We start from the raw sequence: 72,089 nt of genomic DNA, 5'->3' as shown, positions 1-72,089 counted from the left end.
TGAACATTTAGAAGAATACACAGTAGACACCATAAATGTAAAGAAAGGTACATTTCTTAGGGATAAGTCAGCACACAAAAACGGTTATGCTTACAAAATGGAACCAATCGACTTTTAGTAAACCTATGAACAGACCTCCAACACAGGCAGCACCTAAAACTATCAATGATGTATCTAATATGTCCTCTGTTGCTCCTGTGTCATCTAGCGAGTCAACCATCTATCGTGATCTGTCACAAGACAGACTCTCAAAAAATGCAAAGGAGAACTAGATACGATGTCCACGGACGCACCTTCAGATCTTCAGCTACTCGACGATCACAAATTGCACGTTCTATACAAACTACTCCACGGGCCACTTCATCTACTCTTCATCCACTTAAACACATCGACACTTTGTCTGCACCGGTTTCTAGTTCTGCACTTAACACTTTGGCATTAGCCTCGTCTTCCCTCTCTTCCAAAATAATGACCACCGCTAGAAGGATAAGTGAACCTAACCTTCTTTCTTTCACAGTACTCTAGCTATAGATCCCAAAATAGCTCCTATTTTTTTTTTTTTTTTGTGAAAACACTAGATCAGTCCCCCAGCCCCACTGCCACAGCCTCACTACTCAAAACAATATGGAGACATTAAACTAGAAATTATCAATCTTTCCTCTGTATCTTTGATTAGTGACAAACCTGAAGTGTTAAAATTAGGGTTAACCTTTTGTCCACAAGTTGATGGTGATAAGTTCCAGATGATCAAGGATCCTCTTTGCAAGGAAATTAATGTATAAAGTCACTTACGATGATCCCATGTTAGGTGAATGTACTCCCTCTAGCACCTCTATTGAGCAACATAATTTTGGCCCTGATGAACTTCAAGCTATTGATGATCTGATGGATTTGTGGGAGGAGGGCCACACCGAGTCGGTATTGACCGGGCCTTGCTACAATTAGAAACTAGATGGATCCATAGCCTCAATGCCACCAGATATCCAGGACTTAATGAATACATCAGTTACAAGTCCTTTCTATAGGCACCAGTATTGATTTGATATTGTTATTTAATGACGGCAAATTTATTTACCATTAGCTGCGAACTATAAAGCATCTTTTTCTTTGATGTCTGTTTTTGCCCTCCTTCCAATCCTACAGTTTATCCACAGCTAGATTTGATCTCGGCTCTGCCTTACTCTAGCCCAAGGCCCTGGTGGCATGTGCGCTATTGGTGGACTCTTTTGTCCATCTCCACCTTTAGGTGATGCTGCCCTCTGAGTGGATGACGTGGATCGCGTCACGTGATCGATTTATCCTGCCCTGCTGCCTGCAACTTTGGATCCTGTAGGCAGGCAGAGAATTACCTGTTGGCGCATGCGCGGTGAGCATTTCTCATCCGCACTCACTCGGTGACATCAGACACCGAGCGAGTGGGAGATGTAAAAGGGCGACGACTCCAGTACACGATCAGCTGGAGAGCAGGGACGACCTTTGTTTGTCTACACTGTTATCACAGGTATTTATAATTAATTTGATGCTACCTTATGCTGCAACTTTCATTCTCCTCTTTTTGTCTACATATAATCCTTTGGAAATATGGAAACTCAAATTTATGAGATGTTGTGCTCCCTTTTTTTTTTTTAACTTTTTTTTTCCTGAACTCATCATACAATGCGAATGCACTGACCCTTTTTTTTACTATTTCAACTGTTCTATTATAACTAACTTCTGGCACCTACTCTTCAGTAGTTATATGCCCTGTACACAAGGTCAGATTTTCCGACGGAAAATGTGTGATAGGACCTTGTTGTTGGAAATTCAGACCGTGTGTGGGCTCCATCACACATTTTCCATCGGAATTTCCGACACACAAAGTTTGAGAGCTTTTGAGAGAAATTCCGATCGTGTGTATACAAATCCGATGCACAAAGTGCCAGGCATGCTCAGAATAAATTAAGAGACGAAAGCTATTGGCTACTGCCCCGTTTATAGTCTCGACGTACGTGTATTACGTCACCGCTTTCAGAAAGATCGGATTTTCCGACAACTTTGTGTGACCGTGTGTATGCAAGACAAGTTTGAGCCAACATCCGTCGGAAAAAATCCATGGATTTTGTTGTTGGAATGTCCAATCAATGTCCGACCGTGTGTACTGCGCATTAGTGTTGAATATGTTTGAACATGGATCTATTTCTATTTTTATTTCTATTTTTTAATAGTGTCTATCCAAAGCAATTTAACAGAACAGTGAATTGATTATTATAACATTTTCCCTAGGCGTCCCTGCCTTAATCTTCATGCATTACTGAGCATAGTAAGTAGATTTTGAGGCTTTTCTGCCCACCATATTGGACAATTGGAGTCATGTCCAATATAAATGTTTAAAACTTTTCCCATTTTTCATTTGTATTTGTAGCCTGGAACTTTTATATCTCCTGTGGTTGTGCACGGTCTCCCCCACCATTTTCTCTGGTTGGGCTAGTTGGGTCTCCCTGTTTTGCATATATCTCACAAAAGCGAGTACACCCCTCACATTTTTTAAAATATTTTATTATATCTTTTCATTTGACAACACTGAAGAAATGACACTTTGCTACAATGTAAAGTAGTGAGTGTACAGCTTGTATAACAGTGTAAATTTGCTGTCCCCTCAAAATAACAACACACAGCCATTAATGTCTAAACCACTGACAACAAAAGTAAGTACACCCCCAAGTGATGCTATCCAAATTGGGCCCAAAGTGTCAATATTTTGTGTGGCCACCATAATTTTCCAGCACTACCTTAACTATCTTGGACATGGAGTTCACCAGAGCTTCACAGGTTGCCACTGGGGTCCTCTTCCACTCCATGACGACATCACAGAGCTGGTGGATGTTAGAGACCTTGCGCTCCTCCACCTTCCGTTTGAGGATGCCCCACAGATGCTTAATAGGGTTTAGGTCTGGAGACATGCTTGGCCAGTTCATCACCTTTACCCTCAGCTTTTTTAGCAAAGGAATACTGCCCTGCGGCCCAGTCTCTGAAGCTAGGGGATCATGCTCTGCTTCAGTATGTCACAGTACATATTGGCATTCATGGTTCCCTCAATGAACTGTAGCTCCCCGGTTATGGCAGCACTCATGCAGCCCCAGACCATGACACTCCCATCTCCATGCTTGACCAGGCAAGACACACTTGTCTTTGTACTCCTCACCACCACACACGCTTGACACCATCTGAACTAAATAAGTTTATCTTGGTCTCATCAGACCACAGGACATGGTTCCAGTAATCTGGGTGCTTAGTCTGCTTGTCTTCAGCAAACTGTTTGCGGGCTCTCTTGTGCATCATCCTTAGAAGAGGCTTCCTTCTGGGACGACAGCCATGTAGACCAATTTGATGTAGCGTGCGGCGTATGGTCTGAGCACTGACAGGCTGACCCCCAACCCCTTCAACCTCTGCAGCAATGCTGGCAGCACTCATACATCTATTTCCTAAAGACAACCTATGGATATGACGCTGAGCACATGCACTCAACTTCTTTGGTTGACCATGGCAAGGCCTGTTCTGAGTGGAACCTGTCCTGTTAAACCGCTGTATGGTCTTGGCCACCATGCTGCAGCTCAGTTTCAGGGTCTTGGCAATCTTCTTATAGCCTAGGCCATCTTTATGTAGAGGGAGGCAAAATGGCTAATTGGGCCCAATTTGGACATTTTCACTTAGAGGTGAACTCACTTTTGTTGCCAGTGGTTTAGAAATTAATGGCTGTGTGTTGAGTTATTTTAAGGGGACAGCAAATTTACGCTGTTATACAAGCTGTACACTCACTACTTTATATTGTAGCAAAGTGTCATTTCTTCAGTGTTGTCACATGAAAAGATATAATAAAATATTTACAAAAACATGAGGGGTGTACTCACTTTTGTGAGATACTGTATGTATATTTATCTATGTATTTTTGTTTATTTCTCTCATATTTGATTACTGACTAAAGCTTTTTTTGTATCTTATTAGTGCTAGAGCTGTGTTAATACTGGTGGTCCTAAATAATCCCCTGAGGAAGCCAATGCGAAACATGTTGGGATATAACATCTACTTCTGGCCATCTGTGTGTCAGAAACCATGAATCCAGACTGAGACAGAAGTACAGTTAAATCACACTTGTTTAATAATAAAAGTAAAAAGAACAAACAGTCAAAACATTGCCTAAGTTCAAAACTGAACGAATAGACAGCCAAGCCAGAAGTCAGGGATCAAAGTAGTGGAACAGCAAGCAGGATCCGGAGCCTGAAGGAATGTCAACAAAGCCAGTCTTTAAACAGGAATGCAGGAGATGTTTGTGATGTTGACCAAGGCGAAGGCAGAGCTCCTCTGGACTGGACGGCTTAAGTAGGCAGGACTGACGAGCAGGATATCAACAACAGCTGAGTAACTGTGGAGAGAGATGGGAGCTGGCAATTAGCTGACAGCTGAGCCCAGCCCTGACACTGTGCTCCTGTGGGACACTAGCGACATGTAAAAAAAAAGCAAATTGTATATGCTTTGTTAATCAGTTTTATTGAACCTCTTCTCTCTTCTATGTAATAACGTTTTTTAAATTTTATCTTATATTTACGTTTCTTTATTCAAGCACCGCTATAATCCCATTCTCCTATTTCCATTTAATCTTAATATCAGGGATGAGGTGTGTGATATTTTAGAGTCACTCAATCTACCTCTACAGCAGCTCAATTTTAGGGCTGATGATACCAAATTATGTAAGGAAATAACTTTGGCAAAGGATATTGCATGATTACAGGAAGACCTTGACAAATAGGGGGTTGGGCAGTTACAGGGCAGATAAGGCTCAATAATGAGGAATGTAAATTTGGTTCCCAAAAAATTCACATGGGGGGGTTCCCCTGAGAGAATAGGATCTGGGGGGTGCTTATACTGTAGATCACAGACTTGTCAATAGTATGCAATGCCAAACTGCAGCTAACAAAGCTAGCAAATAATCTCATGCATTAAAAAGGGCATACAGATGTATTAATAATTTTACCCCTATATAAAACACTGGTTTGGCCTTATACTGTACAGTATGTAGTTCAATTTTGGTCAGCAATCCACAGGAAAGACATTGTTGAATTAAATAGTTCATGGCAGCAAAATTAATAAGCGGAATGGAGGACCTCAGCTTTGAGGATCGATTACACAAGTTCATCTAGTTCAACCAAAAAAAAAAAAAAAAACACTACAATACAATCCCATATACACAATCCTTCACCCACAGTTGATCCAGAGCAAGGCAAAAAACCCCAGCAAACCATGATCCAATTTGCTACAGCAGGGAAAAAAATTCCTTTCTGATCCAGAGAAGCAATCAGATTTTCCCTGGATCAACTTTACCTATAAATGTTAGTACCCGGTTATATTATGTACATTTAGCAAAGAATCCAGGCCTTTTTTCAAGCAATCTACTGAGCTGGCCATAACCACCTCTGGAGGGAGTCTATTTCCCCTTTTTTAACGCTCTTACTGTGAAGAAACCTTTCCTTGTTTAGGAGATTAAATCTTTTTTCCTCTAGACGTGCCCCCCTGTCCTCTGTGATGACCTTAAAGTGAATAACTTAAAGCAGAGTTCCCACTGTTAAAAATTCTTTTTTTTTTTAGGATGCATATCTTTTTTTAATGTTTATTTAGCGCACTCAGGTTTGTGAGATTAATCAGGGCTCGACTGCCGATTTCATATAGGAATATATCTTATATTCCTGTTTAGTAGCAGTTTCCATAGTGCTTGTGGGCATGTGAAGCCCACAAGCACTATCTTCCCAGGCTCTGGTGCAGCTGAGCGACCAGCATGCACCTGCCGTTCTCGCGCATGCGCCGTATGTACGGCAGAGCGCCGTACACTTCTGACGTTGCCATCACAATGGGCAGCATTGCCGGAAGTGCCCGCCCCAGTTGTGATGGCAACGAAGCCCTTGGCACTGCCCAGTGACTCCTGGGAAATGACAGACATCTCCCAGGAGCACTAGCGAGCACAGGCACCGAGGAAAATGGTGTTAGGCGCCTTGGAAAGGAAGACGCAGATTACGAGGGACCCCCTAGCAACAGACCTGAAAAGGCGAGTAAAAAAAAAAAAAAAATGGTGCCATGCCAAATTTCTCCAATGTGAACCAGGGCTAAACCTCATTTGCCACTTAGTCGCCCAATTAGACAGTGCATTGAGGTCAGCTTGTAAATTGGAGACATCTGCAAAGACAGAAATGGTACTTTTAATCCCAGACCCTATATAATTTATAAAGATATTAAAAAGTAAGGGTCCCAACACTGAACTTTGGGGTACACCACTGATAACCTTAGAGCATTCAGAGTAAGAATCATTAACCACTACTCTCCGAATAATTTTTTTTGGCCAGTTTTCTATCCATTTACAAATTTGATCATTCCAAGCCTGTAGACTTTGCCTTACACATTAGTCGTGTGTGGGGAACTGTGTCAAACGCTTTTGCAAAATCCAAGTATACCACGGCCACCCCTCTGTCCAAGGTTTTACTTACCAAAAAAAAAATTATCAGGTTTCTTTGACAACTTCTGTCTTTCATGAATCCATGCTGTCTGTTGCTTAAAATATTTTTTTCCAGCAAGATCTCATCTATGTGGTCTTTTATTAAACTCTCCAGTATCTTCCCGACTATAGTAGTTAAAGTAGAGGGTCACCCTGAAAAAAAAAAAAAAAAACAAATTTCACCAAAAATCGTTAAAAAAAAAAAAAAAAAAACATTTTTTAAACTTACCTAAACCCTTGTTGCTAGGCAGTCTTCCTAATCTGCCTCTTCCTATTCCGCGACATGTTCTGCTCCTTGGTGAGTAGCCCCGTTGTCTTCTGGGAACTGTGTGTGTTCCCAGAACACCACGGGGCCATTCACAGAGCGCCGCTCGTGTGTGCGCAGTAGGAAACTGGCAGTGAAGCTGCAAGGCTCCACTGCCCGTTTCCCTTACCTAGGATGGCGGTGCCGGGACCCGGGAGCCGAGGGATGGGTCGGCCGACATCGTGGGCATCCAGGACAGGTAAGTACTTGTTTAAAGTCAGCAGCTACAGTGTTTGTAGCTGCTGACTTTTACATTTTTTTTACGTCCGGAATCCCGCTTTAAATTAACAGGTCTATAGTTACTTGGTAAAGACTTTGATCCCTTTTAAAATATGGGCACCACATTGGCACTACACCAATCCGGTGGTACCATTCCAGTCATTTATGAGTCCCTAAAAATTAGAAACAATGGCTTTGCAATGACAGAGCTCAATTTTTTTTAGGATCTGTGGATGGATGCCATCTGGTCCAGGTGCTTTATCCACCTTTATTCTGTCTAAATATTTCTGGACCATATCACTTTTGAGCCATTGTGGATCATTTGGGGCTGTGTCAATACCATCCCCATTATGGACATGAGCTCCACAATGCTCCTTTGTATACACAGAGGTGAAGAAAGTATTTAATAGATTTGCCTTCTTTGTCCCCAGTCACCCACTCTAGCTTATTTTGTAAAGGGCATACATGTTTAGACCTGACCTTTTTTACTATTAATATATTTGAAGAATGTTTGGGGGGTTTGTGCTATTTTTTGCAATCTGCCATTCATTATGAATTTTTCCATCCTTTATTTCCTTTTTACATATTCTGTTATATTCTTTGTAGCATTTATTTTTAAAAGTATGTTTGTTATTATTTATAGCCGTTTTAACTTTGGTCGCGAGCCACATGTTTTATGTTTAGCCTTTTAAACTTATTGCCCATGGGAATATACTTTGCAGTGAGTTTGCATACAGTCTTTAAAGAATTTCCATTTCTGTGTCCATTGATGCCAATATACCTTCCCAGTCTAAGTCTTGGAGAGCAGCCCTCATCCTTGGAAAATTTGCTGTCTTAAAGTTAAGTGTTTTTATCTTTCCCGTATGCGTTTGTTGCTTACAGCTAACATTAAATGAAATCACATTAAGGTCACTGCTACCCAGATGTTCTTATATGAATATTGGTAATTAGCTCTGCATGGTTTGAAATTACCAGGTTCAGCAGAGCGTATTTCCAAGGCAGGGCCTCAATAAACTGGACTAAAATTGTCTTGTAATAGGTCTATACATTTTTGCCCTTTAATTGTCCCAGCAGTGACATTACTCCAGTCAATTTCCGGGTAGTTAAATCCCCCATTATTATCACTGTCGCAGCCCTTTCCATCTGTGCAAGGAGCCACCTCCTCATTATCACTTATCACAAACTCCAATGATACCCCTTTGTAGTACACACACCCATGTACAATTCCACCCATAATGCTTCAGACTCACACTCTCCAACTAGGTCCTCTTTCACACTCACATTTAGATCACTTCTTACATACAGACAGATACCACCACCCCTCCATTTTTATCCTGCCATATTAATAGCCCAGTCATGAAAAGAATGAAGCCAAGATTTAGCAATACCAATTAGATCATAGTTCTCCTCATGCACCAGAGCTTCCAACTGGAAAAGGACCTGAGGGTCCTAGTAGATGATAGGCTCAGCAATGGCATGCAGTGCCAAGATGCTGCTAACAAAGCAAACAGAAAATTGGCATGCGTTAAAAAAAGGGATTAACTCCAGGAATAAAGCAATAATTCTCCCACTCTACAAGACTCTGGTCTGGCCGCACCTGGGAGTATGCTGTCCAGTTCTGGGCACCAGTGCTCAGGAAGGATGTACTGGAAATGGAGCGAGTACAAAGAAGGGCAACAAAGCTAATAAAGGGTCTGGAGGACATTAGATATGAAGAAAGGTTGCAAGCACTGAACCTATTCTCTCTGGAGAAGAGACGCTTGAGGGTATATGATTTCAATTTACAAATACCACACTGGTGACCCCACAATAGGGACAAAACTTTTTCACGGAAGAGAGTTTAACAAGACACGTGGCCACTCATTAAAATTATATGTAACCAAGTGTAGCGCTAAAGAATGAGAAAGAGAATATTGCTATACCACATATAATAGCAAAATGAATTGTGAAAAGATAGTGTTTTGTATACTTTGTGAACATTCATACATATAGAACACTTATGTTATAAAGCCTTAGGGTCACCAAAAGTGATAACAGGATGTAAAAATGGCAATAAAGTCCAAAACTGAATGTGCAGGTACGATGAACATAAATTTTGCAATTGTGATAAATTCCAAAACATATACTCGTGAGAGATTTCTGTATGTAATCCAACATGTGCTGTCAAACACTTGTGCAAAACCGCCACCTAGGTTGACTGGAGGCTTACCAGAAAGTTGGGACCCACCTAGCATACGCTATATGGGTCAAACAGGCTTGGATTGCTCACTGGCAATGAAGGTAGGGAACCAAGGGCTGGTGAATGGTGAAGTTGTAACGTTGCTATCCCAAAGAGGTCTTCTTGATATGGAAGCTCAGACACCAACGGACATTACCCACATGTAATGAAGAAGGGGCTCATAGCGTAATTCCGTAAACCATAAAAAATTTATTAAAAGGAAAAACACTTACATTTCAGAATAAAAAGCGCTTGCAAGTAAAATGGAGGCAGTGGAGTCCTACCGACGCGTTTCGTCATACAAGACTTCGTCTGGGGTACGAAGTTTAACCTTAAACTATGTAGAGGTTTCTTTACTGTAAGAGCGGCAAGGATGTGGAATTCCCTTCCACGGGCAGTGGTCTCAGCTGGGGGCATCAATAGGGATATATAATGTAATACTGACATATAATCGCACACAAAGGTTGGACTTGATGGACTTTTGTCTTTTTTCAACCTTGTCTAATATTTAACTCACCTATTTTTGCTTGGCAGACTTCTGGCATTGGTGAACAAACACTTTAATTCATTGTCACATTTTGCAAACGTATACTGCATATTTTTTATTTTAGTACAAATAATACTATTTCCAATGGTTGTTTGTAACATAGGAACCTTCATATGATCTGCTATAGCCCCCCCCCATCTTTCCCCATTCCACCCACCAATAGGGGCTGGCCCATTATAATCTACTTTCAAAGTATTTTATTTTTCTAAAAAGACAAACAGAGAAACTCACATATGGCAGAGAGAAACATTGAAAATACAGAAGGAGTAAGTGGGATACAAGTCATGTGGAATTGGTAGACAAAATAGAGATGGGACTTACCTAAAAGTCAGAGGAAAGAACAATGTTGACCACCAGACTTAGGAGCACCATAACATTCTTAAAGGGGTTGTAAAGGTGTTTTTTTTTTTTTTTAAAAATAACAAACATGTCATACTTACCTTCACTGTGCAGCTCGTTCTGCACAGAGTGGCCCCGAACCTGGTCTTCTGGGGTCCCTCGGCGGCTGTCTCAGCTCCTCCCCGCAAGCATTTACCACCTTCATGCGAGCTCTCTCGCACGGTGGTGAGTGCTTGCGGGCGCGCTCCCGTGATACAGCCGGCGGCTATAGCCGCTCGCTGTATCACTCGGCCCCGCCCCCCGGCGCGCCGCGTCATCGGATGTGATTGACAGCAGCGCGAGCCAATGGCTGCGCTGCTTTCAATCCATCCACTGCAGCCAATCAGCGGCCAGGGTGAGCGGAGGAACAGATGTCGGGAACGCGAAGCTGACTTTCGAGGCGTCAGGTAAGTAAAACGGGGGGCCTGGGGGCGGCGGTTCTGTCAGAAGTTTTTTCACCTTAATGCATAGAATGCATTAAGGTGAAAAAACTTTTACCTTTACAACCCCTTTAAGCCTATACCTCCCCAGGCTAAGGAAGCCACCCAGGGTAAAAGGCTCGGAGGGCCTGGGTGAGGTCCTGACCCAGGAAGAACACGAGGAACAGGGGGGACTGCCCCCTCGGCACCCCTAGTGGGATCATACTATGCCGAATGATGGGGCACCCCCCAGGCCGAGACCCCCCACAGGATGCTATTGTGTTCTAAGGGAGCGCCCCAGTGTAATCCCTGTATTGAGTGGAGAGATTCTCCTGGTGGGATAGAGAGGAGAGTAAGAAAAAGGAGAGAAAAAGGAGAGAGAAGGAGTAGAGAGGGGGAGGTGGAGATATCAAGGTAGATTCATTCACCTGAGTGTTGGTTTGAAATTTCCTTGTAGGGTATAATACCTGGGATGATTGAAATTCCCATGAATCCGGCCCATGGTTCCCAAATGATTTCAAACTTGTGTGTCAAGTCTGAAATACTAGCTAACTTTTCTTGGGCCATAATCCAGGAGACTTTCCATTTGGCTGCCTTTATGGAAACTAAGGGCTGTTTCCAGGCCTTTGCAAGAGTTAATTTGGCTCCTATCAGTATGAAGTGTATCAGTTTACGATTGCTTCTGGAGATCCTCGGGATCTGAGAATTTAGTAGAGCTACCTCTGGGGACCTGGTGACCTCACATCTCGTGACCCTCCAGATAAGGTAGAAGATCCTTCTCCAGATAGGTCTGATAATAGGACATTCCCACCAGATGTGGGCTAATGTGTCCACAATTTGGCAACCCCTAAAGCATAGGGGATCGGCTGAGGGATAAATTTTGGCTAGTCTAGAGGGGGTCATGTACCATCTGGTCATGACCTTTATGTTAGCTTCCATTAGGGTAGTGTTGAGGATGCCCTTGTATGAGGAGGCCAGAGCTGAATGCCAGATCTCCAGGTCCCACTGAAATTGGAGGTCTTCCTCCCATGCCTTCATGTAAGGGGATTTGCTTGACAGGGTAGAGAGTGACGTGTAGATGACTGAAATCCCACCCCTCTGCTCCATGGCTCCATGTATGCTGTAAACTTGGAAAGAATTGGTTTATCTCTCCAGATTCTGTTAAGGAAGTGAGAGATTTGGTTGTATCGGAAACGTTCCGAGTCTGGAAGATCCAATTTGCTTACACAATGGGCCAGGGAGTAGGGGCCTCTTGACACGAAGAATTGTCCTATCCGGTACAGTCCTTTGTCCAGCCACCACTGAAAGGCTTTGATATCCTGCCCTGGGGGAAAGTTCGGGTTACGGAAGAGATGTGAGAGGTTTCATATCGGAAATGAGGTGTGGATTCTGTCTTAGTGTGTCCCAAAGAGCCAAGGAGTGGAATAGGGAGGGAGCTAGGATTGGAGGGCGGAGTCTGGAGGGACACCACAGGAGAAAATCCAGCGTATAGTAAGGAACAGCTTGGCGCCCCATCTGTACCCAGTCAGGTTTTTCCCCGTAGGAATACATTTTGGATAGTTGGGCTAGTCTGGAGGCTTGGTAGTATCTGTGGAGGTGGGGGAGGCCCAGCCCTCCTTGTTTACTGGAGCAGTACAAAGTTTGTTGTCTTATCCTATATCCTGTCGAGCCCCAAATAAACTTGAGAATTTTGCTCTGGAAGGACCTAAGGTGATCTCTTCTTATTGGAATGGGTAGCGAGCTGAACAGGTAGAGTATTCTAGGTAGTATTGTCATTTTGACTGCATTTATTCTCCCTAACCATGATAGGTTTTGTTTAGACCAAGTTTTTAGATCTTGTTATAGTTTGCAGTACATAGGGGGGTAGTTACTGAAATACAACGTTTCAAACTTAGGGGTAAGAGATATACCTAGGTACTTGATGGAGGAGTCATTCAAGTCAAATTTAAACTTTTGTTTCAGTAAAGATACCATCTCAGGGGTGAGAAACATTCAGGGCTTGGGATTTATCATAATTGACCTGTAAGCCTGACATGTTCCCAAAGGAGGTAAGGACACTACATAGGCTGGGAAGGGAGGTTAGGGGAGAGGTGATGAATAAAATTAAGTCGTCCACAAATAAACCACATCTGTGGGTCTGAGGACCACAGGATACCCCCTTGATATCATGATTTTCACGGATTGCAATTGCTAGAGTTTCTATAGCTATGGCGAAAATCAGTGGTGACAAGGGGCAACCCTGTCTGGTGCCTCTAGCAATGTTTATGGGGGCAGAGTAGTACACTTTAGTCTAATTAGTGCTTTGGGGGTGGAATATAGGGCTTTCATGATGCCCAGAAAGCTTTGACCAAAGCCCCATCACTCTAGGAGGGATAGAATGTATGGCCAGGAAACTGAGTCAAATGCTTTCTGTATGTCGAGGGAAAGGAGAAAACCCTGTTTGGCGTTTCCTGGCCAATTAGATTGGAGGATGGAAATTATATTAATGACCCTTCTGGTTTGGTCAGGGCCTTGTCTCCCTGGGATGAAACCTACTTGATCCTTGTGGATATAGGAACTTATGAATGAAGCTAGGCGGTTCGCTAGGATCTTGGTGAGAATTTTCAGGTCGTTGTTTATAAGTGATATCGGTCAGTAGCTACCCACCTCCTCTGGGTTTTTGTCAGGCTTTGGGATAACAGTAATAAATGCTGTATTTATATCTGATCTAAGGGGATCGACTGATACTTTGGCATTAAAGAATTTAGCCATAAATGGGGCCAGGATGTCAGAAAATGCTTTGTAATATGGGACTGACAGTCTGTCTGGGGCGGACCCCCTTTTTTAAACTTTTAATGACCTCCAAAATTTCTACCGTGATGGATTTTTCCAGAATGGATTTATGCTGGTCTGAAAGTGAGCGGACAGTTTGGATGCTAGCATTGGGCCCAATTTGTCCTTTTGCGAATATTATTTAGCGCCACTCCAGCAAATTTGCTTTTCTGCTCGCGCTGTTAGAGCTAGGTTCAGCTCTAGTCTGGCAGCATCTAATTGGGACATGAGGATCCCTGAGGGTTCCTTCTTGTGCCTAGCCCTAAGAGAGGAGTAGGCCCGTTCCAGTTTTTCTATGTCTGCCAATCTTTCTCTTTTAATTTGGGAGGAGATTTGGATTAGCTTTCCTCGCAGCCCACAACAACTTTGGGGTGTCTGTCACGTTTAGGTTGAAGTATTCTAGAAGGGAAAAAGAGAGGGGCAAGTGGGACTTTAAATGAAGCGTGTCAATTGAAAGTATAATAATAATGAATACATGTGAGTAGGTAAAATGATTGGATTTAATTTATAGTCAAGTCCATGATTTTGATGCATACAGTACCAATAAAGTAGTATAGATACAGACATAGTCGCATGAATTGATATATAAGCATATTTAGCAGTAACAATCATTGAAGACTCAGTAGTGTAAAACAAATCAATGGACATACATATATGCAATTCATAACAGAAATACATGAATTAAAATCGCCAATCAAAATCACAAAATCGCATGAAATGAGAAAACTCGATAAAAAATTGATAAATGTCAGGGATATGATTTAGGCTTAATAGGGCATCCTTAGTTTGCGAACCCGACGCGTTTCTTGGCTTCTTGCCAGTCATCAGGGGTGGGATGCATAATTTAACTGAGAAAAACAAAGGAATATCATAAATATTGATACATGTGGAACCTCCAGCTAATAGAGAAAATCGTATCAGAAATGTCCATTGTCTACTTTGAATAGAGAAGCTACTTACAAAATAGCCCAAAAGTCAAGGAGAGTCGCCAGCAATGGGATCTGTTAGGGTGTGAGATATAACCGTCTCAACCGGGGTTGAGGCAGGGCACCGACCATCCTCCCAAAGTGATTGGAGGGTGGGTCAGGAGAAACCACAGCCAACTGATTCCTGAGCCCTCAATATACTGGTCAATGAGTTGTAAATGGGAAAATCTGCAGAAAATTGAAGAAAATGGAATGTGTCAAAGAAAGTAAATCTAGAGTAGAACGTGTTGGATGAATAGAATGACTGAAAAAAATATGTACTAGGTACATCTGAAAGAGTAAATGTGTGAAAAATGAGATGATAAAGGGGAATAGAAATAAAATAGATGCATAAAAATGCACGTGAAAAGAGATAGAAAAAGAAATCCCTAGGAAATGTGTGAAAATAGAGAGTGTCGTGCGCCAGGTAAATGGGTGAGAAGATGGGAATGTGTGTACTGTAAGCAGAAAAAAAAAGATATATAAAAAAAATATATAAAAATATATATTAATTACCCATGTGTTGAATAGTGGCTGCTTAACAGAGCGGTCCCTTCCTAGCGAAGCACAGTGAGGGAGTGAACCGTCAGTCTGTCGGTCCCAGCTGATATACTCTGGCCCTGGGCGGGTCCCTGCCAGCGTCATGCATGACGTCATTGGCAGCTGAGAGACGAGAGAGCAATCACAGCTGAGAGTAACTCAGTGGATGTCTACTCATCACAGCTGTAGGCGTCAGATGGAGAAAAAAAAAAAAAAAAATGCATGGCGCCGATGCGTTGAGATCGGGCCCCAGCCGCCCCGAAATAAATGAGGGGAGGTGGGGAGGGAGCTGAGCGCATCGCAACCCCGGACATAGAGACTGCAAAATATCAAAACACCCCAGCCCATATGCTGGATTTAAATCAATAAGTGGATTCCAGGGAATAAAAACCTTGGAATTAGTACAAAATAGTTCTCAATAAACTCAAGGAAACACATGTAAAAATATACTATATATTCACGGACTGTTACTGTGTTGGAAAATTGGTAACGGAGTTGGGATAAAAATACAAAAAGATGGAAAATTGGTATTCTAGAAGGGCTTTGTTGACTTCAATTACCCTAATTGGGTCAGATAAAATAGATTTGTTTAACCTCCACCAAAAGTGTTTGTGGTGTTGTGATTTTTTAAATAAGGAGGCAGTCACTATGGAATGGTCCGAGAGAGTGTGGTGTCTAAAATTTGGAGCCTGAGACATGGGGGAGATGATTTGTGACAATTAGGATGTGGTCTATCTTAGCGTAGGATTGGTGGGGGCTCGAGAAGTGGGTTCGAGGGTTCTTCTAGGCCTTTGCATGATTTCGTTTTACAAATTTGAGGCTGGCTCTGGTGGGGCGGGTCTGGCGAAGTCTGGACGGGTTGGACTTATCCATTCCCCGATCGAACGATACATTGGAGTCACCTCCAAAAATAGGCATCCCCTCTAGGAGGGGGTTAAGTTTATTTCACATTCATTGGAAAAATTTTAAATTGGCCTTTGTTGGGGGCATAATAGAAGACAAAGGAATACAAGTGGCCCACTACGAGTCCCTTAACTAGGATGTACCTGCCATCCGGATCTTTATGATCTGCTTGCCAGGTGAAGTTACATGTTTTGGAGAATAGGATAGCTACCCCTTTGGTCTTTCCCTCTGCCTTCGCCATATAAAACAGGGGGAAGTGGTGGTGAAGGAATTTAGGACTGCACCGTTGGGCAAAGTGGGTTTCCTGTACCATAATAATGTCTAGCTTGAGGGATTTGTATTTATTGAAGATCTTCCTTCTCTTGATAGGGGAGTTCAGGGCCTGAACATTGTGTGTAGCTAGCTGGAGTGTGGGACCAGTGTCTTTAGCCATGGAGCAGAAGTTGAGGGAAGCTGCCACACCCCACGTCACTTACCTTAGGGAGGACCTTGTGAGGGGGGATTTCGGTCACGCTGGGCCGATGGAGGCATGGTAGGTGAACCTTGTGAGTGACTGAATAAAAAAAAAAAAAAAGGTTAATATCTCCGGGGGAAAAAAGGACAGGGAGAGGAAAGTGAGAAAAGGAAAGAAAGAAGGCAGACAAATAGAGGTGAGGAGGCAAACTGAAGCCTCTTCATAAGGTTTTGACCCGAATCCAGGGCGAAAATCCCCCCTGGAGTTCTTGTCAAACAAGTGGTGTCTGATCCACAAGGAGCAGACAACCTACCCCTCAGAGACAAAAGGGGGGAGGAGGGATAGGCGGAGGCACATGTTCAGCACCCAGGACTAAGGCGCCCTTAAAAACGCAATAATAAAGAAAAAAACTACACTAAGGGCCTACTATTGTCTACTAACATGTGAGTTTAATTCTTTTACTTATTTTAATAAAGTCAATGATTTTACACTATATGGAGCCTTCTTTTCTTTCATGCCATATCCATAATGCTGTGGGCTGATGTCTGAGTACCTGTCAGTGTGAACATCCCTAGTATGATACCAAGGTCTCTGATGTCTCATCTCGGTATAAGGCTTCTGGTCCATCGGTCGTGGTTCGAATCAATATTGACAAACAGCTCTCTCTGATCCTCTGTAATGGGGGATCATGAGATTCTGGTAAGCGGCCAGTCTTATTTACGGTGGTGGAATAAGCACTTTTTTCTTCTCACAGCAAGAATTTATGTTTTTTGGACCTTTTTTGAGTTTTTTTATATATATTTTTTATATCACTTGGGTGATCCACATTTTTTGTATATGGACTCTTATATAATTATTTTTGGTTTTATCATTTTTGATTGATTATTAATTTGGTAATGTGTTTTGAATTTCATGTTTAATGCACTAATGGGGATACTTTCACTCATCTTTTAATTATTTGGTTTGGCGAAGATGTGTATGAACGCTAATCCTTTCTAGCGCGATTCAACCCCCTTTTTTCCCCATTTGATTTCACTGTGTTTGTGTTACATAGACGAATCGCAGCTGTAATTGTTATTGTTTGTGTACTTCACCGTAGCGCAGTTTTTTCCCCCTTTTTCCCACCTGAAAACTATAAAGTGAGACCAAAAAATTTTTTTGAGAAGAAAAAAAACTGAACACACTGAACACTGAGTCCAAGTCAGTCCCAAGTTCAAGTCGACTCAGGACTGACGAGGACACCATAGACAAACCTTTAAATTTGGTCCTCTCGCAGGCAAGAGGAACAAATAAGGAACAGTAGGAAAAGAACAACCGGCCCCTTGGAGCAAGGGCCCCACTCAAACCTGAAGAAGGAGGTAAGGGAGAGCGGGACTGCAGCCGCAGTAGTCTCCCCGCTTCAGCCATTGTCTTTCATTCTCTTGGTCCTTGGCTTGTTTCACAGGAGGGTTAGAGGGCTTGTGGGCGATGGTCATTTCGCGGTGTTAAGATTATAGTTGGATAAGTCCAGGTCCGCTTCCTGCGAGATGAGCTTCAGGAAGAGTATGGTTCGCTCTCCCTCCTGGATAGTTGAGAAGGAATACTGCTTGCTCTTGAAGGAGAACTTAACAGCAAATGGGAAGACCCACCAGTACTTTACCTCCTTTTGGAATATGTGAGAAGAGGTTTCAAGGCCCGTCTTCTCCGGATCGTAGATGAGGACAGGTCTGCAAAGATGAGGATTGGGTGACCCCGGCAAGTTATCTGTTTCACCGCTCTGGATTGCTTCATTATCTCTTCCTTAACCGAGTAGAAGTGTGGTTTAGCGATTATGTCCCGAGGGGAACTGTCCTACCGTGGGGGTCCCAGGGCTCGGTGTACTCTATCCAATTCCAAGCGGTGCTGTGGGATGTTAGGGATTAAGTCCTTAATGACCTCCCGGGCAGCCTGGGGTACATCTGTGATGGACTCGGGGAGGCCCCTGATCCGGAAATTGTATCTTCTGGATCTGTTTTCAAGTTTGTCAATCCTGGATATGGCTAAATCTAGCCTGTCCTGCAGAGTCTGGATATGGTCAGAGTTCTGGTTAGTGGTAGCCACTGTCATATCTAATTTGTTCTCGATTGCTTCCATTCTGTGGCCCAGATTTTGGAGGTCAGCTTTGATATCTCCTATTCTTGCAGTTGTGGCGGCCAGTCCTTTCTCTAGTATTTCAGAGAATTTCAAGAAGAGGTCTTTTGATTAGGGGTATATGTTTTGTGCTGGGGTGCACATGACGAGACTCCCTGGTGTGGATGGAGAGTAGGTCCTGCTGGGGAGAAGGCAATGTCTCCAAAGTTGCGGCCTAGTAGGGATTCTGTGGATGCTGGGAAAGGGGACATCCTCTGTTGGAAGCTATTTAGGCTTGCAGGGGTGTATGTGAGGGATGCTGGGGCAATCACTTGCCTGTGTTCCGTCTGTCCCTCAGCGCTTGTAGGATGCATCTGGGCCGTGGCAGCCATTTTGGTACACCCCACCAGCACTGCCGAGGCAAATTGTGGCCCGAGGTCTCTGCGGACCGGTATTCCGGACATGCGGGGGGGCTCCCTGGTTGTTTAGGGGTCTGGTGCACCGAAGGATGCTCATTTCTAGGGGCTCAGTTTCCTGCTGCGGGCGCCATCAGTCCTGGGTGGAACGGAGCTCCTGGCTCAAGCGGCCATCTTCGATTCTCCGCACATGCGCACTCTCCGGTCCATTATAATCTACTTCGCCCTCCCCCCACAATCCTAGTTTAAATACTCCTCCAGCCTTCCCATAAACCTCCCCCCAGCAAAGTAGACCCCCTTCCATTTAGATGCAAACCATCTTTAGCATATAGGTCGTACCCCAATGAAAAGTCAGCCCAGTGCTCTAAAAACCCAAATACCTCCTTCTTACACCAGGTCTTTAGTGTTGTGGAAATTCCACTATACGCTGCGCATAATCCATGTCACTATCAGCCTTTTGGTATAATGCATCTTAGTATGACCCTGCTTCCTGTATCTTCCCAAGTAACACGGATATGACCACCATCCTTACATCCTTAGCTCCACAGCTCAACTGCCTTGATAATGGGAGCAATCTTTATTTATATAACAATAGAGCTTAGTTGCTTTCACAATCAGCCAATCAAGCACGAGGAGTTATACAGATCTCAGCCAAAAAACAATAGGGCGGTGTATGGGCATGTCTATGGAGGGGCAGTGTGTATGATTTCCTGCCCCCTATACCAGTAAGACAAAAGAAACCACATGGCTGGCCTTAAAATCATGGACGCTGTCCAACCAGAATGCACGCAAAGACTCCCGTTTTTACCGATGACGTGAATCCTTATTCTGCGTTGTTCAGAGAACAACGCATACCCAGCTTATACTACCATTCCTGAGGATGGGAGATCTGCAGAGACACGCCATAGCCTCCCCAAGTGTTGATCAGACACAGAGCGACACGAGCGTACATCCACCTCCCATAACCGATAATGTCTTTGCAGAGTGACCCTCCCCAGACGAATGTCTGTGCATTGCACAGGGGCCCTTCGCTGGTGGACATATCCCCACTCTGCAAACACTTCTCTGCAACCTCAAGAAGCTTTCCACTACCAAAACAGGTCTCAACTGGCATCAGTTTACCCCAGTCCGCTCTTTAGGACGGGCTGCGGGAGAACTAACACTGGGACACACTATTAGTACATACTAATACACACGCCGATATAAGTCGGCACAATGGCAGTGGTAGGCAAATGGTCGTACCTATACGTCCGCTTTAATTGGCGGGGCTCGTGGGCACGCACCTGCCACACATTGCGTTACCATACTCGATGTCCGCCGGTGTCCCGCGATCGTGTCACAGAGCGACAGAACGGAGATGTGCCTTGTAAACAAGGCATTTCCCTGTTCTGCCTTGCAACATGACAGAGATCTACTGCTCCCTGTCATGTTGTAGTGAACCCATCCCCCCCACAGTTAGAATCACTCCCTAGGACACACTTAACCCCTTGATCGCCCCCTAGTGTTTAACCCCTTCCCTGCCAGTGTTATTTACACAGTAATCAGTGCATTTTTATCGCACTAATCGCTGTACAAATGACATTGGTCCCAAAATAGTGTCAAAAGTGTCTGCTGTAATGTCGCAGTCCCGATAAAAATCGCAGATTGCCGCCATTGCTAATAAAAAAAATAAAAATGCCATAAATCTATCCCCTATTTTGTAGACGCTATAACTTTTGCGTAAACCAATCAATATACGCTTATTGCGATTTTTTTTTTTTTTTTACCAAAAATATGTAGAATACATATCGGCCTAAACTGAGGGGAAAAAAAAAATTTTGGGGGGGATATTTATTATAGCAAAAAGTAAAAAATGGAAGAGAGAAGCTGCGCTGCTTGAAGGTATTTATCAAACAATTGCTTGTAGATAACAGGTATTCAATGACAATTCAATTCTGATTGGAAACAAACACGAAAGTGAACTTAAACAAAATGTGCCACCACCTTAAGAAAAACCTGCTTACCAGCTGGCAAGCAATACCGGGCAAATGGCTTAAACCCAGCTAGGGCCTTTGCTTGTGCAGAGGATCAACTGGTAAGCTGTAATTTGAATGGCTACATGGATATTCCAAACGCTCCTGGCACCGTACGACTCGGATTTAGAGGCCCAGTACCCCAGCCATGCATAAGGAAAAGATGGTTCCCCATTGACAAAGTCACATATGACAAAACGTGTCTGAAGGAGGATACGTGCTGACGTCACCACACAGTCTCGCTAGGAGGACGGGTTCTTGTTTGTAGCCGGCTCTGCTATATATGCGTGATTTTAACCTTTTACATGTAAGTGCAATACTTTATTTTTATTAAACATTGTTTGGGGCAATATTACGCTATGGATGGTTTCTTTTCCTTATGCATGGCTGGGGTACTGGGCCTCTAAATCCGAGTCATACGGTGCCAGGAGCGTTTGGAATATCAATGCCATATACAAGAACATATTTGGGGGGCACACCATACAATGCGTTTAAATTCAAGATGGTGCTGCTATAAGACCTACAAACAGTACAAAATATTTTACAGCGCACACATACAAGAATGACATTTCTTGCAGGGCTAGTTAAAAACACCTGAACATATTCAAAAAATACGGGGGCTTGGTCACACTATATGGTCATATAGTGCTAAGCCCACTTACTGCGACAAAGTACCCTCGAATTAGTGGGTCCTACACTAGTAATAGAATGGAAGATCCTTTGTCTCAACCATGGGAGCTGAACTCCTCTATGTGGGAGAACTGAAGGGGATACATCCTAAACACTGGTGGCCACTAAATAGGAGGTAATGAGGAGGGGGAGGGGTGCTCCAGCCCAAAAAACCTGGTCAGGGCCTATTACAATATACAAGAACATATTTGGGGGGCACAACATACAATGCGTTAAAATTCAAGATGGTGCTGCTATAAGACCTACAAACAGTACAAAATATTTTACAGCGCACACATACAAGAATGACATTTTCTGCAGGGCTAGTTAAAAACACCTGAACATATTCAAAAAATACGGGGGTTTGGTCACACTATATGGTCATATAGTGCTAAGCCCACTTACTGCGACAAAGTACCGCGAATTAGTGGGTCCTACACTAGTAATAGAATGGAAGATCTTTTGTCTCAACCATGGGAGCTGAACTCCTCTATGTGGGAGAACTGAAGGGGATACATCCTAAACACTGGTGGCCACTAAATAGGAGGTAATGAGGAGGGGGAGGGGTGCTCCAGCCCAAAAAACCTGGTCAGGGCCTATTACACATCTTTTATGTGTGCGCTGAAAAATATTTTGTACTGTTTGTAGGTCTTATAGCAGCACCATCTTGAATTTAAACGCATTGTATGGTGTGCCCCCCAAATATGTTCTTGTATATTGTAATAGGTCCTGACCAGGTTTTTTGGGCTGGAGCACCCCTCCCCCTCCTCATTACCTCCTATTTAGTGGCCACCAGTGTTTAGGATGTATCCCCTTCAGTTCTCCCACATAGAGGAGTTCAGCTCCCATGGTTGAGACAAAAGATCTTCCATTCTATTACTAGTGTAGGACCCACTAATTCGCGGTACTTTGTCGCAGTAAGTGGGCTTAGCACTATATGACCATATAGTGTGACCAAACCCCCGTATTTTTTGAATATGTTCAGGTGTTTTTAACTAGCCCTGCAGGAAATGTCATTCTTGTATGTGTGCGCTGTAAAATATTTTGGAATATCTATGCAGCCATTCAAATTACAGCTTACCAGATGATCCTCTTCACAAGCAAAGGCCCTGGCTGGGTTTAAGCCATCCGCCCGGTTCTGCTTGCCAGCTGGTAAGCAGGTTTCTCTTAAGGTGGTGGTACATTTTGTTTGATTAAGCTCACGTTGGTGTTTGTTTCCAATCAGAATTGAACTGTCATTGAATACCTTTTATCTACAAGCAATTGTTTGATAAATACCTTCAAGCAGCGCAGCTTCTCTCTTCCATATTCTTTTTTGTGCATATCTCACAATAAGCTGCTGCATGCTGGACATTTATCATTTTAGTTTATTTTTTAATATTTGTTTCACTGTAATAGTATTTTGACTGAGCACAGTTTTTTTTCCCTTTAAAAAGTAAAAAATATTGCATTTTTTCCAAAATGGTCGCTCTTTTTTTTGTTTATAGCGCAAAAAATAAAAAGCACAGAAAATGATCAAATGCCACCAAAAGAAAGCTCTATTTGTGGGGAAAAAAGGATGTCAAGTTTGTTTTGGTGTAACGTCGCACGACCGCGCAATTGTCAGTCAAAGTGATGCAGTGCCTAATAGCAATAAGTGCTCTGGTCAGGAAGGGGGTAAATCCTTCCGGGGCTGAAGTGGTTAAATACATCTTAATAAAATTTCCACAACATTAGCCATGCATTCAGTTCTAATCTCCCCCTACCTTTCCTGTGTTGTGCATGGCACAAGCAATATTTCAGAGAATATCACCTTGGAGGTCCTTCCCTTCAACTTGAAGCCTAGTCCTTTAAATTGGTTCTTAAGGAGCCTCCACTTTCCATATATTCTGTCTTTGGTTCCAACATGGACCAAAACAGTTGGGTCATGCCCAGCCCCTCCCAGTAATTTATCAACCCGGCCCACCACATGCCAAACCCTGGCACCAGGGAGACAGCAAACCATTCAGTCGAGGCGATCCTGGTGACAAATTATTCCATCAGTCCTTCTGATTATATGGGCTGCTTTCCTGGCTGTTAGGGGGGGCAGTGACATCTAGGGCTGCTACCTCTGAGCTGGATACCCCCACATCTTAACCTAACTTGGCAAATCTGTTAACCCAGGACTGGCCTTCCTTTTCTGTGAGCCCCTACCACTCCCTCTAACTGTATTAACCCATTTTCCTATCTGATAATCCTGAATTAACCTCTCCACCCTCCACATTAATCCCACTAGCCACCTGCTCAGTGAGTATAGGACCCCTTTCAAGGTTGTCAGTTCTGCCCAACGTTGCAATTTGCTTCTCCAGATCTCTAATGCAAGCTTCCAGAAGGGCAACCTGCTCACATCTGTCGCAGCGTTATCTATCCTGGAGCTGCTGCTCCATTGTTGTATACATGTGGCCCACTGTACACTGCACAAAACCTTCAATCTCGCTAGTACACATTTTCCCCAGTTACAATAATAATATTACTAACAGGTTTGATGACTCCTGTTATAATCTCCTGTTTTCAACTCTGGTTTTAACCCACCACTTAGTCCAGTTCTACTTGGTCTAAGTTCCAGCAAGCAAAAAAAAAAAAAAGATGGCAAGCTCAGAAATCAGTTATAGAGAAAGCTATATAGGACCTGAAGCACCTGTGACCAATTAACCACTTAATTGGTAGTCTGAAGGAAGGAAAGAAAAAAAAAAGGCTGTTTAAAAAGTGACAGAAAAGGTGTTAAAAAGCTGCAAGGAAAGACCCCAAAAATAACCTAAAAATGCAAACGCAGCAATCACCAGCAGTCAAAAGCAAAACTGGTTTTCACTCTCCACTCAAAGTTCCCACTCTTCAGCTTCCAACCAGCAAATCTGGCAAAAGATTACATAAATTACAGGTATTCACTCTGTTGAAGACACACCTAAGAGAGGATATGATTACAATGTACAAATACAGTATATCACAGGTTACTTCAGTAACTGTAATAAACTGTTTACTCTACTCTAAGGTCCCTGAAGAGGATATGTGGCCACAATTTGAAGTTGGAAGAAAGGAGGTTTAACCTTAGGTTGTGAGAAGGGTTCTTTACTGTTAGAGCAGTAAAAATTTGAATCTCCCTCCCCCAGAAAGTGGTACTAGCTGAGAGTGTCAACAACCTTAAAAAACCTTTAGATGTCTTCAGGAAGGAGACTATATAGGGCTAAGCTTAATTGTTAGAGGATAACAATCACACCCACATACACATGCAAAGGTTGAACTTGATGGACCAGTGTCTTTTTTTTTTTTTTTCACAAACTTATAAACTAAGTTACACCTTTACTCCTGTACGTCTCATCCCCATGCTGTCCCCATGGGACCTGTTTATTAACAGCATCACTTCCCTTTTCCTGTGCATTAACCCCTTTATCTCTATCCTCCTACTGTAAGTGACCTGTACATTGACCCCTTCAAGGCCTACTCCCTCAGTGTATGACCTACACATTAATTATACGCCGTATCTAGTGCACCATTATCAAGCTTATGCTGTAACCACTTCAGTACCAGCATGCTTCCTAACTTTCAAAACATTGTGGCAAAAAATGAGACACCTTGGGGTGTCTTCCTGGAAAAAAAGGGCATATTTGGGGAGGGGGTTACTGTCCTGATATTATTTGATATGTTTTATAAAATAAAGTAAGGGAAACTTTTGGACTTTGATGTATTTCCCTTTTACATAGTTAGTAAAACATAAAAATAAAAGTCTTAAACATGTTGCATGAGCAAGTAATTGTTGTAAAAACATCACAGAACTGAAAACTAAGAAACAGCCTACTAATGAAGGGTCATTACAGGCTTGTACGGTAAGTGGTTAAAAAAGGTAGAGCATGTAGGGTGTGTTTGAAATTTGAGGAGTCTGCTGTTAGGTGAAAATGTAGTCATGTGCTACTTCATCAAGAACATTGGGTAACATTTTATTCACAAGCACCCAGATCAGTGTTGCTAACCCCCTGAAGTGAAATTTACTGGCAGGATGTCAAAATTTACAAACGGCACCACTTTTTTACTGGCAAAAATCATGAAAATTACTGGCAGATCCACATTTTTTACTGGTGCTGCAAAAAAGTACCTAAAATTACTATTTTCAGTGCTAAACAGTGCAAGGATACATATTTGAACTATAAACATATAGCTAGTGCTATTATCAATGTGTTTCAGTTAAACAAAAGTCAAAAAACATATTTCTCCATTGACATGAAGGTCAGGTTACTATAACCCAGCTAGCACTAGGTTCCCTCCTTACATCAGAGTCTGCAGGGATCCCCCTTACAGTGAAAGGGAACTCTTATGTAAAGGGGAACGCTGATGTAAGGGGAGGCTCTGGTGACCAGAGACCACCTTATATCAGAGTCCACTGTGTTCCCTTTACATCAGAGCCCCAGTTACATCAGGGTCTGCAGATTGAGTTCCCCTTTGCACTGTAAGGGGCAATCCTGCAGACTTTGATGTAAAGGGGAATGCCAGGAACTCTGATGTGGTGGGCACTCTGGTGACCAGAGACCACCTTCCGCAGAGTGAATACACTAAGGTAAGGGGAGTTACTAATTTAGGGGGAAACCTTTATATCATTGCCCCTTACATTATTGTATTCACTCTCCCTTACATCAGCAACCCCCCTAGACTGGCCTGGCGGTGCTGTCACTGACCTCCTCTTAGGTGCATCGTGCAGGGCTCAGTCAGATGGCTCCAGCTTGGCGGCTCTGGTTTTCCTATAGTCTCCTCTCCACAGTCCACACACGTCTGAGTTCTCCCGTGACCCCATGATCCCGGCGGCGCTCCCACTCTTGACTCCTTTCCCGACTCCCCCTCAGAGACTACAGACATGATGTAGGAATAGGTCAGAGGCTGCGGACAGGGGATGGTCAGAGGCTGCGGACAGGAGATGGTCAGAGGCTGTAGGCACTGGGCAGGGGATGGTCAGAGGCTGTGGGCACTGGGCAGGAGATGGTCAGAGGCTGCGGACAGGAGATGGTCAGAGGCTTCCGACAGGAGATGGTCAGAGGCTGTTGGCAGGAGATGGTCAGAGGCTGTGGGCACTAGGCAGGGGATGGTCAGAGGCTGTGGGCACTGGGCAGGAGATAGTCAGAGGCTGCGGACAGGAGATGGTCAGAGGCTGCAGGCAGGAGATGGTCAGAGGCTGCGGGCAAGAGATGGTCAGAGGCTGCGGGCAGGGGATGGTCAGAGGCTGTGGGCACTGGGCAAGGGATGGTCAGAGGCTGTGGGCAGGGGATGGCCAGAAGCTGTGGGCAGGGGATGGTCAGAGGCTGTGGGCAGGGGATGGTCAGAGGCTGTGGGCAGGAGATGGTCAGAGGCTGTGGGCACTGGGCAGGGGATGGTCAGAGGCTGTGGGCAGGGGATGGCCAGAAGCTGTGGGCAGGGGATGGTCAGAGGCTGTGGGCAGGGGATGGTCAGAGGCTGTGGGCACTGGGCAGGAGATGGTCAGAGGCTGTGGGCAGGAGATGGTCAGAGGCTGTGGGCAGGAGATGGTCAGAGGCTGTGGGCAGGAGATGGTCAGAGGCTGTGGGCACTGGGCAGGGGATGGTCAGAGGCTGTGGGCACTGGGCAGAGGATGGTCAGAGGCTGTGGGCAGGAGATGGTCAGAGGCTGTGGGCAGGAGATGGTCAGAGGCTGTGGGCAGGGGATGGTCAGAGGCTGTGGGCACTGGGCAGGAGATGGTCAGAGGCTGTGGGCAGGAGATGGTCAGAGGCTGTGGGCAGAAGATGGTCAGAGGCTGTGGGCAGGAGATAGTCAGAGGCTGTGGGCACTGGGCAGGGGATGGTCAGAGGCTGTGGGCACTGGGCAAGGGATGGTCAGAGGCTGTGGGCATTGGGCAGGGGATGGTCAGAGGCTGTGGGCAGGAGATGGTCAGAGGCTGTGGGCACTGGGCAGGGGATGGTCAGAGGCTGTGGGCACTGGGCAGGGGATGGTCAGAGGCTGTGGGCAGGAGATGGTCAGAGGCTGCGGGGCCAGGCATGGTAGTTTCCTCCACTGTCCCCCTTCAGATACTAGAATACAGAATACCTGTCTCACTCTCCACATTAGTCAGTGACAGTGTCCGCCTGGCGCCTTCTGTCACTCACTGTGACCCTTTCATCTCTCCAGTGACAGTCACAGTGTCCTCCTCCAGTCCTCTACCGGGCCGGCTTCACCCCCTCCCGTAATGTCCTCCTGTGACATGGTTACTGCTCCCCCCGCTGAACCACCAAGAAGAACGAGCGGCGGCTTCTGTTTAAAAATGGCGCCAGGCGGCGTCATTACATTACTGTGCATGCGCCGGTCTGCCGAGCTTGTACGATCTTTCCCGAGTCCTGTAGGCTTTGGAACGGCGCATGCGCAGTTGCATGGCCGGCCCGCAGCCATCTTTTTTACGGGCACCGGCTGCCCGTAACGGACATTCACGGGCGCCCTGAAAATGGGGTGATTTTTACGGGCTGCCCGTAAATTAACGGGCGGTTGGCAACACTGACCCAGACTCGTGCATGACACTGCCTACATGTAATGAACGTGAAAGCCTAAGATGACCACTTCTTCAAGAATTGTACTAGGATAGCAATGCCATTTGTGGCAATGTTAAAGCCCAAAAATATATATGCAAATATAAATGCATTTAGTTACATATAGTTACATAGTAGGTGAGGTTGAAAAAAGACACAAGTCCATCAAGTCCAACCTATGTGTGTGATTATGTGTCAGTATTGCATTGTATATCCCTGTATGTTGTGGTCATTCAGGTGCTTATCTAATAGTTTCTTGAAGCTATCAATGCTTCCCGCTGAGACCACCGCCTGTGGAAGGGAATTCCACATCCTTGCCGCTCTTACAGTAAAGAACCCTCTACGTAGTTTAAGGTTAAACCTCTTTTCTTCTAATTTTAATGAGTGGCCACGAGTCTTGGTAAACTCTCTTCTGCGAAAAAGTTTTATCCCTATTGTGGGGTCACCAGTCCGGTATTTGTAAATTGAAATCATATCCCCTCTCAAGCGTCTCTTCTCCAGAGAGAATAAGTTCAGTGCTCGCAACCTTTCCTCATAACTAAGATCCTCCAGACCCTTTATTAGCTTTGTTGCCCTTCTTTGTACTCTAGGTGCGGCCGGACCAGAGTCTTGTAGAGTGGGAGAATTATCGTTTTATCTCTGGAGTTGATCCCCCTTTTAATGCATGCCAATATTCTGTTTGCTTTGTTAGCAGCAGCTTGGCATTGCCTGCCATTGCTGAGCCTATCATCTACTAGGACCCCCAGGTCCTTTTCCATTCTAGATTCCCCCAGAGGTTCTCCCCCCAGTGTATAGATTGCATTCATATTTTTGCCACCCAAATGCATTATTTTACATTTTTCTACATTGAACCTCATTTGCCATGTAGTCGCCCACCCCATTAATTTGTTCAGGTCTTTTTGATTGACATTATAGTATAATCAACATTTTCATAGACTTAACTCCACTTTTCTCTTACAGTTGTTGTGCAGGGTGGTTTAAACATGACGTGGGTGTGCAGAATTAAAATCTCACCAGAATTACCCCAGAATTAGAATCTCAGTAATCAACTTCAGTTACAATACTGTCCTGACTTGATTCTTGACTCTTCCTCTGCAAAACAAGTCTGCATGAGGATGCTTGTGATGGGAGTTGTGAATGTTACTTGACACTAAAGATGAAGGCAGGAAGCAGCAGTACGGGTTTGTCGAGTTTCCATGCCAAGGATGAGTATACCACTTCAACTGCCCATGGCTGGCATGGAATTTACACTGTACATGCATGGCCAAATCCTTGCTTTCTAGAAGCTAGAAGGTAGTTGTGCATGCATGGTCTGTTTTTTTTGTGTTGGCTATTGGCAAATGGAGAAGGGAGTGGGCATCCCGTAGCACTGTGTGACAGCATTAGCTGTCAGAACAGACATGAAGTCATGGCCAGCTGGTTGCTAGCCACTGTTTTGAAGTATGCATGTGGTGAGGGGACACCCACCTCTTCTGGATTTTTTTTGTATTTTCAGGACTTTCGTATATTCGTTGGTCCAGATAGATTTGAAAAATGTTGCAGTTTTTCCGGGAGACTGCTATATACTTAAAATACTATTGAATAGGATGTATTCGATTTAGAAGGATTTGATGTTTTCGGCCACTAGTCCAACCCACCAAGAGAAATGGCATGAGCTGATTGGAGCAACATTGATAGGTGTCATGTGCTTTAGAATTAACAAATTTCAGATTCATTCATTAACTGAACCCGAATTTAATTAATTTCCCCATGGGCCTGATCTACTAGCGCATCACGTGACCTCATCCGAATGAAACAAATGCATTTGTTATTCTCGTTATAACTTTTTTCAGATTTGTTGCTATATGTTTCTATGTCCATTCGGAAATCTTGGTATATCCATACCTCCGAAAATGAAATTTGCATCCAAAAATATAATCCAAATGAAACAAATCGCACATGTCTATCTGAGTTTTCTACTTGTTGTTTGAAGCAAAGTCATACAAAACGTATAAAAGAGTGTCTGCTTTGCGACATTTTAAGTAAGCTGCTAGCAGTAATTGCACTGATGGTTATATTGTTTTAACAGTGAAACGTGGACTAAAATTCTTTACATTAATATCTTGACTGGTGAACTGTCATAATTTCTAGTCAGTAATCTAACCTGCTGGGTTTTTTTTTAGTATGTTAGAAATAATATATGATATGTACACTGTATAATAAGGGACACTTTTTTACTTGAACTAGTACTAGCACTACACAAGAGCATACTCCAGGTGTCTGCACCAGGACATTTTTCTTGTTTACTGGATCAGCTATTCCAAAGCCTAAACCACTCTAGTAAACAAATAGGAAAGCAGTTTCATAAATGAAGAGACATTCCCCAACTTTTCAAACCTCCTAAGCCTTACTATGACTCCATAAAACAGCAGGTGTGGGCTAGGATCTTAGATCAGGAAATCCAGGGCTGGCCCAAGACATGTGCTAGAAAACAACAGAAACAAGAGAAGGATGCACTGACCTAGTGCAATTCCATTAAAAACATTTATTAAAGAATAAAAAGTAAAACACAAAGCACTCACAAACGTATGTTGTATAAATGCATGTTAAAGCACAATGTAGAAAAAGATGCCTTCAGGACTGCTGGAATGCTCCAAAGATGCAAGGACACCAAATGGCATCCGTAATGGCTAGGCTGACGTGTTTTGAGGGAGAACCCTCTTCCTCAGAGCCAAACGAACAAATGACCCACCATAACTTTTTAATACATTTTGATACAAAATCTGACCCACCCTCATTGATAAGCTCCGCCCCTCATACATCACTAGTGGTGCATGTTCCTCCAGGATCCAATCACAGACTGACATCCACCCCTAGTGACAGGAATGGCAGCAACTCATATACAAAAGAAGTTGTTTGTAGTATATACATAAGTACATATACATGCATCTACAATATGCCACAAAAGTGAGTACAGCGCTCGCATTTTTGTAAATATTTTATTATATCTTTTCATATGACAACACTGAAGAAATTTACACTTTGCTACAATGTAGTGTACAGCTTGTATAACAGCGTAAATTTGATGTCCCCTCAAAATAACTCAACACACAGCCATTAGTGTCTAAACCACTGGCAACAAAAGTAATTACACCCATAAGTAAAAATGTCCAATTGGGCCCAAAGTGTCAATATTTTTTTAGCGGCCACCATTATTTTCCAGCACTGCCTTAAACCCTCTTGGGCACGGAGTTCACCAGAGCTTCACAGGTTGCCACTAGAGTCCTCTTCCACTCCTCCATGATGACATCACGGAGCTGGTGGATGTTGGTGACCTTGCGCTCCTCCACCTTCCGTTTGAGTATGCCCCACAGATGCTCAATAGGGTTTAAGTCTGGAGACATGCTTGGCCAGTCCATCACCTTTACCCTCAAGCAGTGGTCATCTTGGAGGTGTGTTTGGGGTCGTTATCATGTTGGAATACTGCCCTGCGGCCCAGACTCCGAAGGGAAGGGATCATACTCTACTTCAGAGTGTCACAGTATATGTTGACATTCATGGTTCCCTTAAAGAACTGTAGCACCCCAGTGCCGGCAGCACTCATGCAGCCCCAGACCATGACACTCCCACCACTATGCTTGACTGTAGGCAAGATACACTTGTCTTTGTACTCCTCACCTGGTTGCCACCACACACGCTTGACACTATCTGAACCAAATAAGTTTATCTTGGTCTCATTAGACCACAGGACATGGTTCCAGTAATTCATGTCTTTAGTCTGCTTGTCTTCAGCAAACTGCTTGCGGGCTTTCTTGTGCATCATCTTTAGAAGAGGCTTCCTTCTGGGACAACAGCCATGCAGACCAATATGCAATGTGTGGCGAATGGTCTGAGTACTGACAGGCTGACCCCCCACCCCTTCAACCGCTGCAGCAATACTGGCAACACTCATAAGTCTATTCCCAAAGATAACCTCTGGATATGGAGCTGAGCACGTGCACTCAACGTCTTTGGTTGACCATGGCGAGGCCTGTTCTGAGTGAAACTTGTCCTGTTAAACCGATGTATAGTCTTGGCCATCATGCTGCAGCTCAGTTTCAGGGTCTTGGCAATCTTCTTTAAGCCTAGACCATCTTTATGTAGAGCAACAATTATTTTTTCAGATCCTCAAAGTTCTTTGCCATGTGGTGGCATGTTGAACTTCCAGTGACCAGTATGAGAGAGTGAGAGCGATAACAACAAATTTAACACACCTGCTTCCTATTCACACCTGAGACCTTGTAACACTAATGAGTCACATGACACCGGGGAGGGAAAATGGCTGATTGGTTATTATGGTTAGTTATTTTGAGGGGACAGCAAATTTACACTGTTAGACAAGCTGTACACTCACTACTTTACATTGTAGCAAAGTGTCATTTCTTCAGTGTTGTCACATGAAAAAGATATAAAACAATATTTACAAAAATGTGAGGGGTGTACTCACTTTTGTGAGATACTGTACATCTAACATCATGAATACATCCACCATTACCTCCTCAGATGACATATGTGGTTCCTAAACCACTACATAGATAATGTATTGTAGCAAGGTCCCGGGGCCCAAGAGGCCTAATGGTGACCTCAAGGGTTAGGGAGAGCTGACATCCTTCCTTGTAGAGTGGGTTACCAGGCATGGTGGGTGTAATGCAAGATGAAGTGATGGGCGCCAGACACTATTTGAATGCAAAGAGATTTATTGTCTCTTGAACAAGATCTGTGGGAGTGGCCAGGACACCCTTAAGTAGATGCAATGACAATTGGCAGACTCTGAGACTTCTATAGGTAGACAGCTATACAGTGGAAGGCCTCCAGACAGATGACACTTCTGTATAGGTAGGACCACTGTCTCCTATGGCAATAAATCTTGTAACAGTCACTAACAGTAGTTGTATTTAACTATTGGTAACACAAATAGTTCTCCTCGCACTCTACAGTCTCTCACTGCAGGCCTTCACTCACAGAGCTCCCAGTCTCTCACTAGACTCTTGGACACAATCGCCACTGGATCCCCTGAGCTCTTCCACTTCTATAACTCGGTATCTTCCTCAAGCGTCACCCCCACTTCCCTGCTGGATCCCTGGCTTGGTACTCACAGATACTTCTCAAGCATCACCCCTGCTGTCCCGCTGGGTCTCTGGCTTGGCACTTTTTGAAGCTTTCCCACTTCTTAAATATGCCTGGTTGGTGAGAAGACTGCTCTGGTACTGGCTCCAGCTTACTCACAGTGGTCTCCGGTAACAAGGTGGATGGTACCTTATTGGCGATAGCTTCCCCTCTACCTCCGGCCACAACAGGTTCCCCTTCCGGCTGAACCGCTACTCTCGGTTGGACTCCTATCCTGCAATCCCAACCCTGCGTTGCTTCTCCTGCTTCTGCATAGGCCTCAGACAGCCTAGCAGCCAGGTGTCCCTGGGATAGGCCTCAGGCTTCCGGCCTTGCATCCCAGGGCAGCATAACGCACATCCACCCAGTTAGCCATACAGGTGGCACAGAACCCAGATCACCTGACTCCACCTAAAGAAATAGGCTCTCCCAGCAGGCCAGGGGACTAAAGAAACCCCCGCCAATTGGCTGAGACATCCCAACCATTCATAACCTGACCTTGCTAAGCCCTTGTCTATCTAAGCACCAGCATAACGTCACCTAATGACAGAAGAGAGAAGGTGCAGCAAGTCCAGAACTAGAGAGGATCCAGTGGATCTACTAACAATTAACCAGGGCAACTACCACCTGGCAAACTAAATTTACTAGCAACCCTGCCTAAACACCAGGGTGCTACAGTATCATGATACATTCAAAGATGTACCTGGTGTTGCCAATCCCTTCTAACATATTGTAATAACAATTACTGTGGAGGTGCCCTTTCTCTTGTTTTTGTTGTTTTCTAGTACCTTTGGATACCCATGGTCCTGAGAGGGCAGCAAGACTCTAGGCATTGACAATAAAGACTAAGATTTACCTTTCTCCCTTGAGCATAAAACCTGAGCGCAGGAGTGTTACTTCTTTCGTTCCAAGACATGCGCTGCCTGGATCCAAGAATGAAATGCTGGCTCCCACATCCATTATTTTAAATCATGATAATTAAAACTAAAACTACATTTATCAGGAAGTCAGATTTACATGCAACAGCACCTTGTCTATATGCAAAACTTTATATGACATACCAGCCACATTTTTTAAAAGGTGCATGCACCTTTTTTTTGTGGAAACACAGGTACAGCAGCCCATTAATTTGAATGGGCTAGGGTGCCCACGCAAACATGACCTGCACTAAACACAGAAGTGTGAACCTAGGTTAAGGCCCAGTTCATACCAGGATCACATGGGAACACACACTTTCCCGTGGGGAGCACTTTGACAGTCTGTTCATTTGAATGGGCTACAAAAAGTAACAGACTGCGGAAAAAGTAGTGTTTGCACTACTTTTAAAAACACACTGCACCAAACCGCAAAGTACTGTGGTAGCATGCGATTTTGTGCCTGTAAACACACTGCATTAGCGATCTGCATTTGGGGTGCCAAACAATACATTGGCACCCACATGCAGCAGATTGCAAGGGTAGTGTGTTCACCTGTTGCATGGGAGAACACAGCACACCCTAGCCGCACCAACCGCGTGCTCATGTGAACCAGCCCTCAATTAACCAGGTATAATATGGAGCCCTCCAGACCCCCACACATGACATAAGCATGACATTTACAGTCAACTTTACAATTTACAATCATTCCCCATGCAGCCCAGCGATCTCCATAGCCACATACAGTCTCCCCCCAGGAAGGAGGAGAGGACAAGGTGGCCAGACCAGTACTCACCTGTGACCTGCAGACAGTTGGGGACAGCCGGGGTGATCACTTTCTGGCTGGCTCTAATACCATGGTGGCGGAGCAGGTGTCCCTGTCTATCCACTCCAGCAGTGTGCGTGGTGGGTGGCGGGTGAGGAAAAGGCTAAGTTCCGGTCACGGTGCTGTGGTGGCTGTGGCTCCCCCTCCAATGGACCCAGCGGGACCCATGGTAGGGCCAGCGCAGAGGAAGGCCAACATTTGCATCCCTGAGTCTGAAATATGGGACACTTGACCCACTGAGGAGGATAGATGACTTGCAGGCATCTAGAGTTTGAGTCAGATAAGAATATTTCCCTTCTACTTTAAAGTACAACTAAATGCAGCCTATATATTTTAGTGATCCTGAATAAATCTCATGAAAGTGACACATATTATTAAATATTAAATAATATTAAATATTAAATTAAATAACATAAATAAAACTATAATTACCTCAACATTAACTTGAAATTACTTGCTCTAAGCCCTCTCTTTGGCGATGGATCCTGATAGTGATGGTGGTAGGAGTTTTGCAAAGCTAGCACAGCATTGCCACTATATTAGCATCTGCAATTCTCACAGAAAACTAGAGTTCCCATGATTCAGTGGGCAGTGAGCAGTGGCTTAGGGTGGGCATGGGTGGGGCATAAGTTAGGAATAGGAGGACCACATGTGAGAAAAGTGCGCAGAACATTGGCGTGTCTTCTAAAATTATTGACACACTAGGGCTTTCTAAGAAAAGGAAGCAATGTCCCCCAAAGCACTGTAGTTTATTGAAAAAACAGCATAACGCAAAAGGGGACAGCGGAGCCTTAGCAAAATGCTGCCTCTGCAACAATGGAATCTGACAAGCTGGAAGGGAAGGTTGTAAAATTTCTCTATATACTTACAATTACATAAAAAAAAAAGACAGACATATTTTACATCCTACTTGGTTTTATAAGATATTGATTTTTAGTTTTTGACCTTAGTTATACTAGTTATATAACATTTCTAAATATATACACAATTGATATGTCATGTAGTTCTAGCAGTGGGTCAGCAAAAGAAAGAAACGTTATCATATATTAATGGTAAAGTTTTGTTTTTTTGTTTTTTTTTTAACCTTTTTGTATCTTCAGGTGTAACCTAGAAAAGCAGCCAATCCATGCTAATAATAACTCTCCACACAAATGTACACAACAGCAGCACAAATTTCCACTGCTTCTTATAAAAAAAAATGGTATGTGGGAAAGCAACCACGAAGTCAGAGTTTTTCAAAAACCTGGAAACCCCCTTAAATTAACATCACAAGTCAAAACATGTGGTAAGCATGTTCATTTACAGAGCTGCAAATAGCACTCTTTTGTTTTTAAAACACAATTACTTTTAAAGGAATGTTTTGATTATAATCTTTTGCAATTTTTTTTATGGTAGCGCTCATTTCTTACTGTTATAAAGTTCCATTTGTAAATAAAAATAAACTGTATTAAAAAGTCTTATGCCGCGTACACACGGTCGGACTTTTCGACCGGACTTGTCCGACGGACGCTGACGGACCAAATCCAGCGGACAATCCGATCGTGTGTGGGCTTCACCGGACCTTCAGCAGACTTTTCCAGTCGCAAATCTGACGAACTTTAGATTTGGAACATGCTTCAAATCTTTACGTCGTAACTCCGCCGGACCCAGAAATCGGCTCATCTGTATGCTAGTCCGACGGACAAAAACCCACGCTAGGGCAGCTATTGGCTACTGGCTATCAACTTCCTTATTTTAGTTCAGTGTACGTCATCACATACGAATCCGTCGGACTTTGGTGTGATCGTGTGTAGGCAAGTCCGGTTGTTAGAAAGTCTGTTGAAAGTCCGCCAAAAGTCCGTCGAAAGTCTGTCGAAAGTCTGTCGGATGGGCTGTCGGACTTTTGTAGCTGAAAAGTCCGACCGTGTGTACGTGGCATTATTCTATATTTTAATATACCTGGAATATAAGAGGATGAAAATTGATCCTATATAAAACTGAGCAATGTGTTAAGGTGTGTAATGTCCTCAAAAAACACATCTTGTGACAGCCTGCAACATGTTATTTCTACCACTGAACTTGGTCATATGGGTGTTATCTGCATACTTCTAATCATTATGTAAAGCTCACCTTAAACTTAGTGACTAACCATTATGTACACATTCTCATAGAACATATTACCTGATTATTATGAAGAAACAGAAGTCAACAGTATTTCTCCTTCTGGTAATAAGAAGCTGTAATGGTTTTAGGTATTTTTGTGTATAGGTTTTTTGCTTAATTTTTACTGCCTATGTAGCGCTACCCCCTCCCCCCTCCCCCCTGCAGGATGATTGTTGCGTACTCTGCCTCTCAACCCCAATAACAATCTCTACCCCTCTTTGCACACCTGGCAATAGTGTAAGTGCAATGACCAATGGGAAACACACACGTTATGATAAAACACAGAAATTGCCTTTACTGCAAATATTTCTGTGGAAAAGTAAGACAGTAACAGTATATATATATTCAAGTAATCAACTGGAGAGCAATAACTGAGATTTAGAGCAATATAGCTCAATATTATATTCACGGTTCTTTCAGGGATTCCAACCCTGAGAATAACCCCAAAAGCAGAGGCAACACTTCAGCAATGGCAACTCTATATCAGATTTGTTTAACTCTATATAAATTGGCTCTATGAATCCAGGAAGGAGGAGAGCAGAGGAATGACCCTCTCATATGTCAGACCTCTCTATTCTGTCCCCTGACACCACAGGCCCAATTACAAACACTGTACCCAGATCAACGTTCAATGAATTAACCCTCAAGGTAAACAATCATGCACACTCACTTCATTTACAGAGCCCTGAACATGCGTGTGCGTGCCTGTATGCCACCAGTAACTTCAGTCCCTTAGAGAAGGATGAGGCCTTGTGTCTTCAGCTAGCCACTTTCATTGGTGCACTTAAACTCCTGAATGGCAGAGCAAATCAATACAACTGACATGGATTACCAAACAAAGAATGCAGGATCTTCCTCAGGAAGGTGAATAAGGGAAATGGTGTCTGTATACAGTGTCTCTGTATATGGGTGTCCTGGTGTCCTGTGGCACTACAAGTGTCAGCAAGACGACTAATAGGGATGAGCTTCGAGTTTGAGTCGAACTCATGTTCGACTCGAACATCGGCTGTTCGCCAGTTCGCCGAACAGCAAACAAAAAAAGTTTTAAAAACGGCCGTTTTTTCAGGAGCAGTGATTTTAATAATGCTTAAAGTGAAATAATAAAAGTGTAATAACCCTCTAAATTTTGTACCTGGGGGTGTCTATAGTATGCCTGTAAAGGGGCGCATGTTTCCCGTGTTTAGAACAGTCTGACAGCAAAATGACATTTCAAAGGAAAAAAAGTCATTTAAAACTACTCGCGGCTATTAATGAATTGCTGGTCTGACAATACGCATAAAAGTTCATTGATAAAAATGGCATGGGAATTCCCCATAGGGGAACCCTGGTCAAAATTAAAAAGATTTTAAGGGGAATCCCGCACCAAAATTAAAAAAAGAACGGTGTGGGGTCCCCCCAAAAATCCATACCAGACCCTTATCTGAGCATGCAACCTGGCAGGAAAAGAGGGGGGGATGAGAGAGCGCCCCCCCCTCCTGAACCGTACCAGGCCACATGCCCTCAAACACCATGTTGATGGGGACAAGGGCCTCATCCCCACAACCCTTGCCCGGTGGTTGTGGGGGTCTGCGGGTGGGGGGCTTATCGGAATCTGGAAGCCCCCTTTAACAAGGGGACCCCCAGATCCCGGCCTTCCCCCCTGTGTGAAATGGTAAGGGTGTACCCTACCATTTCACAAAAAAACTGTCAAAAATGTTAAAAATGACAATAGACAGTTTTTGACAATTCCTTTATTTAAATGCTTCTTCTTTCTTCTATCTTCTTTCTTCTATCCTCCTATCTTCTATCTTCCTTCGGTTTCTTCCTCCATCTTCTTCTTCTTCTGGTTCTTCTGGTTCTTCCTCCGGTGTTCTCGTACGGCATCTTCCTCCGCGGCGTCTTCTTATCTTTTTCTGCTCACCCGTTACGTAACCCCACCCCCTTCTGACGTCACGGGAATGCCACAGGGAAGTCCCTGTCAAGTCCCCGTGCGTCAGAGGGGGCGGGGTCACCGAGTGGCCCTGCCCCCCATTATTTAAGAACCGTCAGAAGAGTAGAAGCGTCACACAGCGGGAGCCTCCCTCCATGCCATCATGGATGCGGAGCGGCCGAGGAGAAGAAGATAAGAAGACGCCGCGGAGGAAGATGCCGGACGAGAACACCGGAGGAAGAACCAGAAGAACCAGAAGAAACAGAGGAAGAAGAAGATGGAGGAAGAAACCCAAGGAAGATAGAAGAAAGAAGATGGAAGAAAGAAGAAGCATTTAAATAAAGGAATTGTCAAAAACTGTCTCTTGTCATTTTTAACATTTTTGACAGTTTTTTTGTGAAATGGTAGGGGTAGAGTACCCCCTTACCATTTCACACAGGGGGGAGGGCCAGGATCTAGGGGTCCCCTTGTTAAAGGGGGCTTCCAGATTCTGATAAGCCCCCCGCCCGCAGATCTTTGGGGGGACCCCACGCCTTTTTTTTTTTAATTTTGGCGCGGGGTTCCCCTTAAAATCCATACCAGACCTAGAGGGTCTGGTATAGATTTTGAGGGGAACCCCACGCCATTTTTTTAAAAAATTTTGGCCGGGGTTCCCCTTAATACCCATACCAGACCTGAAGGGCCTGGTATGGAATTCAGGGGGACCCCCCGCGTCATTTTTTTTTTTAATTTTGGTTCGGGGTTCCCCTGTGGGGAATTCCCATGCCGTTTTTATCAATGAACTTTTATGTGTATTGTCGGACAGGCAATTCCTTAATAGCCGCGAGTAGTTTTAAATGACTTTTTTTCCTTTGAAATGTCATTTTGCTGTCAGACTGTTCTAAACACGGGAAACATGCGCCCCTTTACAGGCATACTATAGATACCCCCAGGTACGAAATTTAAAGGGATATTACACTTTTATTGTTTGACTTTAAGCATTATTAAAATCACTGCTCCCGAAAAAACGTCCGTTTTTAAAACTTTTTTTTTGCATTGATCCATGTCCCCTGGGGCAGGACCCAGGTCCCCAAACACTTTTTATGACAATAACTTGCATATAAGCCTTTAAAATTAGCACTTTTGATTTTTCATGTTCGTGTCCCATAGACTTTACCGGTGTTCGCGTGTTCGAACAAATTTTTTGCCTGTTTGCAAGTTCTGGTGCAAACAGAACAGGGGGGTGTTCGGCTCATCGCTAATGACTAACAGGAATGATGTCTGTATACAGTTTACATTCAACTCTATCTGTGTGCAGTGTCCTTGTTTCCTGCAAATGGCCAAAAGAGAAGGGAGTTTAATAAGACACGTGGCCACTCACTAAAATTAGAAGAAAAGACGTTAACCTTAACTGCATAGAGAGTTCTTTACTGTAAGAGTGGCAAGGATGTGGAATTCCCTTCCACAGGCAGTGGCCCCCCCACCCCAAAGAACCTTGTTCCCACGTTGTTCTTCCGTGTCAGCATCGGAAGAAGAGAAGAGGGAAGAAAACGACGGTGAAGACCGGGCCAACACTAGCAAAAGAGCCGGCAAAAGAGCAGAAGATAGCGGAGGAGCCCGGCAGAAGGCACTGGAGAGCGGTAAAAGAAACGGAGAGCACGGAGAAGAGGGCGGAGAGCGCAGAGAAGAGGCCGGAGAGCGCAGAGATGAAGGAAGAGACCCCTGAAGTCGAAAGAAGACCCCTGGAGCTGCCTAATAAATTACTTTAAATACCTGTAGTGTGTTTTTATATTGCCACTTTTTTCCCTAGGTGAATGGGTAGTGGTAGGATGTACCCCATACTCATTCACATTATTAATTATTAAAGGGGGCTCCCAGATTCTGATAAGCCCCCCACCCACAGACCCCGACAACCAATGGCCAGGGTTGTCGGGAAGAGGCCCTTGTGCTTATCAACATGGGGACAAGGTGCTTTGGGGTGGGGGGGCCGCAGGGCGCCCCCCTGTCTCAAAGCGCCCACCCCCCTATGTTGAGAGCATGTGGCCTGGTACGGTTCAGGAAGGGGGGTTCGCTTGTCCCCACCCCTTTTCCTGACCGACTGGGCTGCGTGCTCGGATAAGGGTCCGGTATGGGTTTGGGGGGACCCCCATGCCGTTTTTTTGGTGTAGGGGGTTCCCCTTAAAATCAATACCAGACCCAAGGGCCTGGGATGGGGAACCCATGCCGTTTTTTTATTTAAAATTTGGCACAGAGCTCCCCCTCAAGATCATCTGAGCACAAGTCGCATGCCAAAGTCGGATCACGCAAGACAGCGATCCGACTTTGATCTGACTTCAATGATAGTCAATGGGCTGAAGTAGGATCAAAGTCGGACCAAAGTAGTACAGGGAGCATTTTCAAAGTTGGACCGACCTGTGTCGGACCATTTAGGACGGCTCCCATAGGGAAACATTGATTTCCACACATCATGCGACATGAGCTCCCAATGTCGGAGCATTTGTCGCACTGGTGTGAACCCGGCCTAAGGCAGATAGAGTCCTCAGCTGTGAACAATTATGCTGGTAAAGATGCTTTTCAATCTGGGGCAGGTTCGTGAAAATACCACCACCGACAGGAATACAGGCCGCTCACCTTGCACAGTGGACCTACTGAGCTATCAGATAGGTCTACAAAAGCCTTCCCCTCACAAGGGGTTAAAGAGAAAGAGATGTTTTCCAGAGATCCAGAGATCTGTGTCATATTACACATCCACTGCTTTACAGCACCAAATCGCTCATCAGATCTCCCAATCAATGTTGTTACAGACAAGCCTCGTTGTACCATGTAAGAGCAAAATGAGACATCCATAGTACTCTTTGTATAAACTCAGTACATTTTATTTAAATCCAAAAGCAAAACTACTCACAAGTGAAGCACTGTGATCCCAGTGCTAAGAATGAAATTGTTTGCTGCAAGCATGTCTCACAGAGACTGAGAGGAGGGTGGCTGCTGCTGATGTGTTCAGGTCCTCCCGTACGCGTATCATCCCAGGGGGTGGGACTTCATCAGCGGTGTTTGGAGACACGTACAATAGCCATATTATAAGCCACCTGATTGCCAAACATGAGCAGTAGCGCTCATAGCAGTGTTGATTGCAATACGGACATAATTACTAAGTTCAGCACAACAAGCCACTCAGAGCCCTGTCAGAAGTGGACATACAGGACAGAAACCAACCCACCGGCAGTGCGGGCTCCGTCCCTGGCAAACACACATGAAAGGGAAAGAATATATATCGTAACGGCGCAATTTATGATCAACAATATCTATCAGTAGTGCTCAAATTGTTACGAATAATATAAAAAAACTCACCATTTGCGTACATTTGCGCACCCAGAAAAGTTCAAAAATTACACATGGATGAGCATGGCAACGTAAGTGATAATATCCCATCCCATTGAGACTATTCACAAAATCCAAAACCCTCAACCCTAACCCTAATCCCACTTTTACTAGTCCCAAACTCAGAATCCTAACCCTAATCCCACTTCTACTAGTCCCAAACCCTCAACCCTAATCCTACTTTTACTAGTCCCAAACTCATAATCCTAACCCTAATCCCACTTTTACTAGTCCCAAACTCAGAATCCTAACCCTAATCCCAATTCTACTAGTCCCAAACTCTTAATCCTAACCCTAATCTCACTTCTACTAGTCCCAAACTCTCAACCCTAATCCCACTTCTACCAGTCCCAAACTCTCAACCCTAACCCTAATCCCTGAATACCACTAATCCAGGGGATTTTGAAAATAATTCTAAACATTTTTTTTTCTTTACCAGATTTGACTTTCTGCTTGACATCTTAACCCCTGACTTGTTAAGACAGGATACCATTTGCATGTTGGCAATATCACCATGTGAACGTTCACTTATAACGCTAAGGTAAGTATATATGAATAATTAAGAAGTGCACGTTTAAACACGTAATAAATTGGCCCTCCAATTTTCAATTGAAAATCATATATTTTTTATTGCATATACAATGGGGACAGAAAGTATTCAGACCCCTTAAATTTTTCACTCTTTGTTATATTGCAGCCATTTGCTAAAATCATTTAAGTTCATTTTTTTCTCATTAATGTACACACAGCACCCCATATTGACAGAAAAACACAGAATTGTTAACATTTTTGCAGATTTATTAAAAAAGAAAAACTGAAGTATCACATGGTCCTAAGTATTCAGACCCTTTGCTCAGTATTTAGTAGAAGCACCCTTTTGATCTAATACAGCCATGAGTCTTTTTGGGAAAGATGCAACAAGTTTTTCACACCTGGATTTGGGGATCCTCTGCCATTCCTCCTTGCAGATCCTCTCCCGTTCTATCAGGTTGGATGGTAAATGTTGGTGAACAGCCATTTTTAGGTCTCTCCAGAGATGCTCAATTGGGTTTAAGTCAGGGCTCTGGCTGGGCCATTCAAGAACAGTCACGGAGTTGTTGTGAAGCCACTCCTTCGTTATTTTAGCTGTGTGCTTAGGGTCATTGTCTTGTTGGAAGGTAAACCTTCGGCCCAGTCTGAGGTCCTGAGCACTCGAGAAGGTTTTCATCCAGGATATCCCTGTACTTTCCCTCCATTGCAACCAGTCATCCTGTCCCTGCAGCTGAAAAACACCCCCACAGCATGATGCTGCCACCACCATGTTTCACTGTTGGGACTGTATTGGACAGGTGATGAGCAGTGCCTGGTTTTCTCCACACATACCGCTTAGAATTAAGGCCAAACAGTTCTATCTTGGTCTCATCAGACCAGAGAATCTTATTTATCACCATCTTGGAGTACCTCAGGTGTTTTTTTAGCAAACTCTATGCGGGCTTTCATGTGTCTTGCACTGAGGAGAGGCTTCCGTCGGGCCACTCTGCCATAAAGCCCCAACTGGTGGAGGGCTGCAGTGATGGTTGACTTTCTACAACTTTCTCCTGTCTCCTGACTGCATCTCTGGAGCTCAGCCATAGTGATCTTTGGGTTCTTCTTTACCTCTCTCACCAAGGCTCTTCTCCCCCGATAGCTCAGTTTGGCCAGACGGCCAGCTCTAGGAAGGGTTCTGGTCATCCCAAACGTCTTCGATTTAAGGATTATGGAGGCCACTGTGCTCTTAGGAACCTTAAGTGCAGCAGAAATGTTTTTGTAACCTTGGCCAGATCTGTTCCTTGCCACAATTCTGTCTCTGAGCTCTTCAGGCAGTTCCTTTGACCTCATGATTCTCATTTGCTCTGACATGCACTGTGAGCTGTAAGGTCTTATATAGACAGGTGTTTGGCTTTCCTAATCAAGTCCAATCAGTATACTCAAACACAGCTGGACTCAAATGAAGGTGTAGAACCATCTCAAGGATGATCAGAAGAAATGGACAGCACCTGAGTTAAATATATGAGTGTCACAGCAAAGGGTCTGAATACTTAGAACCATGTGATATTTCAGTTTTTCTTTTTTAGTAAATCTGCAAAAATGTCAACAATTCTGTGTTTTTCTGTCAATATGGGGTGCTGTGTGTACATTAATGAGGAAAAAAATTAACTTAAATGATTTTAGCAAATGGCTGCAATATAACAAAGAGTGAAAAATGTAAGGGGGTCTGAATACTTTCCATCCCCACTGTATATTATCAAAAATGCACAACATGTGCAAAATTGAAAATAATTTAAGATAGACCATCAACATGTGCATTTTACAGACAAAATTATATTATCAAATGTAAAACTTTAACAAAAAGATATCAAGCAATAAATCTCATAGATTCTGATAGGTGGAAGGATGGTGTGTCTCCTCTAGAGGGTTGGGAGGGGGAGCTTGGACATTTAGAAAATCTGCCTGCACTTCGTAAAGTCCTCCCTGAAAACGTGGTTGGTTTTGGGTCATTTGAAAACTGGGATATGGGTTTTGGGACATGACTGGAAATCTTGAAGCTTGCAGCAGATGGGTAGGATTGTGGGCGCGAGGTACCTGGACCATCGTACCTCCCATAAAAATGATGACTAGTGTTGCCCTCATACGGTGCATCTCTATTTTGAGTAGGTTGCTGCTGATATAAATTAATGAGACGCAATATTTCAGAATGCATGTTACATTGATGTTCAGATGGTACTTTGGCCATTTGTGGAACCAGGCTTCTGGTAATAGACTCCAATTCTCCTCCATTTTTTCTTGTTTGCTAAACAATTTGTTTACAACATCAAGGAAGTCCTCTGACATTTGTTTTTTTTTCTTTGTTTTTGTCTGTTGGTGACCAATGTTGCTTCTGTTGTTTCTGCTTCTGTTTCTGAAATTTGAGAAAAGTGTGCTGCATCTACTAATTGGTTGGTCTGCTCTGCATCCTCAGGGTCCTCTTCAGTTTCACTCTCCATATTGCTTTCTGTACTGAAAAATAGACAATTTATTAAAAAATGCAAAAAACTTAGTTATACCGTGCACTCCTCCAAAAATCAAAAAGATGTTATACAATTGAATAAAAAAAAAATTAACATAATAAATGTTTGTATACTTACGGTCTCATCTCCATGACGGGCTTCAGGAACATGAGCTCCTCATAGTGACAATACACTCTCCATTTTCTCTTTCCAGCAGAACCACTATTATTTTGAATAAGGTGTTCTCTCCTATAATTATTCCTCATAGTCTTCCACCTTTTCTTTAGTACTCGCACTGAAATAAAGAAAATGTTTTTTTGGAATTACAGATATCTTGGTACTGGAAATACCAATACATCATTACACTATGAATTCAGAACAGGAATATCAACAATTGGAGAAATTGCGAAGCTAACATGTGATGCTATTTGGAAATTGAATACTACATTCATGCCTATTCCAAATAAAGAAAAATGGAAAGATGTTGCTAAGCAGTTCTGGAACAAAACCAACTTTCCAAACTGCCTGGAAGCAATTGATGGAAAACATTCGCCTAATAAAACCCTGTCACAGTGGTAGCCGATATTATAATTATAAAAAATATTTTTCTGTTGTGCTAATGGCTGTTCTTGATGCAGACTATAAATTCATATATATTGATGTAGGAGCATTTGGGAGTTCAGCAGACTCTTCTGTTTTCCTGAATTCAATATTTGGGAAGAGTCTTCAATCTAATCAACTCAATTTGCCTGAAAACCAACCATTACCCGGTACAGAAAGTTCCGATATGCCATTTGTTTTTGTGGCTGATGAGGCTTTCGCTATCAATGAACATTTATTGAAGCCCTACTCACGGAGGAATCTTGACACCCAGAAGAGAATCTTCAATTATCGTCTCTGTGGGGCACATAGGCAAGTTGAATGTTCCTTTGGCATTCTTGCCAACAAATGGCAAATATTCCTTAAACCTATCAATCTCAAGGTTGAAAATGCATGCAAATTAATAAAGGCAGCATGTGTGTTGCACAATGTAGTAAGGGATAGAGATGGTGTGAATTTTGAGGACACATTGGCTCACAATTTAGAACCTGCTGATTTCCCTCATGTCCGTGGTCCAACAGTGGGTTTCAGAATTAGGGATGAATTAGCGGATTATTCTATGAGCCCTGCAAGAGCAGTAAGTTGGCAAGGAAATATGATTTAAAAATTAGAGGTATCACATTAAAATGATAATTTATATGTTCAATATAATTGTTGTTCTTGTTTGCAAGTATATACTTACAAACCAAATAGAATATTGTTATTGATTCTGAATATTTTATTCTTCTTGTATTGATTCAAGACAATAAAAACATGTTTACTTTGACCTTGTTTAGACTTACTTTAGTAGTTCAATAATAACAATAATATACAGTATCTCACAAAAGTGAGTACACCCCTAAGTGAAAATGTCCAAATTGGGCACAACATGACAATATTTTGTGTGGCCACCATGAATTTCCAGCAATGACCTAACACTCTTGGGCATGTAGTTCACCAGAGCTTTACAGCTTGCCACTGGAGTCCTCTTCCACTCCTCCATGATGACATCATGGAGCTGGTGGATGTTAGAGACGTTGCGCTCCTCCACCTTCCGTTGGAGGATGCCCCACAGATGCTCAATAGGGTTTAGGTCTGGAGACATGCTTGGCCAGTCCATCATTGTGACAGACCTAGCTGGGACAGAGGCTGTTGGAGAGGACTGAATGCAAGCCTCTTGCCTTTTGATTATGGGCCCTGGATTTTCAATGGAACAATACTCTTTGTGAGGTGAATTAGAAATCCAGTCTGAACTGTACTGATCGGACTCAGTCGTGTATATATGTATATATTGTATGTTGTTTGATTCTGTTGGGGACTCCTTGCTGTGGTCATCTGGGATTTGTGTCCCTGAAGAGGGAGGGGGGATTCCTCCAGCAGCCCCCTGCTGATAAGACTAATTCATACTGTTGGGACACATCCTGTGAGGAGATGCTGGTGTCATCAACTCCAACTACCTATGTTTATGTTAATTGAATGAGCTGATCACATTGTCCTCTATACAATGTAGGAGACGGGACAACTCCTATTGGAGATGCTGCTATTGTGAGAAAATGTCCTGTGATAATTAACTCAGTCTGGGCAATAGGTCATGTTTCAGTCACCTAGACTGTATAAAGGATTAGTTAATTATCTCATGTTAATTAGGTTAATTAGGTTACGTTTGTATTGTTAGAGTAATCTTCTCCTGTATATAAGACTGTATTCTGGTTCTGAATAAAGTGAGTTCATGTTAGCAACAAGCAAGTGTCGCCTTGTTTTGTGCTCAGAGAGGTTGGAATATCTGATATCTGTATACAGATTGGGAGGAAGTGGTATATGACGGAAGCACTCAAGCGGAGTGTGGGACGTTCCGTGACATTGGTGGCAAGCAGCGGGAAAGCTTCCTGCAGTCTGGGACATCCAAACTTCCATCTGAATCCAAGGTCCAGATAGCAGGAGAGGAGAGGTACAGATACCAGCCGCCATGGAAGAGGAATTCAGAAGGAGGTTGCGAGAGATGAAGATACAGCACAGAGGACCAGTATCAGAGCAAGTCCTGCTGGGATGGTGTGATTCTATTCGCTGCAAACTCTGGAAAGAAGCGCTAGCCCGTGAGCAGCAACACCAGGAAAAAGTTCTCCCCTCCATCGAGGAAAGGTACTGGTCGCAGTACGGACTGCAGGTGCGGTTTTTGGGAGAAAAACCGCACAAGAAGCAGACAGCTGAATTAAGCAGGCTGGTCTGGGCAGAGATAAAGCTGGATGAGAGCTACAGAGCCCTCCGGTGGCATGTATCCCAAGCATGTCCCTGGATAGCGGATGACAGCCCAACGGAAGGTTTGAGCTACGGTGGCCTGGGACTGTTGTATGTGAAGCTGACAGGGGACTCTAACTTTGGGAGTGATTTGGAGTGGCGGTTGGACGAAATCATGGATTTCAGAGAAAGGCTACTGAACATTTCGGAAGTGCACTGGGCACAGGAAGATTTGGAGTTTCTGGCCATTCAGGAATGGGAGCTAGAGATCACCTACAGACGGCTGCTAGACATTGCTCAGTGCCAGGGCTGGCCTCCCTTTGCCTGGGACTATCAGGAAATACCAGCTGACAACCCTGAAATCCTGGCTGAAGGGTCGGCAATGTGGCAGAGCAATCATGTGCTTTGCCGACCTGCCCCCGCAGCTATGGAGGCGGAGGTCTTATGGCGGATGCAGCAAGTGCTGACTGACCTTGATGATCCTGTTTCTGCATGGGGTGATCTTGGATGGAGGAATGTGCCTGTCCAGCAGCATGCCAGAGAATCTGCAGTGGAAAATCCGGAGATTGCCGTCCCCAAACCTGAAGTGCTGACAACAGGGCAGAGCTCTGCTAACCTCTGCCCAGAAATGATAGCATCTTCTGGGTTCCATGGACAGGAGATGGTGAACCTATATCCCCAGACATCAGTTGCAGAGACATGGGATTTGATAGACTTTTCTGCTGAGGAAGAACAACCTGATGAGCCTCCAGCAGAAGAGCTGCTATCTCGGCCAAAGTTCACTGTGCTCTGCCCAGCACCAACAGTGGCTTCGGCCTTCTTGAGAGAAGAGGTAGTCGGCCTTTCTCCCACAACACTGACAGGGACATGTGATTTTCTGCCAGCAGCATCTATGGAGTTACAACAAACTTCTCCAGCTGAAGATCTGGTAACTAGACAGAGGGTCCAAGACCTTTGTCCCACACTTTTAGCAATTCCAGAGACTGAGGATTTGATAGACGTTTCTGTAGAGGAGGAACCACCTAGCAAATCCCCAGCAGAAGTGCTGGCAACCGGACAGAGGGTCCAAGACCTCTGCCCCACACCTGCAGCAATTGTGGAGGCCCAAGTTGAGGAGGTGGCAGTCTATCGCGAGCTGCATATCAGGATCCAAGGAGAGAATGCAGTCATCACCTCACAACTGCAGCTTGATCTGGTGTCGGTGGATGGGGCTTCAGTCCCCACCTGTATACCCCAGGGATGCTGGGCAGTCGGCCCAGATTCCCAACAGCAGGATGGATTGAGCCCAGTCCCCCTGTCTTCTCTCCAGTGGCAGAAAGGACTCCAGGGAGAAGGGCCAGTGCAGGCCTCTCCCCAGCGGTGGGCATGTTCTCTAAGAGAGGCAGAGGTTGGCTGGGTGAGTAATACTCTGTTTGGAACAATTTGTTTAGGGTACTGTGTGGGTACAGGCAGTAGAGGACTGGAACTATGGACTAACTTTGGAGTTAACCCGTCTGGGGTCTCCTCCTGTGTTAGTCTCCTGCCGAAAGGGGAGAAATGTGACAGACCTAGCCGGGACAGAGGCTGTTGGAGAGGACTGAATGCAAGCCTCTTGCCTTTTGATTATGGGCCCTGGATTTTCAATGGAACAATACTCTTTGTGAGGTGAATTAGAAATCCAGTCTGAACTGTACTGATTGGACTCAGTCGTGTATATACAGGTATGTATATATTGTATGTTGTTTGATTCTGTTGGGGACTCCTTGCTGTGGTCATCTGGGATTTGTGTCCCTGAAGAGGGAGGGGGGATTCCTCCAGCAGCCCCCTGCTGATAAAACTGATTCATACTGTTGGCACACATCCTGTGAGGAGATGATGGTGTCATCAACTCCAACTACCTGTGTTTATGTTAATTGAATGAGCTGATCACATTGTCCTCTATACAATGTAGGAGACGGGACAACTCCTATTGGAGCTGCTGCTATTGTGAGAAAATGTCCTGTGATAATTAACTCAGTCTGGGCAATAGGTCATGTCTCAGTCACCTAGGCTGTATAAAGGATTAGTTAATTATCTCATGTTAATTAGGTTAATTAGGTTACGTTTGTATTGTTAGAGTAATATTCTCCTGTATATAAGACTGTATTCTGGTTCTGAATAAAGTGAGTTCATGTTAGCAACAAGCAAGTGTCACCTTGTTTTGTGCTCAGAGAGGTTGGAATATCTGATATCTGTATACAGACTGGGAGGAAGTGGTATATGACGGAAGCACTCAAGCGGAGTGTGGGACGTTCCGTGACAATCATCTTTACCCTCAGCCTTATTAGCAAGGCAGTGGTAGTTTTGGAGGTGTGTTTGGGGTAATTATCATGTAATACCATGACCATCATGAAATACTGCCCTGCGGACCAGTCCCCGAAGGGAGGGCATCATGCTGAGCTTCAGTATGTCACAGTACATGTTGGCATTCATGGTTCCCTCAATGAACTGTAGCTCTCTAGTGCTGGCAGCACCCATGCAGCCCAAGACCATGACACTCCCACCACCATGCTTGACTGTAGGCAAGACACACTTGTCTTTGTACTCGTCACCTGGTTGCGGCCACACACGCTTGACACTATCTGAACTAGACATGTGCAAGTTCCAAATTCATTTTTTAACAAATTTTGACAAATTAGTTCATTCTGAAATTTCCGAATTTACAAGTTTACAAAATTTTATAAGTTCCGAAGTTCCGAATTTCGGAAATTCTGTGCCGGTGACCCCGCCCCCTTATGATGTCACAGTCCCGGGGCAATTACTTTAAAAACCTGTGTACTGTGTTTTTTATTGACGCTTTTTTCCCTAGGTGAATGGGTAGGGGTACGATGCACCCCATATTCATTCACATAGGGTGGGGGGCTGGGATCTGGGGGCCCCCTTATTAAAGGGGGCTCCTGGATTCTGATAAGCCCCCCACCCGCAGACCCAGACAACCAACGGCCAGGGTTGTCAGGAAGAGGCCCTTGTCCTCATCAACATGGGGACAAGGTGCTTTGGGGTGGGGGGGCCATGGAGCACCCCCTCCCCCAAACCACCCACCCCCCCATGTTGAGGGCATGCGGCCTGGTACGGTTCAGGAGGGGGGCGCTCGCTCGTTCCCACCCTCTTTTCTGACTGGCCGGGTTGCGTGCTCGGATAAGGGTCTGGTATGGATTTTGGGGGACCCCCATGCCGTTTTTTCGGCGTAGGGGGTTCCCCATAAAATCCATACCAGACCTAAGGGCCTGGTATAGCCTGGGACGGGGCCCGCAAGGTGTCAATCTCGCCGATAAAAGCGGCGAGATTGACTTCCTTTTCTAGTCCAGTCGTACCCAAGTCACGTTCAAAATGAACAGACTTGTCCGTGTGTGGGCAAGTCCGTTCATTCGGAAAGTCCACCGTTACTCCGTCGAAAGTTCGTTGGGAAGACCGTCGGACCTAGTCTGCCGGAAAGTCCGGTCGTGTGTAGGCAAGTCCGTCCATTCAGAAAGTCCATTGGAAGTCCGCCAGGAAGACCGTCGGACCTAGTCTGCTGGAAAGTCTGGTCGTGTGTACGCTGCATTAGAAATCTTGAAGGCGGTGCTTGGTTTTTGGGGCCCCATACGCGGCTAGGCTCCCAAAAAGTCCCACACATGTGGTATCCCCATACTCAGGAGAAGTAGCAAAATGTATTTTGGGGTGCAATTCCACATATAACCATGGAATGTGTGAGCAATATATCATTTAGTGACAACTTTTTGTAATTTTTTTTTTGTCATTATTCAATCACTTGGAACAAAATAATTAAATATTCAATGGGCTCAACATGCCTCTCAGCAATTTCCTTGCGTTGTCTACTTTCCAAAATGGGCTCATGGGGAGGGGGGGGGGGGTTGTACTGCCCTGCATTTTAGCACCTCAAGAAATGACAGTCATAAACTAAAGGCTGTGTTAATTCCAGAAAATGTACCCTAGTTTGTAGACGCTATAACTTTTGTGCAAACCAATAAATATACACTTATTGACATTTTTTTTACCAAAGACATGTGGCTGAATACATTTTGGCCTAAATGTATGACTAAAATTGAGTTTATTGGATTTTTCTTATAACAAAAAGTAGAACATATCATTTATTTTCAAAATTTTCGGTCTTTTTTCATTTATATCGCAAAAAATAAAAATCCCAGAGGCAATCAAATACCATCAAAAGAAAGCTCTATTTTTGGGGAAAAAAGGACGCAAATTTCGTTTGGGTACAACATTGCATGACCATGCAATTACCAGTTAAAGCAGCACAGTGCCAAATTGTAAAAAATCCTCTGGCCTTTAGGCAGCCTAATGGTCCGGGGCTTAAGTGGTTAAACAAACCTGATTTCTTTTTATGGGGAGGTAACTAAAACCTTGGACAGAGGGGTGGCTGTGGATGTGGTATACACGGCTCATGCGTAAGGTAAAGTCTACAGGCTTGGGAAGATAAATTTGTAAATGGATAGAAAACTGGCTAAAAGATTCAGAGAGTAGTGGTTGATGACTCTTACTCTGAATGGTCTAAGGTTATTAGTTGTGTACCCCAAGGTTCAGTGTTGGTTATCAGTTGTGTACCCCAAGGTTCAATGTTGGGCCCCCTTCTTTTTAATACCTTTATAAATGATATAGGGTCTGGGATTAAAAGTACCATTTCTGTCTTTGCAGATGACACTAAGCTATGCAGTGGATCAACGTCCTTACGGCGGGGTGGTGCGGCTCTCGTTCTGGGTGGACATGATATGATGGCGGCTAAAACGGGCGCACAGGGCGGCGATCGCGGCCATGTTGCTAGGACACAGCGCAACCCCGATCTCTGAGAAGAGCCGTGGTCGCAGCTCTTTAACCATGTGAAGTTGTTAAACAAACCTGATTTCTTTTTATGAGGAGACAACTAAAACCTTGGACAAAGGGGTGGCTGTAGACATGATATACTTGGATTTTGCAAAAGTGTTTGACACAGTTCCCCGCACACGGCTCATATGTAAGGTAAAGACCCCTTTCACACTGGGGCATTTTGCAGGTGCTATAGTGTTTAAAATAGCGCCTGCAAACCGCCCTAAAACAGCTGCTCCATTCACTCCACTGTGAAAGGCAGAGGTCTTTCACACTGGAGCGCTGCGCTAGCAGGGCATCAGAAAAAGTCCTGGCAGCAGCTTCTTTGGAGTGGTGAAGGAGCAGTGAACTCATAGTTCCTCCACCACTCCTTCCCATTGAAATCAATGGGGCAGAGCTGTCATACAGCCAGCAAAACGCAGATGCGGCGGCATTTTACCGGCGGATTTAACCTCTTTTCGGCCACTAGCGGGGGTTAAAACCACCCCGCTAGCTGCCAAATAGCGCCGCTAAAACGACGGTAAAACAACTTTACCACTGATGCCCTAGGTGGCACAGTGTGAAAGGGGTCAAAGTCTACAGGCTTGGGAAGATAAATTGGTAAATGAATAGAAAACTGGCTAAAAGACAGGATTCAGAGAGTAGTGGTTAATGACTCTTACTCTGAATGGTCTAAGGTTATTAGTTGTGTACCCCAAGGTTCAGTGTTGGGACCCTTACTTTTTAATATCTTCATAAATGATATAGGGTCTGGGATTAAAAGTACCATTTCTGTCTATGCAGATGACACCAAGCTATGCAGTGGATCAATGTCCTTACAGGATGTCTCCAATTTACAAGCCAACCTCAATGCGCTATTTAATTGGGCAACTGTGTGGCAAATGAGGTTTAATGTTGATAAATGTAAAGTTATGCACTTGGGGGCTAAGAATATGCATGCATCATACATACTAGGGACAGTACAACTGGGGGAATCCATAGTGGTAAAGGATCTGGGGGTTTTGGTAGATCATAAGCTCAATAATAGCATGCAATGCCAAGCTGTGGTTTCCAAAGCGAGCAAAGTCCTTTCTTGTAATAAAGAGGAAGCAAAAGCTGACCTGCAAAGTAAAGGCATATTGTGCTAGTATGCATCTCATACTAGCACATTATGTGAAACTTCCCTGCAAGCGAAGCCCTCGTTGTCACCACTGGAGGCCTTGTCCATCTTCGCCCATCTTCCTTCTGGGTGGCTGTTCCCTCAGAGCTCATGCGTCGACGATATCATCCGTGGCGATACAGTAAATATCTCTTAAACGGTGCAAGTTTAGGAGATATTTACAGTACCTATAGGTAAGCCTTATTATAGACTTACCTATAGGTACAAACAATCCAGGGAAGTTTAATTCTTCTTTAAGAGAGATATAATTTTGCCTCTGTACAAATCACTAGTAAGACCTCATCTGGAATATGCAGTTCAGTTTTGGGTACCAGTTCTCAAAAAAGATATCAGGGGAACTGGAGAAAGTGCAGAGAAGGGCAACCAAACTGATAAGAGGCAAGGAGGGGCTCCGCTATGAGCAATGATTAGAGGAACTGAATTTATTCTCTCTTGAGAAGAGGAGATTAAGGGGGATATGATCAACATGTACAAATACATAGGGGGTCCATATAGTGAACTAGGTGTTGAGTGATTCACTTTAAGGTCATTACAGAGGACAAGGGGGCACTTTTTACATCTAGAGGAAAAGAGATTTCATCTCCAAATACAGAAATGTTTCTTCACATTAAGAGCTATGAAAATGTGGAATAAACTCTGTCCAGAGGTGGTTCTGACCAGCTCAGTAGATTGCTTTAAAAAAGGCCTGGATTATTTCCTAAATATACTGGATACTAACATTTATAGGTAAAGTTGATACAGGGAATATCCAATTGCCTCTCGGGGGATCAGGAAGGAATTTTTTCCTCTGGTGTAGCAAATTGGATCATACTTTGCTGGGGGTTTTCACCTTCCTCTGGATCAACTGTGGGTAGAGGATTGTGTATATGGGAGTGTATGTTTTTTAAAATTTTTTTATTGGTTGAACTAGATGGACTTGTGTATTTTTTAACATGACAAATTGTGTAACTATATTCCCCAACCTTAAATTCATCACCTCATACATACCTTACATGAACTAACCCAACTAACCCCTTGTTCAATCTGTAATGCATAAGTTAAAGCGGAGTTCCACTCAAAAGTGGAACTTCCACTTATCCGTCTCCCCCCCCTCCGGTGCCACATTTGACACCTTTCAGGGGGGGGGGGATGGGTACCTGTTGTTGAAAGGTATCGTTCCCCACTTCCGGAGACAGCGGCGCAGTCTCTCGGGAGTTTGGCCCCCCTCCTCCTTCCTCCTCCACTGGGCCAATTAGAAAGCACAGCACGCTTCACGCATGCGCAGTAGGAAAATGTCTGTGAAGCCAAAAGGCTTCACTGCCGGGTTCCCTTACAAGGAATGGAGGGGGCTGCACCCGACAGCCGATCCGAATATCGGCTAGGTGCTGTGTCCATATATTAAAAGTCAGCAGGCAGCTGCAGTATTTGTATCTGCTGACTTTTAATTTTTCATGGGGGGGAGGGGGCTGGGCCTTCGCTTTAAGCCTACAGCAACATACTTATCATGTGCCTGAAGTAGAGGTGCCAAAATTAATAGTTTCATGGCAACAAATAACAGCTGCCATATGTAAGCACTAAAAATAAATAATAATTTCATCCATTACTAACAGATCATGTAAGTATAATTTCAGTAGACACACTGTTTTTTGCAAACACCACCTTGTTAACTGATCTCAGAAAGAAAATTGATCATCCAAAATGGATTTTCCCAATAATTGTTTTTTCGAAATGTTATAAAAACTGTTTAGTATGTAATACCTAAAATGAAGGCCTTTATTATATAAGACACCTAAAATGTAGGACTTTAATATATAAGATACCTAAAATATAGGTCTTTAATATACGAGATGCTGAAAATATAGGCCTTTACAAAGGTATTATAGGTTTAAAGAGTTACTGTGAGGAACATGACTATTTCAACAAATGTAATTTAACATGCGCATAATAAGTACCGTATATACTCGAGTATAAGTCGATCCGAATATAAGCCGAGGCACCTACTTTTACCACAAAAAACTGGGAAAACTTATTGACTCGAGTATAAGCCGAGGGTGAGAAATGCAGCAGCTACTGTAAGTGGAAAAAGAGGGTCAACAATACCCATCTGCAGCTGCATGCCACACTGTGTCCATTGCAGCCTCCCTGTGTCCATTGCATGCCTCCCTGTGTCCATTGCATGCCTCCCTGTGTCCATTGCATGCCTCCCTGTGTCCATTGCCCTGTGTCCATGCCTTCCCTGTGATCATTGCCTCCCTGTGCCGATCTGCCTACCTGATCAGCCCATGTCATGCAGTCAGACGGTGGCCATCCAGTGTACAAAAGCCGCGCCTCCTCCTCGTCCTCGTCTGTGATAGGCGGAACACTCAGTTTCCCAGCAGTCAGTGTTCAGTGTTCTGCCTATCATGGACATCCTCTCGTCCCTGTCTGTGGGATGAGGATGAGAGGACGTCCGTGATAGGCGGAACACTGAATACTGACTCACTGCCGGGAAACTGAGTGTTCTCCTATCACGGACGAGGAGGAGGTGCGGCTTTTGTACACTGGTTGGCTGCCGTCTGAGCATGACACAAGCTGATCAGGTATGCAGAGATGGCAGTGACTTGAGTATAAGCCGAGGGGAGCACATTCAGCACAAAAAATTTACAGCTGCAGGATGAGTAGACGTCACCTTGAGATGGTTATAAAAGTATGTCCTCTGAGGCTGTTAGAAATAATTTTATCATGGGTAAATGGTATACTTTTAATTGCTTCAGGGAAATGATTTTTTTTTTCTCAAATTTCTTGATCTTTTTGTTTTTTCTCTTTTTAAAGGTATCTTTGAGCTTAATATGCACAGGATCTTTCTTTACCTCGAGAAATAAATTTGTTTTTCAAGCTCTCTACAGATGATTCCAAAAGGTGTTGGCAACTTGCTAAATGTTATATTTTTACAACCCATCATTACCTACATCCAATAATCATTATATGAGAAGTTAAAGGAGAACTCCAAGCAAAAACCTTTTTACATGTTCTGTTTGCTGATCTCCTACGTTCACCGAATATGTCATTCATCTTCTTGTTAGCTCAGTAGTTGCTCTGTAATAGTCTGATGATTTTCAAATAAAACTGTTACTTCCCAGTGGTTTTCTGTTTGTAAGACTGATGGCTGCTATTCCTCCTATTCCCCCTATTCCCCCAGTCACCGATTTTGGCACGTTCCATCTGTTTTTTTGTCCAGCAAGCAGGGATGATCTTCTGTCCCTGCTTGCTGCAGTGGGCAGACCATGGACCCATGGAGGTGGAGTCCTAATCCTACATACAATCTGCTCAGCCTCCACCCCAGCTCCTTGGCTCCCTCTTATCTAACTCACTGCCCGATACATTCCTGCATCTTCTTCTCCCCCTCACTGCTCCACCCGTGCTTCCTGATAGCCCCCCTCCTAATGCTCTCCCCTTTCCCCCAGCAATGATGGCCCGGCCGGCTTCAGCTACTGCAGGGGAGCTTTGTGCCAGGGAATCCAGATCTGCCCAAAGATCCTTTTCCCTCCCGCACCTCCTGTCCTGGCTTCTCCATGCAGAACCATCCCTCACCCTCCTCCATTGTAGCTGCTGGCCAGCTTCCACTCCTCCCCCTCCCACAGGCTATAGCTGCTGCTGGGGTGGGAGATCGGTGTGGCTGCCAGTATTCGTAAAGGAGAGTGGGAAGGGCTGGTAAACATGCCATGTTTACCAGCCCCTTCCCGAATAAACACAGTGAAGCAGAGTAAACTCAGTTTTGGGAATGAATAGGAGCTTCTGTGTAGAGACTTCTATTCATTCAAATGCAGTGTAGCCGAGACTGCAGCGAAAGGGAATGGGGACTCTGTGTTCAGTCCCTTTCTCAGTCTCAAAAAGAGACATTAGGGGTATGTTTAGACCTTTAATTGTTCACCATGCCCCACTGAATCCCCATCAGTACAGCCTCATCATTGCCTATAAGTGCCCATCAGTGCAGCCTCATCAATGCCCATCAGTGCAGCCTCATCAATGCCCATCAGTGCAGCCTCACCAGTGCCCATTAGTGCAGCCTCACCAGTGCCCATTAGTGCAGCCTCACCAGTGCCCATTAGTCTGTCCCATCAGTGCTGCCCCATCAATGCAGTCCCATCAGTGCAGTCCCATCTGTAATGAAATCACGTATTAGACACATGAAAAGCTGTAGCTATTGGCCATTTTGTTCAGGAATCATACATCAGCCATGGCAGTTTGGCAGAATAGTTACACATTGCAGTAGTAATCCTAGCCCCCTCCCTCCTCCCTTAATTCATAGACTAACTTCAAAAGAACCGTTTTCTCCGCTTAGAGACATCAGAATCCAATGCTTGAGCCTGGGCCGGGCTGTAAACAGCTAATTGAGTGGCGGCAGGATGTCTGGTTCTGCTGCCCAGGCCTATCGAAAAACTGTAACCAAATCCATTAAGAATACAAAGCGTGCCATCAAAGGATACCCAAATTTGTCAAGCCTTGCCCTAAACATTATATATTTTTTAAAGCAGAGGCCCTATAGAATAAAATGGTGGGTGTTGCAATTTTTTATGTCGAGTTGGTATTTGTGCAGTGGTTTTTGGAATGCAATACATTTTAAAAAAATTTAGTGCACACAAACACAATATAATACCCATTTTTTTGGTAAAATGTAAAATATTATGTTACACCAAGTAAATAAATACTAAATATGTTACAAATTGTGTACGCCTGTGGAACGGTGCCAAACTACGGCACCTAAATATCTCCAAACTATGGTACCTAAAAAGCTTTAACAGGTTACCAGTTTTAGAGTTACACAGGAGGTCTGGTGCTAGAATTATTGATCTCACTCTGAAATTAAGCAACGATACCTCACGTGTGGTGCAATCATCGTTAATATGTGCATATGGGACTTATGTATGCGTTCGCATTTGCTTATGAGCACAGGGAGGCGCTTTAAATTTTTTAAATTTAATTATGTTATTTAAAACTTTTTTATACTTTTTTTAATCAACTTTATTGCTATCACAAGGGATGAACAATATCCCTTGTGATGGCATGGGCTGTGGCAGGTCCTCTTTATAAAGAGATCTGGGGTGTATTAGACCCCAGATCCTTTCTCTGGCCTCTAAAGCAGCCAATCAGACAGCAATCAACCTGATCAGCTGGTTTCCCTGGCTGGTAACTGGACAGTAAACACAGTACTGAAACCGGAAGTGACAAAATCCTTATCGCTTCCAGTTTCTGTTGTCACAGTGAGGGAAGAACAACGTCAGGTTCTCTCTGTGCAGTCCACAGAATGCCATTGGTCAGAGCGGTCCCAGGTTCCTCGATGAGATAGCCTGGAAAAGGCAGCAGCAACGAGAGGGAGGGCACCCCCTTCTGCTGCCTGTAGAAGTGATAGAGTGGCAGTGCAGCCGCTTGAAAGAAACAGCTGAAAGCTTTGATACCAGGATGATGTCTGTAGCTGCAGGCATCCTCCCAGTATAACCACGTTGTTTGATTTAGCCACCCCCTTAAGCCCCTCCCATTGTTAACACAATTTGGTCACATGCACTGTTCGCTGCAGCGTGCGCGTAGCTCTCCGCATTACTCTTCTACTTGGCATGCCCAACAGTGCCCCAGGTCTTTTGCAATCCTAGCAACACCCCTGGCACAATAAAAACCATGTCCACTCTTCACTGTGGCACACTAAGCACACCCTTTTTTTTCAAACAATGGGATCCACCGTACTGCCCAGTACCTTCCTGCACCTTACTCTCCTCCCCCACCCCCGCTCCACCCCACTACAAAACCTTCCAGCCTGTCATCCATTCATTCTTTCTTCCTCCAGCTGTCACTCATCCTCTGTTTTACCTACTGACACTGCATGTTTCTCCAGCTCCATGTCCTTCTCTTATCTTAAATCACTTCACTGATTGCCACCACTCATTCTCCATTCCCTCACTCTATTTGCAGCCCCTAATCCACAACTGTCATTCACCTCCACTGCCCTCTCATCATCTCCTCACCCACTCACCAGATATCACCATCCATCTTACTTTTAGCGTTTTGGGGGTTTGTTTTCCCACCCTATTGAGCAGTTCATACGTTTCCTCTTGCGACCTAGCAATTTTCCAACCCTCTCACTCCCCTCCCCCCCCCAGTGGTCATTTTACCTTCCAGCCCTATCCACGCCCCCCCTCCCTGCCTTGACCGACACTGAGTGCAGGGATGGGGAGGAGCCCAGCAGCCAGGCACATTGACCATGGGGGCCAGCCTGGTGGGGTACAACTGAAACCTGTCGATGTTTATTAATTGCCACATGCTGATCTTTAGTATAATGGGTAATCATCTACTATTTACAATAAACTACCAGAGGTAAAATAAAAAATTGTCAGTAAAAGGCTTGCTGCTAAGCACTGTTATATGTTCTGACACCACAAATGCAAAAATAAAAAATAAAAATTGCAGCGCTAACTTATTAATCAATAACAACAATAATTGTGAAACTCTAATGTATGGAATTCTCAATAGACTTCAAATATTACCACAATACCGGTTTCTGTGTCTCAGAGGGAAGGGCCCCCCTGAACCCCAACTGGGGCCCTTCCCTCTGAGTCCGGTGGTGGAACTCCAGAGCCTGGTCACAGGTACGACCTTTGTGAGCTCTGTAGTTCCGCCACTGGTATCAGTAGTTTTTTATTATTTTTTACAATTTTTTAGGAGCCAGTTGGGGGACTTTGGTGAAATAGGTCTAAACAAGACCTATGATGTTCCACCTTTGAGACAAAGAGGAAGACTGAGGACACAGCTTTCAATCTCCTTCTCTGCAGCCTCAGCTACATAGAAGGAATGGACATGAATAGCTCTGTACAGAGCTTCCTGTCAATTTAAAAATTGAAGCATAGTAAACGCAGTTTAGTATATGCCACAGTTATGAATGGACAGAGTCAATGATCGGTACAGATGACACATTTACCAGCCCATTTTCCAGTCTCCGTCCTGACAGATCCCCAGCAGCAACCAGCAGGAGTGGAGATGGCGGAACCTGGCAGAGCTGACGAGGGGGGGTAAAGAGCACTCAGGGCCAGCCCCTGTGCACTTTTTCCAGCACACCTTGCTGGTACTGCTGTACCCACCCCCATCTCCAGTGACCCCATGTTGTTACTGCTGTACCCACCCCCATCTCCAGTGACCCCATGTTGTTACTGCTGTACCCACCCCCATCTCCAGTGACCCCACGCTGGTACTGCTGTACCCCCCCATCCTCCAGCCATCGCACACTGGTGCTACTAGACCCGTTTCTGTCCTCCAACCTCCCCACGCTGGTACTGCTGTACCCAGCCCTATCTCCAGTGACCCCATGCTGGTACTGCTGTACCCCCCCATCCTTCAGCCTGTGCACACTGGTACTGCTAGACCCCTTTCTGTCCTCCAACCTCCCCATGCTGGTACTGCTGTACCCCCCCGTGTCCAGTGACCCCTGCTGGTACAACCCCCAAATGGCTGGGGATTCAGATTTCCTCTGTGTGTTCTGCCCCCTCCTCCATCTTGCCACCCTAGGGTGGCTGAGACCAGCCCTGCCAGCCAGCATGGTTTGTAGATGGGGTTCCTGTTCTTAGGGCAGGTGGGGTGCTGGTCCCCAGTGAAGATGGGGTCCCTAGGTAAGATGGAGTCCCCATTGCCAGGGGAGAGGGGGTTCCTGTCCCTAGGCAAGATGGGGTCCCTGTCCCCAGGTGAGAAGGAGTACCTGTCCCCAAGGGAAATGGGGTCCCTGTCCTCTGGGGAGAAGTGGGCCTTGTCCCCAGGGGAGATGGGGGCCCTGTCCCCAGGGATGATGGGGTCCCTGTCCCCAGGTGAGAAGAGGTCCCTGTCCCCAGGTGAGAAGGGGTCCCTGTCCCCAGGTGAAAAGAGGTCCCTGTCCCTAGGGGTGATGGGGTCCCTGTCCTCAGGTGAGAAGGGGTCCCTGTCCCCAGGTAAAAAGGGGTCCCTGTCCCAGGTGAGTGAGAAGGGCTCCCTGTCCCCGGGGGAGATGGGGTCCATGTCCTAAGGTGAGTGAGAAAGGGTCCCCATCCCCAGGTGAGAAGGGTTCCCTGTCCCCAAGGGAAATGGGGTCCCTGACCTCTGGAGAGAAGTGGGCCCTGTCCCCAGGGGAGATGGGGTCCTTATCCCCAGGGGAGAAGGGGTCCCTGTCCCCAGGGGAGAAGAGGTCCCTGTCCCAGGTGAGTGAGAAGGGGTCCCTGTCCCCAGGGAAGATGGGGTCCCGGCCCTTAGGGGAGATGGGCCCCTGTCCTTAGAGGAGATGGGGTCCCTGTCCCCAGGGGAGATGGGGTCCCTGCCCTCAGGTGAGAGGGGGGTCCCTGTCCTCAGGTGAGTGAGAAGGGGTCCCTGTCCCCAGGGGAGATGGGGTCCCTGTCCTCAGGTGAGTTAGAAAGGGTCCCCATCCCCAGGTGAGAAAGGGTCCCTGTCCCCCAGGGAAATGGGGTCCCTGTCTGCTGGGGAGAAGTGGGCCCTGCCCCCAGGGGAGGTGGGGTCGCTGTCCCCAGGGAAGAAGGGGTCCCTGTCCTCAGATGAAAAGAGGTCCCTGTCCCCAGGTGAAAAGGGGGCCCTGTCCGCAGGGGTGATGGGGTCCCTGTCCCCAGGTGAGAAAGGGTCCCTGTCCCCAGGGGAGATGGGGTCCCTGTCCTTAGGGGAGATGGGGTCCCTGTCCTTAGGGGAGATGGGGTCCATGTCCTCAGGGGAGATGGGGTCCATGTCCTCAGGGGAGATGGGGTCCATGTCCTCAGGGGAGATGGAGTCCCTGCCCTCAGATGAGAAGGGGTCCCTGTCCCCAGGTGAGATGGGGTCCCTGCCCTTAGGAGAGATGGGGTCCATGTCCTCAGGGGAGATGGGGTCCCTGTCCTTAGGGGAGATAGGGTCCCTGTCCCCAGGTGAAAAGAGGTCCCTGTCCCCAGGGGTGATGGGGCCCCTGTCCCCAGGTGAGATGGGGTCCCTGTCCCTAGGGGAATTAGGGTCCCTGTCCTTAGGGGAGATGGGGTCCCTGTCCCCAGGTGAGAAGGGGTCCCTGTCCCTGAGTGAGAAGAGGCCCCTGTCCCCATGTGAGAAGGGTTCCCTGTCCCCAGGGGAGATGGGACCCCTGTCCCCAGGGGAGATGAGGTCCCTGTCCCTAGGGGAGATGGGGTCCCTGTCCATAGGGGAGATGGGGTCCCTTTCCTTAGGGGAGATGGAGTCCCTGTCCCCAGGGGAGATGGGGTCCCTGTCCTTAGGAGGGATGGGGTCCCTTTCCTTAGGGGAGATGGGGTCCCTGTCCTTAGGGGGGTGGAGGGGGGGTATGTAATGGTGTGTGGGGGATGGGGTCATCTCACTCACAATGACCAAGCTGCAGGCCGGGCACTCATCGATGGTGGCCTGGGCTCCCTCCAGCTTGCTGGACGGGCAATCAGCATATCTCCCAGAAAGACCTGTCATCATTTGTGTATGACAGGGAGGATGGGTGGGGGGGGGCTGGCAGATAAGCCTGCGTGTCCTCTGGGGAGCCGGCTCTCAAATCGGTGCACTGCATCTGTGTGCTTAAAGTTTGTTTGCCCGGGAGAAGCATGCAGTGCAGTGTGAGCCGGATTTAGGTGGGAGGACAGATACCAGACTGAGCAGCCCGGCATGGAGCAGGACAGAGGGACCCTGAGGAGCCGCCGAGGACACAGGTCATGCGGGGAATACACAACTAAAGAGTTCGGTAGTCGAGCATGGAGCTCTGCTAGTCACCCCCTACCTCCAGCCACCCGTGCGGATGGTGCACTGGTGTCGCTGGCCATATGTAGAGGGGGGCCACACGGGCCCCCTGCAGCACAGGGCCTGGTCGCAGTCGCGACTACTGCGCCCCCTATAGTTACGCCCCTATGTCATACAGATGAACTAGTGCAGTAATTCCAGGGATATGTGATTTCTTATGTAATACACAGTTTTTTAAAACTCAGCAGGGGTGGTGGAAACCCCTCCACTAGTGGCGGCCCGCCCATAGGGGGTGCATGGGTGCCGCCCCCCCTCCAGGCAGTCACAAAAAAAATGTCAAAAAATATATATATTTTAATACTGGCCCTTTAAAAAAAATACAAAAAAGGTCCCTAAGTGCACTGTGTTCGGATGCCGGACACAGTGCGACGCCGGACACAGTGCGACGCCGGACACAGTGCACTTATGGGAAGTGCCAGGTCTATGCAATCACAAGATTGCAGACACGGCGCTTCATTTGCGGGTGCTTTCCAAAGCGCCGAGTAGCTTCCGCCCAGCGCTTGTAGTATCTATTACTACGACCAGGCGCTTTGATTGACATCTCAGTTTGATGTCACTTCCTGTTTTCTTTCTCCCATTGCGCCCGGCAGAAAGGAAAGAGGAAGTATGAGAGGAGTGGACAGACCCCTCCATCGCCGTTGTGGAAGAGGACACCGCAGGACAGGAGAGGACAACACACAGCAGCTGTGCTCCCACGGAGAACGGGGGGGGTTCGATGTGCCACAGGCAAGGCTGCATTTGGAGGACACAGGTGGCTGCATTTGGGGGACACAGGCTGCATTTGGGGGACACAGGAGGCTGCATTTGGGGGACACAGGCTGCATTTGGGGGACACAGGAGGCTGCATTTGGGGGACACAGGAGGCTACATTTGGGGGAAACAGGAGGATGCATTTGAGGGACACAGGAGGCTGCATTTGGGGGACACAGGAGGCTGCATTTGGGGGCACAGGCTGCATTTGGGGGACACAGGAGGCTGCATTTGGTGTGACACAGGCTGCATAAGGACGGACTCCGCTGGGGACACCTGATGGCATGGTGGCAGGCGACGTGGCTAGTGACATGCTCAGGGCTCCCACTGATTCTGCATTATGGTAAGTTGAATGATTTCATTTTATATTACAATGTAATAATAACTAACACCATAACTACCATGGTGGCGGGATGATTGAAGTGCTAACACCAGGTATTTGGAATAACTTTATCTGCTGATTAGTAAACTTTTTAGAATACACATATTTCTATTGTTGTGTAGAATCTGGGCCTGCTGACCCTCCATCCCTCTCTCCCTCCATCCCTCGTTCATCTCAGACGCTAACCACACTACCTTAGAGCCACGCCCACTATTTTGTTGAAACCACGCCCATTTTCACAAAGTGGGAGGGGTCAAAAAGGAAGGGCGGGGTCTGGTGCCCCCCCATCCTAAAACTTCACCAGCCGCCACTGCCCTCTACAGGTATTCGCAATACAAACTAGCTTCAAGCGCAACAACTTTTAGATTGTTTTTTAGATTGTTACACTGAATTTTATGTTTTAGTTACTAGTATAATGTGAATTATTGCACTTGAAGTTAATTTGTATTGCAAATATCTGTAGAGGGGTTTCCACCACCCCTGCTACGTTTTAAACATTTTTTATGTCTTGTTCTCATTTTTTGATGTGTATTATATGTGATGTTACACTATCGCAGAGATCAGTATTGGGGTAATATTGAAGTTTATTGAAATTACCATAAATTAGAAGGTTCCACCATTATTGTTAAGTTATTGATTAGTAATTTAGCGCTGTACTTTTCTTTTCAGTGTTTTGTATATCTGCACTAATTGCTAGCAGTTATATACCATTAAGCGCTGACACAATTTCTTCCTTTATTTTCCGTTTTTTGTTTTTTTCTCATGCCGATGTTTACTTGTGCCACGCGCCGATGTAAAGCAGTATGTCCCGACTCTCTCTTTCTGTGTTGCGGCTAGGGATGTGCTCAGCAGTGGCTGGTGCTCAAAATTTTGGGGGGGCGCTAGCAAACTGAAAAACTTTGAACAAAACATCAATTGCAGCCTCATTGTGCCCATCATATGCAGTCATTGTGCCCCATAAAATGCAGCCACTGTGCCATCAGTTGCAGCCTCTGTGCCCATCATATGCAGCTTGTGCCCATCATACAGCCTCTGTGCCCATCATATGCAGCATGTGCCCATCATATACAGCCTGTGCCCATCATATGCAGCCTCTGTGCCCATCCTATGCAGTATGTGCCCGTGATATGCAGCTTCTGCCCATCATATGCAGCCTGCGCCCAACATATGCAGCCTTGGTGCCCATCATATGCAGCTTCTGCCCATCATATGCAGCCTCTGTGCCCATCATATGCAGCCTGTGCCCATCATATTCAGCCTCTGTGCCCATCATATGCAGCCTGTGCCCATCATACAGCCTCTGTGCCCATAATATGCAGCCTGTGCCCATAATTTGCAGCTTCTCTGCCCATCATATGCAGCATGTGCCCATCATATGCAGCCTGTGCCCATCATATGCAGCTTCTGCCCATCATATGCAGCCTGAGCCCATCATATGCAGCCTCTGTGCCCATCATATGCAGCCTCTGTGCCCATCTTGTGCGGCTTCTGTGCCCATCTTATGCGGCTTCTGTGCCCATTATATGCAGCATGTGCCCATCATATGCAGCATGTGCCCGTCATATGCAGCCTGTGCCCATCATATGCAGCTTCTGCTCATCATATGCAGCCTGTGCCCATTATATGCAGCCTCTGTGCCTATCTTATGCAGTTTCTGTGCCTATCTTATGCGGCTTCTGTGCCCATTATATGCAGCATGTGCCCATCATATGCAGCATGTGCCCGTGATATGCAGCCTGTGCCCGTCATATGCAGCTTCTGCCCATCATATGCAGCCTGCGCCCAACATATGCAGCCTCGGTGCCCATCATATGCAGCTTCTGCCCATCATATGCAGCCTCTGTGCCCATAATATGCAGCCTCTGTGCCCATCATATGCAGCCTGTGCCCATCATATTCAGCCTCTGTGCCCATCATATGCAGCCTGTGCCCATCATACAGCCTCTGTGCCCATAAATATGAGCCTGTGCCCATAATTTGCAGCTTCTGTGCCCATCATATGCAGCCTGTGCCCATCATATGCAGCTTCTGCCCATCATATGCAGCCTGTGCCCATCATATGCAACCTCTGTGCCCATCATATGCAGCCTCTGTGCCCATCTTGTGCAGCTTCTGTGCCCATCTTATGCGGCTTCTGTGCCCATTATATGCAGCATGTGCCCATCATATGCAGCCTGTGCCCATCATATGCAGCTTCTGCCCATCATATGCAGCCTGTGCCCATTATATGCAGCCTCTGTGCCCATCTTATGCAGCTTCTGTGTCCATCTTATGCAGCATGTTTCCGTCATATGCAGCATGTGCCTGTCATATGCAGCCTGTGCCCATCATATGCAGCTTCTGCCCATCATATGCTGCTTGTGCCCATCATATGCAGCTTCTGCCCATCATATGCAGCCTGTGTCCGTCATATGCAGCTTCTGCCCATCATATGCAGCCTGTGCCCATCTTATGCAGCCTGTGCCCAACATATGCAGCCACTGTGGCCCCCCCACCGCTCGCCCGCCATCAGACCGGCACTTACCCCATCCGGGTGACGGCAGCGAGCTGGGAGATGGGCAGGTGACGGCTTTTGCATCCTGTGCGTCTTCTCCTCCATTGGGTCCTTGTCCTCTCCTCCTGTGTCAGCGGTGGCGGCGGAGGAGTCCGATCCTCCAGCTTCCTCCTGTGAGTGCCTCTCTTTAGCCAAAGCGCCGGGCATCCAATAGGATGCCCGGCGCTTTGGCCAGTCGGGAAACAGGTCTCACTGACCTGCCTCCAGATTGGCGGGAAGGCACTGTGGTGTAAAAATAGCGAAAATTAATTCGCTATGGTCATACAACAGTGTGGGATCAGGGTGCACTCTCTGCACCCTAAGATCACCCTTTTTTGAAGCCTATTAGAGCCTCAGGCTCTAATCAGGTGCTTCAAAAAAGAAAAACACCCCTGCCCACGCTGCCACAGGAGTCCATGCGTCTGGTGTCCTGAAAGGGGCCGGGCGCATGGGTCGAGAGGTGGTGGCAGGGATTAGGGGGGCGGCGCCCGTGCGTCCACAATGCACAAGCCGCCCCTGGATGTGCTCATGTACACCATACAAGCACTGAATGATGTTTCAATGATTTCAACGCTGCGGGAGGAGGATTATTTATAATAATGAATTACAGCAGAATACAGTATGTATAATAAATAATTATGGCCATGTGTCTACAGTTTCAGTAACAATTAAATAAAGCATTTTAGGGCAATATGTTTATCTTTTTTTTTTTAAAGGTTTTTATTTGCCAAATGTACATACAGAGAATAACACATTACATGTAGGGTATATTTCTGGTTGCAACCATCAAAGTACAATTATCATTCAAGAGTAGTTCAGAATAAGCACCCTATGTTAAAAGATATATCAGTACAGATAGCATTTTTTAAACTATAAAAATACCATTTGCTTCTCTAATTGTAATGTAAATTATCATCAGTCTAAGATATGGTAAAAAAAAATAAAAATATATATAAAAAGTTAGAGAACAGAACCATAGAGGTAAACACCTTCCAAACCAATTGTGCTGTGTGCCGTCAATTCCCCAGCCCCCTGGAACATGCTCTCCCAATGTCATCCTACCGGAGATATTACTCAACTACAGTATATAGAAATTCAATTTTAGATGTCACATGGCGTAGTTTCCTTTGAGTTTATCCATCTTCCCCATACTTTATTGAATTTTTTCTTACTACCTCTTGCTTCATAGGTCATTTTATACAGTGTAATATTTGCATTAACCAGTCCTTTCCAAGCCCCTAAGGTAAGATGATCCTTCTTTATCCAATTTAAAACAATTAGCTTCCTGACATAATAAAACAGTAGTCTCAAAAACATTCTAGTATTATTGCTCATTACTTCATCTTCTATTACCCCCAGGAGACCCTGCAGTGGGCTACATATGTTCGGGAGATCAAATGTCTCTGCAACAAACTGGGTAACTTGTGACCATAAGGGTCGTATCCTATTACAATCCCATACCATGTGCATAAAAGTACCGTCTGCCACCAGGCATTTATAACAAATAGGGTCAGTTCTTCTGCCCATCCTATATAGTCTGTATGGGGTGTAATACATTTGGTGTAGGTATCTTAGTTGTATCAGTTTGTCCCTTGCAGAGATGACCGTGGACATATAGGAGGTCAAAACCTCTTTCCAATGAGCCTCAGTCAACTCTGGGATGACATCTTTCCATCTGTCTCTCATTTTCTCCTCCCTCGGCTGTTTTTTTTCCATGAGTGCTCCATAGTAAGTGGATATGCGTTTTGTGTGATCAGGTTCTGCGAGCAGTGTTTCCATTTTCGTGTTTTCTAGAAGTACCAACCCCGTTCCAAATTGTGCATGCGCTGCATGCCTCAGCCTGGTAAAGTGAAACGCCCATGAATTGGGGACACCCAATTCCCTCTTCAGCTGTGCAAACGTTTTAAGTTCACCTTTATCAAACAATTGGTGCATATATGTAAGGCCAAATTTGGCCCATCTATGTCCATCTTCCAAATGAGAAAGGTCCTTCAAACAAGGGTTGAACCATAGTGGGGTATTTGGTGACAGGTGTAGAGGTCCGTCTTGTATTTGTTTTATACAGATCTCGAGTACCCGTTTGGTTGATTTAAGCACAGTCATCCCGTCCTCAGTAGGCACCATCCCTCTAAAAAATAAATTAAAAAGTGCTTCATAGGAGGTTGCCACAGCTGCCTCCACTGCAGTGGCAGCATTGTTCAGCTGCGGAAACATGCGCCAGTGGGCCTGAACCAGCTGAGATGCCAAGTAGTACAGGCGAAGATTGGGTATAGCCAGACCTCCCCTCCCTACCGGGCAACTGCAAGACTGCTAGCGACACGCGATCTGCCTTGTTTCCCCACAAAAAGGAGGTCAACAAGGAGTCAATGCATCGGAATGTCTTTTTAGGAATATATAATGGGGCATTAGAGAGTATACCCTGTTTCCCCGAAAATAAGACCTAGTGTGATTGTCGGTGATGGCTGCAATATAAGCCCAACCCCCCCAAATAAGCCCTAGTTAAAGTCCTTGTAGGTCTTATTTTCAGGGTAGGGCTTATTTTCGGGGAAACAGGGTAGGGCTTATTTGGGGGGTAGGGCTTATATTGCAGCCATCACCGACAATCACGCTAGGTCTTATTTTCGGGGAAACAGGGTATATAAAAATTTCGGGAGGAAAATCATTTTAAACAGATTAGCTCTGCCCAACAATGTGAGAGGAAGGTCTTTCCATTTCTGTACTCTATCTCTGAAGGCTCTGATTACAGGCCATAGGTTCACTTCCGTGAATGAGTTCACAGGTAATTGGATATGTATTCCTAAGTATTTAAATTGGGTTGTTATCGCTAAAGGGCATTGAGTGGGAAGTACCAAGTCTGGCTGCGGATCTAGAGGAAATAGCGTTGATTTAGACCAATTAATTTGAAAGCCAGAGAAGTTTCCAAATTCCTTGATTAAGTTGAATGCATTAGACAATGATATTTCCGGATCTCCTAAATATAGGAGCATATCATCCGCATATAATGATACGCGTTCCTCCAGATCTCCAACCAACAGCCCCTTGATGTCATCCCGACTCCTGAGTTTAGCCGCAAGGGGTTCTATAGCTAGAGCAAAGAGGAGCAGAGACAGGGGACATCCCTGTCTCGTCCCCCTACCTATCTTAAATGTATTTGAGATGAGCCCATTCACTCTAACACATGCTCGGGGATCATTGTAAAGCAACCAAACCCAGTTCACAAATCTTGGTCCAAAGCCTAATTTAATAAGTAGGGAGAACAGATAATTCCATTCAACAGAATCGAATGCTTTTTTAGTGTCGAGTGACGCCACCACTCTTTTACCTGTATTTGTATGGGAGATTTGCAAATTGACATAGAGCCTTCTAAGGTTCATATGGGTACATCGGCCCGGGATAAACCCAGTTTGATCCGAGTTGATCAATTTAAGGATTACCGACTGCAATCTATCGGCCAATATTTTGACGTTGGTATTGATCAAGGAGATCGGTCTATACGATGCGCATTCGCTCGGGTCCTTACCAGGTTTTGGGATCACAAAAATTAGAGCTTCACGCATAGATTCTGGTAATATACCTTCTTTTTCTGCAGTTACAAAAACTTTTTGGAGACGCGGGACTAAGCTTTCTTTGTGTAGCTGATACCATTCCGCCGGGAAACTATCAAGTCCAGGTGACTTACCCGGCCTAAAAAAGGAAATAGCAGCAGCTATCTCTTCCGATGTAATGGAGTGTTCCAATGCAGCACTATCCTCTAGGGCCAGAGATGGGAGATTCAGGTTTTCCAAATAGGAGGAAAGCTCCTGATCAGTACATCTGGACTGGGATTGGTAGAGGTTGTCATAAAAGTCTACGAATGCGTTCAGAATATCTCGCGAGTCTCTCACCAAGTCTCCCCCTGGGTGTCTAAGGTACAGTACAGATGTAGGGGCATACATAGGTCGCCCCAGAAAAGCTAATAAGCGGCCACTTTTATCGCCAAATTCAAAAATGGATCTGGTTTGCTGTAGTTGTTTCTTCATAGTCTGATCAGTCAGAAGTAATTTAAACTGCCTCATCAGGTCCTGCCAAGAATGATAAGTATCAGGTGAGGGGTTTTGTATATAGTCCTGTTCAGCCACAGCAGCATCGCATTCCACCTGCTTGATATCAGAATTTAGGGCATTTGCTAGGTCTCTCGTCTCATTAGTAAACACTCCCCTCATGGTGGCTTTAAAAGCCTCCCATTGATTGTGCCGTCTTGCAGCCCAGTGTCACGTATTCCTCCTGTAGCCACTGTGTTTTCAGACGCCATTGTCGTCTCCCAATGGGCAGATTCAAATTTAATGTGACTTTCATTGGAGAATGGTCCCACAGAGTTCTAGGAAGGTACCTGACTCTGGATATAATTGGGAGACCATCTATGGAGGACAATAGCATATCTATTCTAGTCAGGGTTTTATGAGTCTCCGAGTGGCACGAATATGTCCTGACTCCTGGATTATTGTGACGCCACACATCAGTGAGAGCGTAACTGTCCAACCAGGATGAAAGGGTGTGGCGCACGCCAGACGCACATCCATGCCTGTCAAGATCCCCATCCGACACCACAATAAAATCACCCATCAACA

General features: G+C 45.1%; 1 long non-coding RNA gene and 1 pseudogene across 1 annotated transcript; both read right to left on the bottom strand.

The window, feature by feature from the left end:
- Positions 1–44,585: 44,585 nt before the first annotated feature.
- LOC141130004 (uncharacterized) lies at positions 44,586–45,545 on the bottom strand. The gene is made up of 2 exons (XR_012241943.1): positions 45,409–45,545; positions 44,586–45,280 (listed from the first exon to the last, which is right to left on the bottom strand). It is a non-coding gene; the product is annotated as an uncharacterized lncRNA (long non-coding RNA).
- An 11,361-nt stretch (positions 45,546–56,906) lies between these two features.
- On the bottom strand, positions 56,907–63,496 carry LOC141127509 (uncharacterized; annotated as a pseudogene).
- Between the last annotated feature and the right edge of the window lie 8,593 nt (positions 63,497–72,089).

This window comes from Aquarana catesbeiana, linkage group LG02 (genome assembly GCF_042186555.1).
Source record: "Aquarana catesbeiana isolate 2022-GZ linkage group LG02, ASM4218655v1, whole genome shotgun sequence".
Taxonomy (NCBI): domain Eukaryota; kingdom Metazoa; phylum Chordata; class Amphibia; order Anura; family Ranidae; genus Aquarana; species Aquarana catesbeiana.
This window is presented reverse-complemented; position numbering and strand designations above follow the sequence as displayed.